General features: G+C 41.2%; 1 long non-coding RNA gene across 1 annotated transcript; it reads left to right on the top strand.

The window, feature by feature from the left end:
• The first annotated feature begins 1,432 nt into the window (after positions 1 to 1,432).
• On the top strand, positions 1,433 to 27,957 carry LOC116443544. The gene is made up of 3 exons (XR_004239960.1): positions 1,433 to 1,562; positions 24,385 to 24,619; positions 27,129 to 27,957. It is a non-coding gene; the product is annotated as an uncharacterized LOC116443544 (long non-coding RNA).
• Positions 27,958 to 60,948: the final 32,991 nt, after the last annotated feature.

The following is a 60,948-nucleotide window of genomic DNA, read 5'->3' as shown; positions in this document are numbered from 1 at the left end:
ATTTTACCCAGGTGTGTGGGGTTGGTTACCGGGAGGAGATATCGCAGGATCAGATGTGCTGAGCAGTGTCTCCACCAGCATCTCCCTGGAATTCCTCTTCCCAGCTGCTGGAATCAGAAAATGAGGAAGGGAGAGGCTGAGATGCCTAACCCAGCTCTGAGTCAGGAGCAGTAGAGCCACATTAACAAAATACTCCTTTTCAGGGCTAATGAACCTAGGCAAGGCACCACATTAACTCAGCCCCCACCCCACGGGTTAGATTAAGCTTGCCTGATCCTTTATGCAGTCAAAATATGCCCTGAGGTCTCAGAGCTGACCCTGAGCAGGAGGCTGGCCACAAACCTTCTGAATTTCTCCATGATATTGTCAAACAACCCATTTTGAAATGCGGTGGTGACATTGCAAGTTACTTCCTACCAGTAAAAAGGGTGTTCCTGACTTCTGCTGTGGTTTTTTCCCCTGAAGAGAGCATGTCTTCTCACAGGTTCAGGGCAATGTAAAGCCTTTTTATCTAGAAGTCAGATTTTTTAATATACTGTAAACACGTTGCCTCCACGGGGAATTAATGTCATTTTGGTGGGATTACTGAAGGAAATAATACTTATCCAGTGGAAGTGAGCATAGTTTTGACCATTAGTTTCAAAATGACTAAATTAAAAAGATCTAGTGATGGATCATATCAGCAAGTAGACTAGATACAAGCTACAGATCAACAAAATGCTACAGAATTTTAATTGCCAGAAGTAATTTTTGGTTCCAATCAACTTTTTTCCTGTATTCTTCCTTTGTAAAATTTTTTTCTGAGTGTGAACTGGTATATTTATAATGAAAAGTGTCATTAGTCCTTTTCTAGGACATTCTTCAATTAAACTAAATATAGCCATAAAGTCCTCTGTTATATAAAGTAATAGAGCACTGCAGCAACTGTTAACTAGATCTGTTAACTCCTTGAGAGCACCAGAGGGGCTGGAACCTTTAAACCCATCAAGGACAGTAATATATATTAAAAATTAATTAAATTAAAAGAGTGCTATAAGAACATATGGTGCAACACCTGCACAAGCATCTAAAGGTCAATATAGCTCAGGTGGGGCTTTTGAAAACAATGCTGATGAACAAATTTGTTTCCTTACTCTTGGAATAGTGCTGAAAATATTTTTGTTTATGTTGGTAGATTCCTGAGTTGAGTTAAATGTCTGATACGGATCACAGGAGATTGTTTGCCTTTGGGAAAGGGTGAACATGATATTTTTTCTCTTGGGAATAGACCCAGATATGGTGGCGGAGCAGAGGGAGTGGGTAAACTCGGCTCTCAGGCTGTTATTACAGCCTTGTCTGCTCAGCCAATGTTTTCTGTTGAACATTATAATTACAGTGTTGTCGTTGTGTGGAATGATGCAGTGTGTACACAAAATAGCCTGCACACAGCCTGTTCACTCAGTCACAAGCACAGCATGAAGATGTCAAAAGGAAAGAAAAAGAAAAAAGAGGAATAAAGAGGAAAAAATGGAAAGGGAAGAGGAAGGGAAGAGGAATACTCCAGCACAATGAGGATTACAGAGGTATGTAACTATTGCCTGTGTGTTTCTGAACAGGCAGAAGTGAAGGCAGGTGTGGTTCAGGAGGGGTGCAGATCAGTTCTGTCACTCGGCTGGACAGGGAAGCACATTCCCTTCCTGGTAACACAGCCTGTTCCTGCCACACTAAGCCACTGCAATTCCAGCAGTATTTTAAGTCCCCAGCCTAATTTGTCACAGGATGGCTTCATCCAGACCAGTCCTGAACTGACAAATTTGGTCACTGGGAAGAATTTGGGTATGAAGCATCTAACCAACTAGGCAGAGTAGGCACAAAGATTCACCACTGAGAACATCAAATTCTCCTGGGTGCTTCTTTTGAAAAGATGCCAGCTGTCTATGCAGCATTTCTTCCTCCAACACTGAAGAGTTTGACTTGATGGCTACCACTGCCATACATGAGTCAGAATGGTCAGAATCTGACACTCCAAATACACAGGATCACAGGAGAAGCTGGGAATGCTGCAGAGTCAAGCAGAGAAATTTGTGGAGAAGCTTACACAACCTGAGTGCTCAGGATATTTGCCAGCAGATATAATGGATCTGTGTGGATGGGTGTAAGAACAGAGAGTGGATCGTGTGGTGCTTAGCTTGAAAAAGACTTGATAAACCCATGATTACACCGACTTTTCTTTCTGCATTCTGGCTATTTCACTTATCTGGGCTACCAGTTAAATCTATATATAAACAGGAAGAACAGTAGCAGGCTTTGTCTACAGAAGAAACAAGGAAAAGCACCTGGATATTAATGGGATGAGCCAGTATAACAGTTTGTGTAGCTGTGCTTGGCTATGCTAACAGATAAATGGGAGGCTTCAGCCTACTCACAGTTAATCCTGTTATAGAAGATGCCACCTGCAAGGTGGCCTTCCATTTGGAAATTTGGAAATTCAGCTGTGATTCCTCCCTTTATGTGGAAAGTGGGAAGAAGCGAAGTGGGAGAGGTGGGTGTGCAACAAGTGATTTAATTGGTAGCACTTCACTGTTTGCTGGCATAAACTTATTCTGAGATGGGACTGCAAGTTGAAGAAGCTGGAATACCTCTCTGAAGTGCATGGATCAAGTGTAAATCACCCTTGATTTATAGTCCACAGGGTCAGCACTTGCATTGCCCCTGTGTCCCAGTATGACTATGGCCATATCTGCACAGTGTAGGCACAAAGCGCCCCAGTCCCACAGATGTGTCCAGATAGGAGGCAAGAGAGCTCTCAAGAAATCACAGTTCTAAACTGCTTTAAACAATTGTCCTGGGTTACAGTGTATTCTATTACCATCCTCAGGAGCTGTTGAAACCAGGTGGGGTAGTGTTTCCTTGCCTCCTCCCCCCAGACTATCTTTCTGTTAATTGCCCATCATTGTCCTGCCGCCTGACTCAGAGATAACTCCCTCCGGACTATCTTCTGTTAATGAGCCTAATCAACACCTGGCCTCATGACTCATTACCCCATTGTGAGATGCTCCACCCAGAGGGAGGAACCAAGCATTCCATCCTGGATATAATCTGAGATTCCGACACCTCTTTCCATGGGCTTCCCAGAGGACAGGAGCTACACAGCCACCAATGGACCTTCTGAGGAAGAGCAGGCCCTTTCTACAGGATCACTGCTTTGACAGAACCACATCCACCACTTCAGGAGGACTGCAGTCACCATCTTATCGGACTGCTACCCTGACTAGCAGTGTGTCAGGTTGTATCCTGACTCTGTCAGTTTAACCCAGTGTTTTCTGCCTTTATTTTTTGTTTTTTAATTTCCCTAGTAAATCGTTGTTCTGACTTGGTGCCTCCCACTGCTTTGTTTTTAAACTAGTACAACAGTGAGGTGACTTTTTTTTTTTTTTTTTTTTTTTTTAAAGGCTAATGTGTAAGGATGAGATATGGGTGTGTCAAAGAAATGTGAGGAAGAGGAGATAAAACAAAACAAGGATGAAGGAAGAAAGAACAGGATGGCAGTGGACTGCTGTGGCTGGCCAGTTCAAAACTGGAAAGCCTGAAGCACTCTGGTAATTCTCTGTGGGTAACCTTCCCTTCCCTTGGTCTACATGGTCAGGGTAACCTGCCCATGTGGTCCCTTCAGAGGAACTTTCATGGGAAGGCTGTAGTGGCACAAAAGGATACCTGTGCCACCACCACTGTGACTGGAGAAGGGGACCCTGCAGGCCTCAGAGGCAGCCTCACCTCTATTCGGTTTGCAAGTACTTTGCCTCAGGGTTGTGGTTTCGAGAACAGCTGCCCAAAGGCCCTGTGTGATGAGTCAAGCCTTCTTGGTGCTAATTGTTTAATGCTAATTGTTCTTCCCAGACTTTGGACACAATGTGAGTCCTGCAGGTATCTTACTGGAGAACATTTCATGCCGTACATATGCCAGATTTAAGTTGCCTTCTCAAAAAAATAAAACTGTTTATGTAAAGTAGGGTTCAATTATCGTGGCTGAATGTGTCTTAATTTATTTGAATTTTGAGATATCATGCTTAGACACATTCCATTGCTGGCTTTAAACAGCCTTTCCAGCACTTTAGATAGAAGTTGCACTGGAACAGTCCTCAATCGTTATGTCATTGTCATCAAAAATAACAGTGCCAACTTACAAATGCGCTAAATGGCTACACTGAGAGATGTGTACTATCTATGAAGCATTTTTGTAGCTGTCTGATAGTTCAAGATACTAAAACACTTGAGAATCTCTGGGAAGTAAAATTTAATTCAGTTTCTTGGCATGAGCAATTAGTTGGTTGCCTTAGCTACTCCTCAGATGAATCTGTTACATCCAAATTAAGTTTAAGCCAACACATCTGTGTTGGGTTGTTGGTTAAAAAGGAGATGGAGAGGCCTACACATTCTTTAAGCAAGATAAAAAAAATTCCAATAACTGTACTTACTTTGTGTTAGTGAGAGCTTTATAATTGTGTTTAATACATTCAGCAGTATGAAGACTTTGCTCTTTAGTTTTGTTTGCATTCAGGGGTATCAGCTTTTTTTTTTTTTTAATGATCTATTACACATGGATTTTTAAATCTGGGATATATTGAATACATCTGCTTGGACAGGCTCAGCGATGCCAATTGAACCCATCCAAAGAAGTTTGAAGCTTAGCATGGAGAGCCTGTTTCAAAGATGATGTTAAAAGAATGGGAGATTGGGCTTTTTAAATTCAATCTAACATTGAAATTTTCCAGATACAGAAAGTTCAACCCAGTGAAGTTCTTGGAATAACCTCAGACCACCTGCCTGGGCAGCAGCTGCCACCCCAGGAGAGTTCCTGCCATTATGATGTCCCAGGCAGCCTAGGGCATCACAAAAGCACCAGAGCATTGGGATGACGCATGCCCCAAGATTTTTTCTCCTTTTTATATGTATCTGTAGCTTTACAGATTTTAATATATGGCTGTATAGCTTTTAACTCTTTGTCACTTTTGCATAGCAGTTGCACTTTCTCACATATTATCCTGCCCTCTTGGAATTCTGTTTAGTTTTGCTTTTTAGCCTGGCAAGGACACTGTTTTTCACCATACATGGCAGGCATAATAAAATGTGGGGCTAAAAGATTTGGGGGGATCTCCAATGGGGCAGAAATTACCTAGCCAACTGCTCTTCTAATTGGACAATACTTTTCAGATATAAATTAATTAATTTAATTGATTAATTAAAATTATAAAAATTGTATGGATCTGAGACTGTCCTCAGGAGTGTGGATGACCCTCCCCAGTTTAATGCAGGTCCTGTGTTCTCCATTTTAACATGTGTGTGGCTTGGCTCCTCTGCTGGAGGACAAGTCTGAGCTGTATGTCTCTCCTGGTTTACACCCCCTGAAATCTGCAATCTGCAGGTCCTTGCCCACTCTGCTGGCAGTGCCTGTGCTCTCAGCTGGCTTCAGCTATGCAGAAAGACCTGTCTGTAACTAAGAATGAAGCTCAGATTTCTGCTGACAATATGATAAAAGCTATAAATTGCTCTCATGGGTGCACAGTTTATATGTGGGCCTTTGTACCACTTCAGTTATCACAATTTATAAACTACATATTATATAGATATATATTTATAAATACTTATGTATACAAGGGTAGATAAAAGAGCAGGAAAATATTAGGGCTTCAACTGACACTACTTATTTAGGTACACTTATAAATTTTTATCAATATAAATGCATTCATTTTAAAACACTGAGTAAATTTCTTGAATTATATGGTAGGAAAAGAAAGTTATTTAAAATGACACCAAAATTACACTTAATTTTGGTCTAAAACAGGACAGGATTCAAATGAGTCTGAATGGCAGAGCTCTTCAGTCAGATCATGACTTTTCCCTAAGTCACCTCTCAGATTATAATTGTACTTTAATTACTATTCAACCCACTTATGTTCCACAGTTGTAAACTGTCTCCTGTTTTTTGAGGTTTTTTTTTTTTTTAATTGCATAACATTTTGTGGTTTCCAGCTCACATTTCTCCTTGACAGATTGAACTTAAATCAAAAAAACCAGGATGCTTTTTTTTTTTTTTCCTTTTCTGTGGGAATCTTAGCAGTAACCTGTGCTTGCTTCTTAAGCTCTGCCACTGATAATTACTGGCAAACAAAACCAGTAAGATGTTGACTAGACCAAAGTTCCTTTTCAAAACTACTGTCTGCAGTCAATAGGTAATTAACTCCCTCTATGGATTCAGAGCTTCCGGGTAGAGGGTGGGAAATTAAGTTATTAGCAAGGCTGTTAATGCAAATTTCTAATTTACCAACACTGCTTGCTAAGAAGGACTGCATACTATTAGGGATCTGAAAAATGTTTTGCCTATAAGTTTGAAATATTTTCATTTAGCTTGGGCTTTAATGGCTCCTTACTTCTCAGCCTTGTTACGAATATGCAAATTGGAAAGCAAGCTTATATAAGCAGTGACCGTGATTTATACTACCAGGAACATTTTCCAGTAGAAACAATGGGATTTGCTGGAATTAAAAAAGTAAGGTACGTGGAGATAAGGAAAAGAAGGCAGCATGAGGAGGATATATTGCGGTTTGAATATGTAGGGTTGGATATTCTGCAGTGACAATGAACAGCACAGAAGCTTTTTAAGAAACCACCCTGGAAGTTTCTCTGTCAGCTTAGGTTTCTCCAGATGAATCTCTGCTCTCTGGTGGAAGGAGGCCTGTTCAGAAGCAAAAATTCAAATTTACATGTTCCTACTTATTGTGTGGTCCAGGACCTCTTTACTGACCACGAGTTTTTAGAACATGGTGAATGCCTGAATTCTTAGGAAAGGCAAGGTCTTGCAGAAACACACTAGGCATGTTTAAATTCAGTCACTGAAATTAGTGTCACTTATTGTGGTGAGACTATTTGCTTTCCTATTAGACTTGATTACATTACACAGCAAAGTTAAATTCGTATAACCCATATCAGATAGCAGAGACTGAAAGAAGCATTTCTTCTACTTCTCTAAACTCTTTTTAATATAAGAGTGAATGCTGGAGACAAACAAGAAACCTCAAGAATTACACAGTTGTAGGTAGTGTGTCTGAACACCAGACTGAAACAACACTCAGCACTTCAAGGAACAAAATACTTCCCAGATTTGGGAAAACCCTAAAAGAGCTCATTGGAGAAAGCTGGAGCTGAAATCATTGTTCCTTTTCGGTATCAAGACCCTCATTGCTGCGCTCACTGTGGGTGGCTCATTGCATATTTGAGTGTCTCCATTTAATTAAGCACTGCACGGTGTTGGTACAACTGAGATGTAATCTCAGGCCCCAGGTCCTGACTCAGAGCACATTAATGTCAGTGCAAAGGCTCCCATCAGCTCTGATGGGTTTCGGTTGGGCCATATATGAGTTGAAAATCTTGAAAAAAGCTTCCTAAACTTGTCACAGAATTTCCAAGTCATGAGACAGACAGATTTTTGGTCTTTAAAACACAGAAATGGCTTTTCATTGAAAAGAAATCCTTCATTGTGCTTAAAATATGTCTCAACACTATCCAGGTTCCTTTATCCTCAGTAACTACTGATAAAAGTGAAATATGGAGGAGCAGTATATCTACAAGGAATAGGAAGCAGTTATAAATTGTCATGTGTCAAAACAGAATGCAAGACTTCTGCACCGCTTAAAAAAGCTTTTTCACTGAAGTACCATGTAAAAAAAAAAGTGGCAAAGGAAATAACCCAAATAAAATTATGAACTAAGCCTCTCACATGCATGTTTCTACTCACTCCTATCATGTTCTTTTGTCCCTTTCCCTTATCTGACACATCCCAAACTTTATCTTCTGTTCTGCCTTCCCAAAGCATCCTTTTCCTTGCTGTAATATTGATTGAAACAACTTGATCCACGTGGCCTGAGTCTCTGGAGAGGGAAGGGAGATACCCGGGAGCTCAGACAAGCCCTTGGGAAGAGGAGAGACCAGGAGAGGAGCAGGTCACAGGGGGCACCTTGGAGAGATGTTTCCCCAGGGATCCATGGAGGTGACAATGTGAATTTGCTGTGGCCTAAGGAGCCACAGAAAGCTGGTGGACAGTGAGCAGGGCCGGAGGAAAGCGCCTGGCCTGCAGAACCCAGGAGGAGGCTGCTTGGTCACAACATGGGGTTTGTTCCATCTACTGCAGTTTGACTTTTCTCCCTTTTTAAAGTTCTTTTCTTAATGGTCTCAGAGCTAGTTTAAGTTCTCATAATTTCTTATAACAATTTTTGTTTTTTAAAACCATATAGAACAAATGAATAATTTATTACATACTTCTGCCAAGAATGACCAACCGAAGATCTCACATTTGTACATTTCTTCCTCCTTTCACTTAACCTTCTCCCTTTTTCAAGTGTAGAAAATAGAGGTGGGGAAGGAAGAAAATTAAAAAAGCTAAGGACTGAAAGCCAGACAGACAAAATAATTTTTGTCACTTGTGTAGGAAAATGAAAAATGGTTACAAGGTTCCATTGAATGACATTGAATGCTTCAGTTAAAATGCAGTTCCCATTTGTCAAAAGTTCCAGCTTAGGAGGATTTTTTGGATGTATGAACTGCAAAGTTATTCATTTAAATAATATGCAAATTTCTAAGCAATGACAACAGAAAAGTGAGTAAAAATTTAAAAGCCATCATTTTTGCTGAGTGTTGTTTACTCAGCTGGTAGCTCACTTTTGATTGTGGGCAGTTACCATTAGTGCCTTGCTTTTACAGATTCTCTGCTGATAAGAGACTTGAGCTGCTGACCCAGAAGAAGCAAACATGATCCCCAGGGTGTGGTGACACTGCAGTTATTGCTTCCACTTATCACCACACTGAACTTATCTGAAACAGGGTGTGGAAAATTGCTCACTGTGCTGAGCTGGCCAGAGAGGGAATGGGTACAAACCACTGCTCCCCTGTAAAGAAAACAGTGATTTATTTGGTGAGGTGTTGGCTTATTCTGCTGACACCAACCACCTCAGGGACTGCAGGCAGTGAGAGAAAGCATTAATCATCAGGGCAACGAGGTGCAGGCATTTGCAGCTCTTGTGTACACAAAGCCAGAGGTCTTTGGCCAGGTACTGATTGGAGAAAACACTCAGTTGAAGTTCTTGGTTTCTTGTCTTTTGCTTTAACTGAGGTTCATGACAAAATAAGAAAGAGTGAAGTTTGGCCACTGTTTCAGGAAGTTTTGTGCCATGAAGTCGTTTCAGCTCACTGATACAGAATATAAAAGAGATACTGAGATACAAATCCATCAGGAAAAAGCCCTTAAGTGGGACTGCCTTGCTAATGGCCATTTCGCCTTTTTTGACCTCTCTGGCTTGGTTCAGTTCCTCAGAGCATAAGCAGACGTCTTGTCTGTCTTTCCTCTGGGGCTCCTTAACTATGTAAGGTGGATAAACAGCACCAAATGTGATCATAGAATCTTTAAGGTAGGAAAAGACCTCCAAGACCATCAAATCCAGCCTTTGAACAAATGCCACCATGCCCACTATGTTATATAGAGAGAAGAGGCTTTCTGAGGGGTGTCACTCACAGATAATGCAAAGGTTTCAATGTAAACATGAACCATTGCCATTGGGGAATCAGTCCCCAGCCCCTTAACGAAGTCACTGTGGAGTACTCATCGAGAAGTGACAAAAAGCTGACAAGTTTTGAGAGTAAAGTTTATGGTTAATGTAAACATGCTTGTTATTTAACCCTGATAACATTAAGTAGGTAACAGGGTCTGCTGCATGTAAGCAAAGCCTACTGTTCCTAGAGTGTTATCTCTGAACGTTCTGCAGAGGGGGAATATATAAATGTTTCCATTTTACAGACAGGGCAGTGGGCACCTGGTGAGATGTAGTTGTGTATCAAGCTGTTCAGCAGACAACCTCAGTGCAAGGAATTAGAGTTCATGCTTCTTAAGGCAAGTTTGGCTTTCTATCCACAGGGTATTTTATTCTCCATTAAAGTACGTTTCTCTGTAAAACACCCATTATACAGAAAAATCTGTATTAGGTCAGAATAGTGAACTAAGGGAAAACACTGTTAGGGGTGATATTGCTTCTTCTGTCACTTAATATGCTGGAAGTGCAATGAGCTTGCAAGCCATTTCTTGGTACATATAAATGCTAATGGCATTCATTAATACACAGGTATTGAGAGGCAGAGCCGCAGCCCACTGAAGTGTGTAGAAAAGGAAACCCTTCATTTTCACAAGCTTCTGAAAGGGACTGGTCAGGCACAATCTTCTTTCTTCTCTGACTGATGCGCAGAGAGGGCTTAGCTGAGGGGAACCACTGACATCATAAAGTCGTATCAGGCAAAGCATCATAAGGAACCAGGCAGAGCAGCAATGCCTGAAAGATTTCTTTTACAACTGTGAACCTTGTTTCACTTGTGGAACTCAGTATTTGCCTGTAAACAAAAATAATTCTAAAGGAAAGAAATAGCAAAGAGCAAGTATGGCTTATGAGAAACCAGCACCGAAGTTCATATGTCTGACCTGATGAACTTTGCTGCAGGGGTTTGAAAACGCCCAGCTGCCACTGCTGTTTTGGTTAAGCTGTGTAACCTGTGTCCTGCTCTGTCAGGTTATTTTGCTGCAAGGTAAATGATTCAACACGAGGGCATTCCGCAAAAGGCTCCTTAACTCAGCACGGAGCAAAACCGTGTCCTCAGCAGCCCATTATTCATAGCTGCTGCCCTCGTCGGGAAGAGTCAAGGGCAGAGGAAAAGCAGCTGCTGGATCAGGTTACCCTGGCACGGTCCATCGTGGGCGGAGAGGCAGAGCAACACTGACCATTGGGGTTTGACAGACCGGTTTCTGTTTCATAGGAAACAAGGATTTCCCCCCCCTTTTGAGGGTTAACGGGTGGTTATGCATCAAAAGTACCCTAAGTCTGGTTACTGCTGAATGTCTTCAAAACGAGTCAAGCAGACATCCTGGCTGTAGCAATATGGTGACACTGTAAAAGGCTGTAGGTACTTATGAACAAAAGGAAAAAGGGAGGCGGTGGTTGCAAGGCAGACAGGTGACAATTAAATCATTTTAAATACTAGCTTGGTGCGCTAGGGGAAGGCTAGAAGGCATTTACCATGCAATTCCCACCATGCTAAATAGTAATTAAAGAAGACTTGTATCTCAGATGGCTCTCTCATCCTGCAGCACTTCGGTGTTTTCAGTTTTTCAGCAACATTTTAACACCCTCATGCCAAGCTGTGGAAAATTATCTTGCACTGCAGCATCTGCTCCCAAGCTCGCTCTGTGTTTGTGGTATTAAAGCTGTGCCTTTGTACTCTGCTTTTTTAGGCAGCTAAAGGACTGTGGGATCTCTCCTTTCCTCGCCAGTTTTCAAATGAGAGGTGTTTGGTTGAGATAAATGTGTGTTTGCATTATTTTAATGAAAACCCCCAGGGTGACAGTCCTCACTTGGCCTCTTACGGGGAACTCCATCCTTTGCTGCGTGGAGGAGAATGAAAGCATGCAGTCATTCTGAGAGGGACAAACTGTAGGAAGAGAAGAGCAGTGATGTCTTTTTGCTTGTGGTTCCAATTTATTGTGTGTGATATTCTGCTCTTCACTCGCACTGATGTGTGAACGTCTTGCTGAGGGTAGTTTTCAATTAGGAAGTGCTCTAAAAACAGGGCTATATGCTCCTCCTTATATGGTTTTTAAGCTTGGAATATCGTTTTCCCAAAGTAACCAATAATGTTTGGTGTCCATCTGTTAGTGCCTTGAAAAAACATATTTTTCCAAGACTAGAAAGTTAGACTACATTAGGTTGGCAGAGTTCCTAATCAGCTGTTTTTTCTCAGAGCAAGCAAACAAACCAGAGGGGGTTGCAGATGTGGCTCCCAACGAGCAAGGCACACACGTGTGCTGTCAGAACATCTATTTATCCTCAGATGAGAAGTCTCACACTGACAAAATGCTGAGCTGTGGCTTTCAGGTGAGATTAAAGGCCTTTTGTGTCCCCAGTGTGCACTCTATGCCACTTTCGCTTTCAGGGAGTCTCTTTAATAATTCATTATTTCTTCTAATCATAGAGGTCTTCTAATCAGATCTCTTTCTGAAAGAAAGCCTACCTTGATGTATTTTACTGGTAATTTCTTTAAATCTTACTATTTGTGACCTCCTAAAAGAAAACTGTTATGTGTTTGGGAGACGTTTAATTGGGAATGAGTTAACTATTCTTATGCCAACCAAGAAGTGTTCTAGCCAAGATCAATGGCAACAGTCAAAGCTTTTATGTCAGATTGTGTCTGGATTTTGTGAGTAAGAGGTGGGATGGCCTTTACAACAACTGCAACGTTATTGTCAACATTCCATAGATTTTATTTTTTTAGCCTTTCTTAAACAAGGATGGCAAAAAAAAGAAAAAGATAGATTAAGAACTCATTTTCACAGTTTGCTTTCTATTAAATCTATATCAAGTAGCTCACAGAGACCCTGTTCCTTCAAGAGAATTTCACATGTAGATGATCTTGTAATAAATTATGTCCCATTAGGAAGTTATTTTCTGTATCTCTAGTCATTAGTAAAACAGCTGTAAACAGGTGTAACAAATTAGAGCTGTTCATGCAAGGTTGAATGCTTCAATGAGAGAACTTTAATTTTGCAAAAGAGAAAGAAAAATCCTTAAATACTTAAAAACAAATATTTTGGTGAATAGTGAGCAGCTGCTGACCTGAAAACAAAACTTCTGGGAACTTTGTCACTTAAAAATAATTATCTATTTTTGGCCTTTTTTTCATCAGTCCAGGAAGTGGATCATCTATGTGTTTCTCAAAGGCTTGCATTTTGATTCAAGATGTAATTCCAGAATTTTTTGTTGCCTTTAGTTTCAACAGACCTTTATGATTGGCCGATTTTCTTTACTCGGGATTTTATACAGTACTATTCATGTTGTTAAAAAAAAATACTGAAAGCTGCTCCCAAAAAAATCATTGTTCCCAAGATATAGGGATGCTTAAAATAGTCTCTACTTTCAAGTTCACTTTCAAGTTCATGTAACGGTCCAATTATACTAATTTCATTTACATTATAGCATTGTTCCTATGTTGTGAAAACCTATTATTATGTTTCGTGATCCCATTTTAAGAGTGTCACATTTGTCTTTGCAGTTCTGTGTTACTACCATGAATATGCTGCACCTACAGCCTGTGACTAGTTTTTTTATATTCCTCATCATATTAGGAAGACAATATAGAAATTTGTATCACTAGAAACCTCTAACATACCTATGTTTTTATTTTTATATTTATACATGGTTTTTATTTAATGCATTTATATGCTTTGTGGTGACAAAATTCCCTTGTTTTTGGGAATCCCACTAAGGTACATAGAGTAGTCTTCTGAGTCTGGTTTCAAAGTCCACGTTGGCACTAATGTTTCATAAGGCATCCAGAGCACACAGGGTGGGTGAGGACCTTGATGATCAGAAAATATGGCACCTATGGGAGAGCTGCAGTTCTCCCTGTATTCTACTCAGGTGGCTTTTCCAACAGGAATTTTGGGAATTCGGGGGGCACCCATGGGTAGGTAGCATAGGCCATGCAGGGACAGTTTGTGTTCACCTGGTCTTGAAGAGGGGTGGAGCTCTGGACATCCCAGGCACATAATTCCACAGCAAAGAGAAGTTGCAGTCAAAGGACATCAAATGAAATATATTCCTTATCTTCTTTTATTTTGCTACTGGCTACCCATTTTCCTTGGCAAGGGCCTGTCTCATTGCTTATTAAACAGCCTGTGTTCCCTTCTTTTTATTGAAATCTTCCTCTCCTCTCAATTGCTCTAAGCACTAAGTTTTTAAAGGACTCAGCCTGGCATCAGCAGGATATTATTTTTAAACTGTTTCTTCTGTGCAGCTTAGGATTTTGCAAGGCAATGTGCTTGAGGGAGGTCATCGAAGCTGGACACTGCCATTTTTCTCTCATGCAATAGCACCTTAGGAACAATTTTGCTTCATCTGATCTGGCTTCTCAAATTCATGATTGTTAAGACAGCCACTCAGCTGATATGGGTTGAAACAACATTACTGGTGGCCAGATCAGCTTGTGCCTGGGGAAAAGGCTCTCCTTGATTCACAGATCAGCAAACTCTCCAGCTGGCCTGCAGGAGAGCTTTTCCTCCTGTAAAGCAGCATTGCTTTGTCTCATCTGGCACAACAGGTGTGTGTTGGTGACAGCAGTTACTAAAAAGTCTGAAAATCTGAAAAATCTTTTTGTTTATTTGATGCTGAAGCGTAAAGATAGCAAGACATGTTACCTTTATCAACCCAGCCATGTAGCAAATGCAATGAAGGAATTTCTAGCAAGTCAGAGCATTTAACTACTGAAATGCCACCTGGATTTTTTCCTTGGAATTGAAGTTGATACAGACACTTGAAATGTGAAAGATGCCAATAGCAATGAAATTCTAACAGGGTTTGCATCCGAGTTTCCTTCTATCAGTACATGAAATGGTCATTTGCTTAGTGAGGCAAGACTGATGAGGGTGGCAAGTAGAAAACTAATTGAGGCATTAATTAGGAAGAGGGTTGAGAATGTCCTTAGTACTGGATATTTTTGCACGTTAACATGATCACAGCATCATGACACAACTTTTTATTCCTTAAACAGCAGAAGGAGGCCCTGACTGGCAGAGGAGTTCCCTGAGCTCGGTTCTGCCTGGAAAGGGCCTCATGGAAGAGCTCCCACCCAAGGGTTCAGAATTCAGCAGCTGGAGGGACTGTCCTAGTATCATCCTCAGTTTCCTGGGAAGTGAGGCACACAGGAAGGAGGTGCCAAATTTCTGTTCATCTGGGAGTTGATTCCAGGGCAGTCAAATGCCAAAATAGGTGTTGTTCTAAGGCTTGGGCCAAAGTGGGTTACTGCAGATCTCCGCAGCAGAGGCCAGGACTGAGTGGCACCTGCTGGGTCCCAATCTGGTGCACTCATGTGGCAATCATTTAGCAATTATTGTATGATTGCTGCCAAGAGTGAAGTTATTTCCCCCTTGTATTTTTCTCTTCTCAGATGTTTGCATCACATTATATCCCCTTCACATTGTTTTCCCTTTTACAGTAAACAAATGTAAATCTGACAGATTCATGTCATAAATCTGAGTTGGACATTTCCAGCATCAAGCATTAATATAAATTCCTTTCAGACATAATTCTCCAGGCTATAAGCAGAAAGAGAGATGGTGGATGTTTCTCCTTTTAGTACACTATCATCATTCTGACAACTTAATTTAGTTTCTTATCATTTGTCTCTCTCTGCAGTGCCAGTTCCTACATGCGCAACTCATTTTTCTCCAGTAGACACCACTGTGGGGATCATAATTTCCTTTATCCTGCACCCAGGGGCACTTTCTTCACCCTGCTGTTGTCAGCCCTAGGCTCTGTTCCCACAATCTATCCAACATCCCCAGCTGGGAAAAGCACAGCACTTGGTACCAGCACTCAGTCCCAGCACTCAAAACCTTTTTGATTGTGTCCCTCAACTGCCCTGCTCATGATGAGTGGATAAATAAACAGGAAGCCAGGCATATTTGTTTTACATCCTTAAATCCCTGCAGGATTTAAGGATTCTGGGCTCAGAGAGGCTCCCAGGCACAGGGAGGCCCTACACAGAGGCCCAGTGGCTGCCAGTGACCCCACCACCCATCCCATCCTGCTGGAAGATGCTGTCCATCCTCCAGCTGAGATAACTTGGGCTGCTCCTCAGCCAGCACCTGAGCTGAGGCTGGTTTCAGCTTCTGTTACAGTAAACCGAAATGAAAATACATTTGGAAGTTGGTGGTTCTTCCCTGCTCAGCTCTATCCAAGCTTCCCTCACATGAAGCCAGTGTGTAATAACCACAGGGAACCTTAACTGCATTTATTTGTATTTATTTATGTTTCACATGAAGCACAGTCTTACAATCATCGCTCCTTAACCAACCACATAGATATGGATTTTGTCAGATTAAAAGTATGGAGATCTGTAAATAAGTGATCCACTGGTACTCTTCCCTTACTACCAATCAAACCTTTGAAACACCAAAGTGGTATGGGGGTGTAGTGGTTTGGTCCAAAATACTCATTACTGTTTATCTGCTGTGAGATAAGAATTAGGAGAAATGCAAAACAGGCACCAAACTTGAAAGAATATAAAGAAGTTTATTAACAGACCTAAAAGAAGAAAAAAAAAATTATACCACCTTCAGAACTCTCCTCCTCCCCCCACCTTCCTCCCTTCTCCCACTGACAATGTGAAAAGACAATCCTTAAGATGTTCAGTCTGTTTACCACTTCCATAATAACCTTGTTCAGTCCATTTAGAAAGAGAAGTCTCTTCTTGCTCATGCTATGAAAACATTATCACAACGAGACAGCCGCCCACTTCCAAATATTGTTCAGTCCATTTAGGAAGAGGAGTCTCTCTGCCTGCGTGTGAGTCCTTTCCCCCCGACTTGCAGCTTTTCCCGCAACTGCTTTCGAGGGTCCACTCTTGAAGTTTTTTGGGGTACAATTTTAAGGTTGAGCCGTTCAGAAACAAAAACAGAGGCCCTTCTCCTTCCCTGGGAGCAAAGGGTCTTCATCATCTTCATCTTTAGGACTATCTCTGGGAGCATCTCTAGGAACTGAGGTTTTCTCCTTTCCCATCTGGAGCAAAAGTCCTCATCTGGTTCATCTCTACGGACTGAGGTTTTCTCCTTTCCCGTTTGGAGCAAAAGTCCTCATCAGGTTCATCTCTCCCTGTCCAAACTTCTCATGAAATTACAGCTGCGTCAGCATCTGCCTATCTCAACGCAGGTGCTTTTGCTTACGAGTTGAACACTCCACCCCCCATATCTTCATGAAATTACAACAGGATACTCTGATATATCATAGCTTCACAACAGAATTTCAGCTTTAAGCATCTCCTCTCTCTCTTCCCTCAGGTTTTCAGCTCTTCACAGCAATAAAAGGGTTACTCTCACCTCGGCCTTGCAGCTTTGCAGCTGGAATGTTGAATTTTTTTTATCGCAGTGGAGAGGGGGGAGAGCCGAGCCGCTCCGGCTGCCCACGGCAAGGCAGTGGGGGGGGGGTTCCACGACTGGAACAGGTCCATCAGCTCCAGGATGGCCGTGGCCCAGCCTGGCCTGGCCCAAGCAGGGCCTGGCCGGGCCCGCTGGCCCCCACACGGGGCCCGCAGCCACCTGTCCCAGCGCCGGAAACGAGAGAGAGCTTGGAGGGGGAGTTTGCCTATTCTTAAATGTGGATCACAGAGGTGATCACAACTTTAAGTGGCTTAGAGAATTGTCCATATTCAAACTGGCCAGCTGATAGGTTCTATCAGTTCCCAGAGGAAACTGTAAGCACCCCTTAGCAAGGACGTCGCTTCCGGGACTATGCTTGCTAACCTATGACAGGGGGGAAGGCATTGCCAAATGCAATTTCTAACAAGACAGGCCATGTTTATTTCGTACATCCTCTGTTTCTTTGCTGTTTGGGGCCACCAGAAGAGTTATCCCAGAACTATTTAGCAAACAGGAAATGCAGACACTCTTTGCCATGCCCCTCTGAAACAGAACTTCCCAACCCAGCAGCATTCAGCTCCCTATCCCCCTCCCACCTCCATTATCAGTTTCTCCTCATTTATAGGCGCTCTCAGCAACTCCTTTATCAATTTGCTAGATTATTTAACTGGTTTTTGTATGTTGTCATGGCATTCTTCCACTTTGTGATATAGACCCAAAAGGCACATTCCCAGGGGAGGGTTGTTGGTGCCAGGCACCCCTCACTATTGGGGTCAAAGCTGCTCAACCCTTATAATTCTGGTTCTGCAAAGTACAACGTTCCCAGCTCACAAATGAGCATTCCCTCGCCATGTCTATGGTCTTTAATTCCTTCTCTCCATGCACAGCAGATTTAGGGACACGCAGAAAATGAAAAGATGCAGATACAACATATTAAAAGACAGAGTTCTTTTAAAAATAAATAGCTGCATTAGAAGGATCGAGGTGGTAAATTCAATATATACACTGCAATGTTACCTTCCTGCTTAAAGATCCTTCCAGACATTTTTGCAAGCATTGGGGGCAGGATGTTTTGCTGCTGTTTAAAAAAATGCCAGATACCTGTTCAGCTCTTCTTTTAGGGCAGAACAAGGAGAACTCCTGGCACCTCTTGCACACATTTCATACCACTTGCAGCTGCTGCACAGCAGAGGGAAGGTGGATACAGAAAGATGAGCTGTAGTTATGTCCTACACTGCTGGACAGCGGCAGCACTAAGCAACCTACCGGAGGAATTTCAGTCTCAAAAGGCTCTTAGACTGAAACTATTACCTCTAGTAGGATGAGCAATCAAAATAACACGCTGAAGGAGTGTGTAGAGATGATACTGCACAAAAGGTTGTAAAAGGTTCCCTTCAACACCGAGACTAAACTTGCATAAAAGGGATGGCTTCTGCAAAGGCCTTAAAAGCTGCTTAATAGTAACTTTTGCTTCTGCCACACATCCATTTACAAGGCTTTTAAAGAAAGCTTGTATTTTATCACTCCCAGGCATGCTATTTATGTCAGCAGTGGGCAGATACAGCCAGTCCTCTATGCAGCTTGTTAAAAGCTTTTAAAAATACATGAAGAGCCAGGCGGAATAAAGGTCAAGTAAATAACAGGAGTGTATAAAATATGTTGCATTAAACATTTAAACTAGCGGTTTTCCTAGTTTCTTTATTTCATGCTGTTCCTTCATAATACTTTAGAAACAAATTTGCCCGGTGTTCTTCTAGGCAGCATGTTGCAGATGAGCCAGGAATGCCTAAGCAGAATGGGCAGAGTGGAAACCTTGGTGATCTGTCAGCTCACATTCCTCTCTTACCCAGCATTTGTCATCTCCTGGTAACACAGAGCTGCATCCCAGCAGTGCCACACACAAAGGCTGACACTTTACCTATTTAAGTGACACCAAAACAAAAAGGAAAACAAGTGCTTTGCAACCAGAAAGGGAATTTCTAGAGGCCAAGGGTAAAAGACAGTTTGATTTCTCTTCATTTCGGGCTTTATTTTCTTGTTTATGCTTTATAATTCCCATTAAAACATTGAAGGGCAAATAAGGAAATCTTGAGGAAGCACGCCTTTGAATTCAATTACTGGGGTTTATTTTTGTTTTCTCTTGTCACTATGTAACATCACCAAGCCATGGTGAGCATCTTGCCAGTTACTCCACAAAAATCCTAGTATTTTCAAGGTAATAAACATTTCCCTGACATTCAAATTCTATGGGGAAAAAAACCAATTGTAATCTGAAAATTTTGACTGTCTTAATATCACCTCATGATACAGATATCACAAATTTTGGTTATTTCTTGTGTGTATCAAATTTGGGCTCACAGTACCCAGCATGGATAGAAATCTAACACTGCACCAGGACAACAGTTTTGAAACAGGAAGAAGTTATCATCTTGTGGCTCCATGGTTTAACCTTATTCATGGTAGTGTGAATTTGGGGGTCAGGCTTTACATTTAAATGGATGGTTCAACAGATGGGTTGGAAAAGAAAGAAAATTGCATAAAAATTATATAACCAAATTTCTGAAAAGTCTGTCATAAAATATATCTTCAGCCTGTCATCATCATTTTCTGATAGGTTATTTTGCTTTTCCAGATCTATATTTTTCCATATAGGGACTCTGACATCTAATTTTAATTACCTCAGCCAAAGGCCTATGTCACTAATCAGGTACAGCTGTATTCAATCTAAGCACTTTGTTGGGTTTTGAATTTATAAATATTATTGTCGCAAAAAGGGAAAATGTCCAAAATCTACCATACAGGCCTCAAATGTTCAATATCCATGAGCCCCCCAAAATTATCTTTCTTGCAAGTAACAAAACCAGAAAATATCATTTAATTGAGTCCTGACTGGGCCCTTTCAAAATGATTAAAATTACCAAGTTCTGGGCCAAGCTCTTGAAATGTGGTTAGCTATACTTTAAAAATGTGTTTGAATAATGTTATGTATATTTATACCAGGATTACAGAACTTCAGCAGATAATAATCCAGTACTGAAGAACGAAGTGGTTGGGTTAAACCCTTCCATCCAGTGGGTATGGAAGCAGGGCCCCAAATCCTATTTCATGATTTGTTTGGACATTCAAATGACTGAGTCTCACTGAAAATCAGATGGGACCCAGATTCCTTACTGAGTGTCCAAATATGTAGCACTTGCTTCTGGGAAGAGTGAAGGAGGAAAATTATTGTTAATATTTTTGAAGAAGTTAGAAACAAACAAACAAAAATTTACTCCAGGCTCTCTTCACCAGAGGAATTACAGTAAAATCAACAAAAGGAAATTACTTGAAATAGTTATGGGTTATATCTCATGAATCTGTCACAGATAACACGCTGTGTTTGTCCTCACTGTGTGTGATGGCTGCTTCCAGCTGTGCTGACATCAGTTGCTCACTGCAACAGAACTTCATAAAGGGGCAAAATTTTTCTCTTTGTAAAGACAAACTGTCCTTAATTTTCTTTTCCCAGTTTGAAAGGTCAGAGGGATCACAATTAGGGATACATTAACTTCCTTAGCTCAAACAAGTCTCCCCAAGTTTCTGTAAAGACTGTAATTAGAGGTGAAACTTTTGCGAGATGTTTAACCTTGGTTTTTCTTTTCTAACCCATTTTTCTGTTCTATTTCTTCATGGTGGCAAAGCCTGTGGGTGTGCAAGAGAAAAGCAAGGTGCAGCCTCATGACACACACACACACACAGAGCTTGGACAGGCATGTGTTCAGGGTACCACCAACTCATCCCAGCTTCCTGCCCAGCCCTCTTGGTGGAAGTTGCTTCAAGATAAACTCAGCAGAAAGGAGCCAGTTGCTTCTGTAAAGAGCTTGGTATTCTCATACCTGGTACTGGCTTCCAATAAAATATTGAAGTCTGCCCAGAAACTGCTTTGCTAAAGGTGCAGATTCCTTTACTAGAAAGCAGGCAACTTCTGGCAGTGAGACTGGAGATAAAGCAGGATTACATCTTCAACGTCAACACTAAGATTTGCAAGGGCTCATCAGTCATTTTCCTTTCTTTTCCTCTTTTTTTCTGCACTGAATTGGAGGATGGAAAAAAGGGGATTGCTGGTTTTATGCCAATAAATCCCATTCTTGTCTAACACAGCTGGATTAAATGCTCTTTGAGCTTTATGATCTGGAATTACTGTCTCCTAGCTATAGAATATATGTCTTGATAATTATTCCACAAATTTTATAAGCCTCTATCTAGCTGGGCCCCCAACCAGAATGGGAATTATAACCTCATCTGAAAAAAGGGATTATGACTACATCCTCCCCTGCCATCACAGAGAAGTTGCTCCCTGAGGACTCACAAGACAGGGCTCACAGATGCTTAATTTCGTGAAAGCACTAAGTCATAGTGACACAAGTGCCAAAAGGAAGAATTACACCCGGGTTTTTAGCTGCCTGCAGAACATACTTGGAAACAGTTCCCTCCCAGTTACCAGAAGGGGATCCACAGAACAATGTCAGGTTGCAAAGTCTTCCTTCACTGTCACAGGGCTCTCACTGCCCTACCTACCCCTGCAGACAGTGACCATGTACCAGCTCGTGGAAGCTCATTAACTTGTTCCTAAGTGATGCACGCCTGAAATACTTTTCAAAATGTAGAAATAAAGCCCTTTCTGTGACTGTGCTCCTCTAAGACAGTTACCCATAAATTTCTGGAGAGCCATGAAAACACTCCACAGGGACAAAATAATTGCTGATGATTCAGTCAGAAAAGCGACAGTAAAGGTTAATTTCCTAGAAAAGAATATTTCTCTAATAGAGATGCAGCATGAGGAAACTAAGGTCTAGAATTCTACAGTTTCAGAATTGAATCAGACAACTTTCTGAAGAGGCCAATATAAACCGAAACCTATGTATTAAAAATGTTGGAAATAAAAGAATGCAAAGACAAACATCCCTTTTCTACAGCAGGTAAAACAAAAGACACTGGTGTATGGGGGTGGAAAAGGACTTCTTTTGTAAGAACCTTGGGACTTTCATGAATAAACATAAAACATTTTAAAAGGAGCTCTGTGCAAAATCCACCCAAAGGTTAAGACCCTTTTAACAATTAAGTAGTAAGGAAAAAGAAATCCAATTCTTCTTTTGATCTGAACAGACTGTCACATTCAGCAGCAAGCAATAATTTGGCCTGCAGCCTGCTTCCCTTTTTCTCTCTTTTTTTCTCTTTCTCTTCCTCTCTTTTTCTCTTTTCCTTTAACTAATTTCTCCCTTTTTCATTAACCCCTCTAATTTCTCTTTTCCCTTCACCCTGCCCCTTTATCCAAACCCCACTGCCTATACAATAGGTCAGGAACTAACATGCCAAGTGTGTTATTACTAATAAAACCTTCTGACTGTTTGCAGGCCCTCTGAATTTTTCCTTCCTTTCTACCAGTGAGCATTTTTGAATCTTAAGTGCTCAACCTTAAACCAATACCTGTGACAAGGTCAGGGCGACCTGTAAAAATCTAGGTATAGCTCTTACATTTCTGAGAAACCATTAGAAAACAGCCAAGAGCTGACAAGCCACCAGCTTCTGAAATTCCCCAAATGAGACAATTGACAAAGGGAAGACTGGAAAGGCTGACAGCAAAAAGATGGATTGGAAATGCTGGAGAGAGAAGATGAACAGGACTGTTCCAGAGCTGAGAGGAGAACAAAGAGCTTTGCAGTGAGGTGGCCCCACAAGGTCATCTGGGCTGCAAGGGTCTGAGCACTTTGGAAGCCATTCTGGCTCTGCAGAAAGCCTGGGGATTGCTCTTGGCTCCTTGAACCCATCCCAGAGAAAGTTTCAGAAGACAGAGGAGATTAAATGAGCAATATGCAAAGAACACTGCCCAGCTTTTGTATTTTGTGCACCTCTGAGAAAGCAGCAGTAGCACTGCAGGAGAAATGCCTGCCTGTCTCAGGTCATCTAGTTCTCTTCATTTTTTGATTGTCTCTGAGCAGTCACGTTCCAAGGGTTGTGTAACATCTCTGTGATCTCTTTCCTCCATGAAAATATTTAATTTAGAGTCCACTGTCCATGGAACATTAGGATTGCAGCCAAAATAGATCTTATGGGATTAGAGCCTCTTCAAAGAGAACTGATAACTCTCCAAGGAGAGGCACTGACCAGAACTGTAACTATATGCATCTCCTACTCAGATTAAACCATACTTGCTAAAAGTACAAGGAACACCACACTGATACTGACACCTTGAACCTACTCATGACTCAAAATCAAGAACCTGCTGGCAAGGCTAAATTCCAAACACCAGTGGCACTGGAGGTAGACCCTGACTCTCCTCCCTGTCCTTCTCTACACATACAATTGAATTTTGAATACTACTTTTCCTGCCCAGCACACAAAATGCTTCAGAATAATGGATAAATGCTGAAGAATGGTTAGACAGGGCTAGAAGGCAGCAGACAAAGCAATGGTGAAGTGTGGTGACAGGGAAAATAAAAAAATATTACAATAAGGAGTTGTAAACTTCAGTAATATGGACAAAGGGAGAGATTTAGGTTAATTAAGGCCTAATAAACCCCAACATTGATATTCATTATTAGATTTCCTAAACTTTGATCATAATCAAATATCTGGAATCAAAGACATGGGCTTTGTGAATCCTAGCAAAAAAAAAATTTTTTTGATGTTATCTCTTATACATACGTGTTTAACACTGCTACTTATTATTGCCATTTAAAATATTTATTACAGTTGTTGACTTTACATGCCTATATACACTCCCAACTTTGTTGAATAAAATGAAATATTGCATCTATGTCTTTAGTTGCTAGGCATAACCTCCATTAAATATAGTTAAGACTTTCAGTATGAAATAATCTTTGCTGCTTAATAAAAGTGCAGTTGGCCAGTGATAATTTATGTTCTTTGTAAGCAAGGAATGCCATAGAAAGGGATGCTTTGATGTAGTTCAAATGAGAAAAAAGGGACAGACTTCAAGTCAATTATATCAGCAGCTTCATCAAGGCACTCAAAAAACTGTGGACATCATTAATTAAGTTTATTTATACTTCCTTCCCTCCGTCTCTTCTTCCCCCTCCTGCCACCTTAATCCCCAAAACACTCCTACATCACACCAATATTCTTTGTAGAATTGAAAAATAATTCTTCCTCCCTGGCCAAAAAGGAAAAGTAATTTCCCTGCTCATCTTTGCTATCACAGTTTTGCTGTTATCACTTTGCAGTAAGGTGCTGGGGTTCCATCAGCTCCGCCAGCGGAGATTTCCAATCTTCCCAGTAAAAAGCAGAAAATGGGAGCCGCTAGTAGAGGCAAGTCCAATTCATGCAAGAGATTGGCACCCTACTCTCTTTTTGGTCTTCCCATGTTTGGTTCCAAGGTTTTAATTTGAGCCTCTCTCTGTTTCTAGGATTCGAGGGGTTTTCCATCCATGTGCTGCTTCCACCCTTGTGTCTTCCCTGAGGGACAGCTGGTGTGGGACAGGATGCAACAACTCTCCGGATGTTCACCGGGCTGGAGCCCCTCACCATCCTCTTTTGGGTCAAGTTCTGACACTACCTGAAGGGCTGCATACAGAGGGGACCCAGAAGGTGAATCTCTGATTGTAAAGATGGGACCTGAATTCAGGAGCACCCTCCCCCCAGGTAAGATTACTGAAAAAAGCTTGGGGATCCCACATCTTGTAATAATGCTGAAACAGCAGCATAATTTTCCAAGGCTGAGGGACTCTTCTCTCTGTGCTGGCCAAAAGTGATGCTAAGCTCAGGGAGATGCTTTACTTCAGATCTTTTTTTAGTGTTTTTAAGCCCACATCGCTCACCACTCTACCACAAATGCTGTCCTTCACTGATAGCGCTGTCCTGTGCTTTGTTTAGTCAACACCTGGAGTTTCATTGGAATGACCAAATGGTTCAAAATCACACTTCTAATTAATAAAAGTGTTGCTGAATGGCTCTTCTTATTTTGGATCATGCACCCAGGGTGCTGGAGCCACCTGTGCCATTTGCATTTTCCCTCACAGCTGACCCACTTGAGCTAAGCAGCACCACATTACACCACTAAGGTCAGCCTTGAACACCAATGCAGGCAAAAGAGAGCACCTAATCCTCAGGAAAAGCAAATTTGCTTTTGTTCAGGAACGATTCCCAAGGAGGGGCCCAGAGTTAAGTGTCCAGTGCTGCCTGGGGGCCGGCTTCCAAAGGAACAAGGAAGTTTTCACAGTCACCCTTGTGCTGCTTGAGCACTCTGCACATTACACGCTCCTCAAGACATTGAACTCTGCCTGCACTTGTCATTAACAGCAACCAAAGACGCCAGGTCACACCAATCCCAGCCCCAGGACCAAAATATGGAGGTTAAAAAATAGTGCTGCTGTTACCTGGCATTGAAGTGCCTGTGTTTTCATTTCACCACTATTTGGCAGTATAGGAAGCTCATGCAGGTACAGCATCGTTCACTTCCTTTGTGCCAGATGGATTCTGTCATTTGTGGAGGTTGAGGCTGCACTGTGTCGGTATTAAGTTGATATTTTGAAGAGTTTTAACAATTAGCCCTGCCTGGTCAGTGCTGGCAGGGAGTCACCAACTTCAGTAAGAACAAAGATAACAATACACTTAAAGCTCACAGTACTTATATTTCAATTCATTTCTGAAATCTCTCTCTGCAATCAGAATATTTTAAGGTTGATGCAGCACATGTTTTTTATTTTAGGGGCTTTTTTTTCACAGAGGCAACCAAAATGGAAGACTGAGAAAGCTCCACCTGAGTCTTTGTTAATCCATGGAAGGACAAACTCTGTACAAGACTTCACATTAAATATTAAAACGTTGACACACATAGTAGTATGAGAGAATAGAAAAACATTCTTGCTTTTTGTCTTACAGCAATATTCATACCAAGTAAGTCACTGATCAAAAGCCTACATACTACTTCTGTAAAAAAATGTTGCCTATATTAGGATGTGCTGTTTATTTAAGCTCGATAAACTTTGAGATTATTTAGGCTCTAGTCTTTGATAATATCTCACTACAGATTTTATGTCTTGATCTTATATAGAAACCTCAGATTGCTCAAGTAGAAAAAGCTATAAAAATTCTTTACAGGACTTGAACTGTTTCTAGTGTTTTCCATTCATGGGAACTGAGGAAGCTCTTTTGTTTGTCCAGAAAAGGATCAACATTTCATTGCAATTTCACTTGCTCAGTAAGTTTGGGGTGAAACTGGACACAGATGTTTCACTTGTATTTTTGGGTCAATTCATGTGGTCATTTCAGTCCTCAGAACAGGAGAGAATCTCATAGATAAACTAGAATTAGACAGTGCAATATGCTTTCATGGATTCTTTTCAGTCAGTTAAATTGGTTTATTTTTTATTCCATGTAGAATGAGTGGGTATGCTAAGAAAACCTATCATATTTTCCAAAGCAAATTGCTATCCCAGGCTAATGCTAGACATTTGTATTATTTGAAAGATGTGTTCAATATTGATGGTAGATGATTGTTTTGCTTTTCATAATGTCCTTAACACAAACAAATCTGCTAAGAAATCTTTTAAGAAATGTTTTTCAGCAGAAAGTGTCCAATTGTCAAAGACAAGACTTTTTAGAAAGCAGCAGACTTGAACAAAAACATCTGGAAAATACATCTTTATGCCCAAACTTTTACAATACCTTGTTTAAACATTTTTCTAATTAATCTTTTCTATTTTGTTTTAAAATTTCAGCGTCTCTGACCTCTATATGGATTAAAAATGTGCAAAATGCGCGAATGGCTGTTAAATAGCTTAAATTTGATAATAAACCTTCAGATACCAGTAATAAAAGCAGAGCATAAGCAGACAGCTTTTGGGGTTGGTGAGAAAAGGCTGCACAGGATTAGAGATGGGAATCAGGCAGAAATCTGCCCTCACATTACCTGTGCTCTACCAGCCATTGTGATTGCAGAATCCCAACAGGGGAGGCTGTTCATTTTTACACATAAAACACAGGATTTTTTTGTGAAAATATGCTACCTGATACAAAGGATATCAAGTTTTTGCTCGAAAGGCTGAAGCAAAAAAAAAAAAAAACCTTCTAGTGGGTCTAATTAAATATTATTTTAGAGCATCTTTAAAATTTTTTTTTGTCAGTTTAAGGAATGTCGTTTTTCTTTTAGGTCTTTCTATATGTTCATCATTGTTTGCCTGTGGAACACCTCGTGAAGTCCATTTTTTGAGGAAAGGCTGTGTACTCTTTTCATTCCTGCTAGCTTAAGAAAGAAGAAAAAGGCAGGAAGAAAGAGGGGGGAATAAAGGCAACACCTTCCTACATATTCCACCAGCATCCTCATCTGGGAACTCCCTGGAGATCCATGTTTGGCCTCACCAGGAACAGGATAGAAATAGCAATAACAGTGTCTTTGACGTGCTGGAACTTTTGTGCCACCAACATAAAAGCTCCGTTGCGCAATTTCCTATTTTTGCGTTGTATTTTCATCCCTAAGGATTCAATGCCTCTGGAATCTGGGTTGGAGGGCAGCACCCTCTGAGTGCAGAACATGCTGAATTATAGGAGGAGGAGGTGCCCACCAACCCCTCCTGTCCTGTCCTGACACAGAGCACAAGGGAGCCCAACTCTGAATGCTAAATGACTCCATAGTATAATTAGGGCTTCAGGCCTTAATTCCAGTTTGCACAATTAGCTCCTTAGCAGCCTCAGGGGATGATTCTGAGATGGCCTGTGCCATTTTAGGGTGCCCCAGAATTCTGCAAATGGCTTCCAGACCACGGGAAGGAGCTGCAGAAGACACAAGTCTTTCTGGGGCTGCAGCAGGAGGCTAGGCCCGGTGCACCAAAAATAGAAATATCAATGTATGGCTGGGCACCAAAATCCCTCTTCTTTACTTAAAAAGGCAGGCTAATGAATGCATTGAAATAAATTAACTTTCCTGGGTAGCCTGGCTGTTTTCTGCTACCTGTTGCTGGCATTGGGAACTAAGCTTTCATCCAGACTTCCCACAGCACATTTGGGAATTACTGCACACATGGGGTAGGGGGACAAAGGACAAAGCTGCAGCTTTTTGGATGTCACACAATGGTGATGATAATAATATAATAACCACAGATATTAATTATAGCATCATTTTTTATACAGTAGCTAATAACACAGTACAAGTAAATGAAATGCCAATATTTTCCATAACCATCACATAATGCCTCCCAAAATCAAAAAGATGCATCTGCCCTTCCAGCTTTGTGGAGAGTTGTGCAAGCATAGGCTCAGCACGAATCCTGGTGTCTTCATCCCTGCAATACCTGCCATTCCTTAATCCACACATTCCTTAGAATAATGAGGCCCATCATCTTTTGATGAGACTTGTGGGAGTTGATATTCCTAAAATACAACATTACACTATCACATAATCACTACTACTTAATATTGTTCAGGGAAGGCTATTTCTGTGAAAGCTACTGGGAATACAATAGCAACATGGAGAAGTCAACACAAGGCAGAATTGCTCCCTTTCTGCAGGGAATAAAAAGACAGTTAGAAACATTAAATAATTGTGAACCTGCTTTTATGAGACTTTATAAACCTACAGAGCTGGATCAGGAAGAGGAGCCAAGACAAAAATTGTCTTATCTCACCACATGTGTCACAAAACCACGTGCTGGCAAAGGGACTCCATTTGGGCAAGGATTGGCCAAATGTGGACAAACTGAGCATTCCAGCAGTATTAGAAAATACACCCAAGTATCTTCTAGCAGCACAGAAATGAGAGCAACAGTGTTTCTGGCTGGGAAAAGAGGTGGCTAGCAACAGACATGGAGAAAATGCAAAGAATCAAAAAGTAATTCTCCTTTATTGAATTATTGTAGTTATTTTTCCACCAACAGAAAAATATAATCAATAAGTAGCTTTAGAGATCACTGGAAGAAGTAAAAATGTAGCTGGAGTTCTCCTGGCAAGATTTGATTCAGCTTGTCACATAGCATTGCTGACCTAGGCTGATCTGCAGACAAACAGAGGAGGAAAAAGATGCAAACATAGAATCCTCCCGGCTTCCACTGGGAGAAGGAAGAGGATTCAGAGTTCACTGTGTTAATGCATTATGGAAAACAACTAAGCATGTTTAATTAAATCTTCATGAACTGCCAAGCTCTTGGGTTCTGACATAATCTGGTAAGAAATTTAGTGAGGGTTTATTTCTACTGCTTGTAGCTAGAGAGAGAGTCATCAGCCAAAACAGACCCTCCAACTGCTCCAAGATACCTCTTGCAAATCCATTTCACTTTGGTAAAAGGTTGGAATTTGTTTGGTAGGTTTTGTGGCTGTGCAGAGACCCACATGGTGCAACATCTGTGTATGTATGGAGGAGGTGGAAATGTTTGCGTGGCAGCAGAGTCGTAGGATTAATTTTAGTCTGAGCAACCCTGAGGGAAGTACATGTTGAGCCCAGGGGGGAGAAAGAGGTACGAAGAATTTTGGATTGATCTTCATTATCCCACAATTTTTAGTTGTGACTCCACCTGAGCTCAATGAAAGCAGATGTTTACGAAGCATGGACAGTGGGAAGAGGCATTGGGAGGGATTGGAGGGCAGCAGAGGGTCTTGCTGCAGCTACCATCACTGCTGTCAGCACTGATCCCAGCCACAGACACAGGTGGCAGTTATCATCATAGATGGACTGTCCAAAATGGCATCTCCCAGGTCACTTTAAGAATTCCAGGAACCCTTGTTTGGAGAGGTGGAGAAGGCAGATCCATCCTTCCCAACAGGGTAATTCCTCAGTACTTGGTGTACAAGGTTAAGTCTGGCCTCTTCAGTGGCTCAGACATGCTCATTTAAGTAGAAAATTATAGGTGGAGGGGAGATGGATCTGTGACAATTTTCATGGAACCAGCTGTGCCTTGTAGCCCAGCACAGATCCCTCTTGCACCCTCTGTCCCTGAGTTTGTGGCCTAACCACGGGTAGTTATACAGGGAAGCAAAAAATGAAGGAACCAGTCCAAGTCTCTCATATTCAGACAGTTTGCAGCTATGAATTCTGGAAAACTAGGAAAAAAAATTGACCTCCCTGCAGGACTCACATCTGGGATGTCAAGCAGCCCCTTCCAACTTCTTCCACAGGGCAAAAGGATCAGGGGCAGGAATCACAGGCTGCCTTTGAGCCTATTAATATTACAGCAGCAGAACCACTCACTCTGAGCCAGGGCAAAATGTTGTATTCTTGTCTGTTCTCTCAAGCTCTGCATAACACGGACTCAAATGATTTGTTGAGGTTTTGTAGAGATTCAGTTTAAATGAAATGTTGTTATTTATAAACAGCAAAACACAGTTTACTGTGAGTTCCAGTGCATTTCAGAAGCCTGCTGAATAACAACTCTAATAGAACAGACTGTGTCCAACGCATGGAAGCAAAACTACAAGCACAGCTAAATCCTATCAGAATTTAAGATCAGCTTTGATACAGTCTTAGTCTCATCTGTTTATATATTTCTGCAAATCCAGAAAGTAATTTTAAAATTTTTTTAAACCATTGATAAAACTGTAAATTTCTTGTTGATTTTTAAGTTTTTTTTTTTTTTTTTTGAGAAGGGAGTTGCCTACAATTTCTACAATACTTACATGTATAGAAGGCATGGAGCTATGAGCATCTCAGTTTGTCTAAAGTCTTTGAATGAAACACATATGACAAAGAAATCACCTTAATCTCACAGTAGAACGCTGCATTACTCTAAATCTCTGAAGTTTTGAGTTACTTGATAGATGAGGCAATTTGGAAATTTTAAACTTATTGTCATAAACCCCTATAGCCCTGGAATATTCTTTCATATTTTGGCTGGCATGTGCTTATTTATTAAGCAAGTCATCTACCTTCCTGTTTTCCAATTTAAAGAAATTGACTTTCCAATTTAAAGCTTGAATTATGATACCCTTTCCTCAAACACACACCAAAGCCTAGCAGAAGTGTAATGACTTATTGTTCCTACTTAATCTATAAACTCAGCATTTGACTTGGGCAAGAGCATTAGACAGAAACATTTGAAGAATTCTGAAATTTCAAAGTGTTCATCTCCCTAAAGGTCAGTTTTTTTTTTCTCTGTCTGTAGAAACAAGCTAGCACAAGGTGTTTTGCTTTAAGATACATTTATATTTTATTGCTTGTAATTTTATTGCTTATGGCTTGCCTCTGAAGTAGAGGAAATATTGCTTTCCAGGTAATTTCATTTCTAATGCTGACTATAAAAGGGCCATGACAAAGATTGTGCTGGGAAAATGTTCTGCTAAAAGCCAATGTCATTTAGAAAAGATCAAGTGCTTCAGGTGAAACTTAAAAGAAATGGGACTTAAGAGTCAGGCTAGTTCATGTAGAACATTATTTTTAAAATTATCTGTGGAGCAACTCTATTGAAATGGGGCAGAGAAGCTGTAAAGGTCACCGATTTCATCATGGTGAAAAATTCAGGAGACAACTCTTCCAAAACATGCACATTAATTTAAGGCCACTTTTTCCCCTCAGAAAGGCTGGACTTCATGCAGGCTGTAGGGAAGCAAAGAACAAGGAACCAAGCCATGCAGGATGATTTCCAAACCCATCGGTGTGGTGGGACTTGAGGACCAAGCTCATCTTTCAAGTAAGTTAGTGCTTGTGATCCCAGGGAAACAAATCCCAAAGGTGTATAAACAGGCTTTTCTGCCTTAGACAAGCCAATGAGACATCCCTCAATGACCACTGGGAATTGCAGCTGAAGGGAAAGAGGGCGAGTCCAGCTCTTTTTTTGCAGCAAATCCTCTCACTGAATCCTTTGAATGCCAATTTCTGACGCTGCTGTTAAACAAAGGGCTGTTTGGATGGCACTTAATTATGCTCCTGCTAAGAGACAGGCCAGGAGCTCCCTCATTTGTTTTGTGGGCAAGGGGAGGAAGATAACAGTGATGTATGGGTAGGACTTAAATAAAGGAGATAAAAAGACAATGAACTGTGAACCAGCTAGATGAGGAAACGCAGGAGAGAGGAACTGGTCTTTCTAAGTAATTAATTGCTGTAATTGCTGTCTCCCCGCACAAATCCTCCCAGGTCAGTTTTATTACAAAACTGGTTCAATTTTTCACCTTCAAGAAAACCATTTTCTTCAGGGAAGAAGGCTTATTTGTAGGTGAAGGAATATCAGCTAATTATAAGTTATTTTAACCAGCACATATCAGTGCACTTAAGGAGAACTCTCAACAGCTCAGAATATAAAATGGTAGGATGTACCCATTGCCGTGCTCCAGTTGCTTTGCCTTTCTCTGGCCATACTCAGAGGCTGTAAAACTGCCTTAGCTGGTGTAAGTTTACAGCCCTCACGCATCACCAAGGCTGCACAAAACAAGAGCATGCTGGTAAATTTGGTATATTGGCTTTAAAGCATAGTAAATGGAAGGTGGAAATGATAACACCGTGAGGCTGATGCAAAGCTTTAAGGAGGGGGAGATAAGGACAATAATTAGGTTTTGCTTCAAGGTCAGCTTGTTAAGCCAGGGAAGTATCAGAGGATAGTTTTATTCCCTCTACCATAACAGTGGTTTAAAAGCCCTGGGGATATATGGGAACCGAATGCTGCAGCCACAGCCATGTGGACGAGATGTTTTGTCCTGCTACTTCTGCTCCATTTTGTCAGAAATACCAGTGTGAGGACCAACTAGACTTGTACCTTACTGGCACTTATTTCAAAATCATATAAACAGGACAACTTCACAGGTCTGTGTCCACTTTTCAAGTGTTCTTTTCAATACTTCTGTAATAGCTTACTGGTAAATAGGTGCTTATCTCTGAGTCCTCTCTTGGTCAGGGCCAGAACTCATTAAACCTTCGTATCAAAACCTGTGCTCTAAGCTCATACCAAGGGTATCAGAGATTAAATCCCCCCTCCTTTATTTTTACGGCTTGCTAATAAATTTAAAAAGTAGGAGAGCAGATGCTTGAAAATACTCTAAAAAGCAACGTTTATAAAACCTCAAAACAAATCTGCAGCTACAGGAAACCTTGGTATCCTTCTAACACAAAATCATTGAGGAAAACCCTCCCTGTATTTTTACCACAGATCATATACAAAGGAAGAGAAGAATTTAGACTGAGTTACGCTTCTTAAAGGGAAGGTCTTAACTATTAAAATGAATTTTTCTTGCTGTAACACAATCCTACTAATTTGTAAATGTTCAGTGCCAGTCAATATTATGATCCATACATATGGTAGACGAAAATCTGGTCGCTGTGATAGTCTCCTGCCAGCAGGTAAATGTCAAATTCTGTCAAATGTCCTGTGAGCAACAGCATGTTACTGACAAAACTGATGAAGGCAGAAGGGAGGCTGGTGAAGGATTGAAAAAGACCTCAAAGGACACTGAAGCAAATGGTCAACCCAGCACCACCACCATGTTCACCACTAAACTGTGTCCTCAAGTGCCACATCCAGACGTTTTTTGAACGCTTTGGTAGTGGTGCCTCAACCATTTCCCTTTTCCAGTGCTTTACTGCCCTTTCAGCGAAGAAATTTTCTCTAATATCCAACCTGAACCTCCCCTGGCACAGCTTGAGGCTGTTTCCTCTCCTCCTGTCCCTTGTTCCCTGGGAGCAGAGCCTGATCCCCCCGGCTGTCCCTTCCTGTCAGGGAGTTGTGCAGAGCCAGAAGGTCCCGTCTGAGCCTCCTTTGCTCCAGGCTGAGCCCCTTTCCCAGCTCCCTCAGCCCCTCCTGCTGCTCCAGCCCCTTCCCCAGCTCCGTTCCCTTCTCTGGACACGCTCCAGCCCCTCAATGCCTTTCTTGTCCGGAGGGGCCCAGAGCTGCCCCAGGATCTGAGGTGTGGCCCCAGCAGTGCCCAGCACAGGGGACAGTCACTGCCCCGGCCCTGCTGCCACCCCATGGCTGGCACAGCCCAGGTGCCATTGGCCTCTTGGCCCCCTGGGCACACCTGGGCTCATGTCCAGATGTTGCCAACCAGCCAACAACTGGTTCACATATTTTACCTCTCCTAATTCGACCTGGCTGAAGATGTAGGACTGTGTTATCTATTAGCAGAAAGTAATGATGGACTGCAGCTCTTCAAAAACGTCTCTGCCATTTGTTTTAGGCATGGGATTGAAACGTGTTTGATTCCTCACTCAAAACCCATCATTTAATAAAAGGAGGGATGGAAAATAGGGCAGTCAAGAGTTGCTTGAGGGTTCTCACCTTGAGATTTCATGTTGAAAAATGCTTAGTTCCCCCCAGTGCCTCGGCTTCAGAAAAGACCTAACAAAGAGCCTTTGCTGATTCCATTGCTTACCCTGAAATATCCTGGCCTCCTGCAAGTTTGGAGAGCAGGTGAGTATTTTACAAACATGTGTTTTATGTCAGACAATATTTGAGCTAGCACAGGCGTTTAGTATCAGGCAGATGAAAAGATTTACCTCTGTAGGCAACAAGGAATAAAGCTTGTTCTTTTTAATTGGCAAAGTGTGCAATAAATAGTAGCATGGCTTTCTGAACAGTAAATCTTTTGGCAATGCTGTTTTTATACGGAAAAGGACTGAGATGGGCTTTAATGCATTAGGCCAACTGCCAGCCTTTTGTTCTACCAAGAACTGCCTTACCATTCTCAATAACCCCCTACCTGCTTGTCTTTCGTGAGCTGCACAAAGGAAAAAGTGTTTCTGGGAAACTAATTCATGTCTAAATGTCAAAAAGTCTTTTAGTGAGGAATTTCTGTGGTCCAAGGTAGAATCTGTGCTGGAACCAAGAGCAGGAGAGGATTAGCTCTCCTAGCTCAAAAATAAACATCTAAAGCCAGTTGTGTTTCCATCTTTTTGTTGTTTGGGTTTGGTTTTTTTTGTTTGTTTGTTTGGTTGTTTGGTTGGTTGGTTTTTTGGTGGAGAAAGGAAGGGGGAGTTTTAAACCAGCTCACTCAATAATTACTGTAGCTAAAAAAACATTTATACTTTTATAACTTGCTGAAAGGAAACTTTAAAAAATACCTTTTTTTAACTCTGGAGTTTTTGGTACCATCCATCCATGTGGGCTCAATGTGGGACACTTCTGCAGTTCTTGACTGTCTGGCCACACATGAAATCACGCTTCCTAAACTGGAAAAATCAAGATGATGCACTTCTTTCTGAGACCAGAATCCCAGTCTCAGGAACAACATCAAATCAGAGCTGTCAGAGTCCACTATAATTTCCAAATTCTTTTCAACAACTACTTCCATGTCACATCACTGGACATTTTAAGGGGTGTTTATAAAATTCATTTCCAAATCTTCAGCTTCTAGAGCTCTGCTCTCAGATTGATTTTAAAATTGTACTTCCTTGAATTTGATGTTATTCCAAGAGCATATCTGAACGAGTCACTTGTCACTTCAGAATGTTTTCCTATGTATTTTCATGCAGGACTCCAAATGTTTAAAAGATAATTCTACTTCTTGTTTGAAAGCTTCTTTGAAATTCCAAATCGTATCAAGTATTTAATTTTTTACTGTTACTCAATACCTAATTTCTATTTCACTGCTCTTCCACACTTTTTCCCTGGTTCAAGACTTCGTCTCGCTGGCCAGTCTTGCAGAAATGTTGCAGCTCAAAGGACACATGGTCCAGATTGGAATGCACTTGAAATTTTAGCTCTCTGCTTTCAAAATTTGGAAATTCTTCCAGATTTTATCCAGGGCCTGCTAATGAAGCCAGAAGAAACTTTTATTTGGTACCCCCACTGCTTGAGACAGACCATATGTACCATGGTCCTGTTCCCTTCCAGGATGACTTGACAGAGCAGTGCAGAATTAGCACTCTACTAATTAGTCCTCCGCTCTCTGCTTGTAGGCAGTTTGAATCCAGGCACAACAGGATCTACTAAGCAACAAGACTGGAGCCAATTGTCAAGTTGCCAACATAAGAAGTCACTTGGACCTTTGGAGGAGTTCTTGTCACTGGCCTAATAATCAGAAGTCTGTCTGAACTTCAGGATATGCTTGTTCAAAGCAGAAATTTTCTTCCTTTTCCAAGGATGGGCACACTCACCACGGAAGAGAGCAGTGGCACAGCAATTCCTCAGACTGCCAAGGCAGTCTTCAGTCCCCAGGTGCCTTCCTCGAGCTCTCTCTGGACAAAATCCCAACAGGTTAATCTCCAGTAGCGGTAAATCTTGTGGAAACAATAGCTTTGGTATTCACTCATTAATAATCTACGGGCAAAGGAAGCTTTGCAAATTTGTCAGCCTTAAGTCTGCTTCAGCTTTTGGACATCGCATAAATGGGCACATTGCTTTATTAAAATCAGGAAAATCAGTTTTGGTTCCTTGTGCTCACCAACTGTCCTGTCCAGTCAGACCAGAGGTCCCTTGTCGTCACCAGCAGGGACATTTGCTGATGCTTTCCAGAGCAAAACACTCAAAGTGCAATTACTGTGGAACATTCCCCAAGGTGGAGTTTCATGCTGTCCTCCCTCCAATTCATGGCTGAGCCAATTTCTGACAGCGTGGTTGGTACTTCTGGATAGATGATTAAATTATAGGGGTACTTTCATAATGAAAAACAGTTTAATCTCTATTCCTGCTAATTGTTTCAGTACTCATTTTGATCTGCTTTTAGGACTCAATAATTATTTCAGATGGGGCACACTTGATCTGGTTTGTATTTGTCAGACAATGATAGATTCATGTTTCAGTACAAAAGGTTTCATCATTAAAGATTTCATCCAAAGGACACTGCTCTTTTCTTTTGAACCCATCTGGGCAAAAACATTCATATTCATAATTAAACTACTATGCAAATGTGCTCTTTTCCTAGAAAATGGTGCTTCCTTAATATCAATACCTGGAAAGTGATTGCTATTTAGCTATTTAATCCTTAACCTTAGATTTCAATCCACAGAACGAATACACAACCATTTACTAATTTGTTTTCAGGTACTCGCTTATCCAGTACAGTCAATATTTTTAACCTTGAATCAGTTTCCTTTGGGCTTACAGTTGCACTCAGGCAAAGCCTGACTGAATTTTTCCTTACTTCCCTTGGAATTGTATGCATTCTATTTCCTTAGTACTGTGAGAGGTGGTTTTCGTTGTTATTTGTTTGTTTTTTTTTTTTTCTGCTGTCTGTTTTGGTTTGTTTTTTTCCTTGTGTTTTTTTTCTCTTGTTGCCGTTTTGGGAGTTTTTTGTTTGTTGGGGTGTTTTGAAACTAGAACACCTTCATTTGTATTTAACTTGGACATGTAGAAATGAAGCAATGTTATTTACATAAAAATATAATGAACAAATGCAGATTTCAGACTCCATGGCCCAGAATCAAATACAAATATATAGATGAAGTATTGCTGCAAGAACCAAAACTGTAACAAAACTACGATTTCTTCTGTGCAAAAATCAAAGGTCAAACTTGGAGTCCAAGTGCCAAAGAAGTTTCTAGTTTATATGAAATATTCATTCTGTGCTGTGACCCATCCAACTCAAGACCAGCTCTCTGGTAACACGCAGCAGCTTTGGCTCTGCACAAGGTTGCCCGAACTGATTTTACTGGTTTGTTTCCAGCCAATTAACATAAATGGGATGGTCTAACATTGTCAGCACCCACTGGTGGGTCTGGCTCTAACTCTCAATGAAGAAGTTATACTTGATGAAGTCAAAGTTTTTTGAAAACCATATATTCGCCCGGGACAGAAAGCAATATGTCAAAACTAAATTGTGGGTGAGTAAGGTTCACAAAAAACCTTATTCATGATGCAGTAATTAGAGCAATCAATGCATTTTGATTAACTGATTATCAGCTTTCACCAGTTGCAGAAATGACCTTCTTCTATAAAATCACAAATGCATTCAGATTAAATTGGGAGCAGATGGAAAGTTGTTTGTGTTACTGACATTTCAGTTCCTGAATACCCTTCAAAAGCATGTGGTACTGCTACATTGTAGTGTAATTAGAATAAGGCAACAAAATCAGCCTCTCTTCACTCCACAAATACTAAGATTATCATCCAAAAGGTCAGCCTGGCATACAACAAATATTGACAACAAAGAGTGCATCACTTTCTAGATGTCATTTTGCAGTGTTCTCAACACGTATAATTGTGACTGAATACAATTTCATTCAGAAAATAATTCTTAGGAAAAAGAGACTTACAAGGATTTTGTGTGGGAGATCAAATTGGAATCAGACAGTAAACTCATGGATTCCAAATTAGTTTCAGCAGGCTTGCAGCTATCCTTTACAACAGGATTTGGACCACAAACAAATCCTGAAGGAAAAGACAGCTATCATGCATTTATGTTTGTGTAAGTTGCTCTGGATAGATCATTCAGCCTTTAAGAGGACGAATTTGAATTTTGTACTTTTATTTGATATTGACCTAGTCTCTTTTCACTGCAATGGCAACTAACATCCTTTTGTTCCAGGAAATTAACATGAGCATAGCATGTATTGGTTTTAAATGTTCTGCTTCCCACACACAGAGGAAGAAAATTGACACATCTTACAGAACTACTTATGTTACTTGGAAGGCAAAGCTTTCAGCAGAACCACCTGCTTACCAGTTTCACAAACTTCTCAAAAGTCAAGCTGAGTTTCAAGTGGCATTAAGGACATGGATTTGGATCTAGAGGTCATCTGCTTTAATTGGTCCCTATTTAAAGTCGTTTCAGGCTTTTCCTTAGATACAGAGCTCTAACTCTGGAAGGGATGTATGTTGCTTCAGACATAGCTGCTGTGTGGATAATTCTCCCACAAAACTCACAAAAGGGAGCATCCTGAACTCTGTTCCACATTCAGTATAACAGTGCTGTTTAAATGGGGATTGTGTACAGGATTTTGCATCAAAATAAATCCACGGAGGTATTTTGCATTAGTTGTCAAACACTTACACAAAGTAAAATACAAATGTAAAATTCAAGGATTTAAAATCACATAATTGTTTGTTATAGAGCTATCCTGGGTGAAAATTCTGTTTACTGGCAGTACAGTCTCATTTAAGGCCATGCAGTGTCACTTGGACTCAATGAGGCAAGTGGGGAACATAAAGATATTGTTAAATTCTGAAAAAAAATCTGTCCCTGAAGAATTGAGATGCAGTGTAATCCTCAAAATGCTGCAGTGCAGCAAAACAGTTTAACCAGAATTTTTGATTGAAGAATGTAAGAAAAAAATAGTACAAATCTTCATTTAAAATAGCTTTTGGAACATTTTATAAAATACACTCCATTGTAAAAATCTTGTGACCTGTAGTTTTTAAAATCTCTTGATTAATCCAAGATGAATGTTACTCTTTTCTGGGTTTTCAGAGTGCTTTCAGGGCCCTTTCATAGCATGTTACTTTAAGATGCTTTCTACAATAAACTCTCAAAAGGTAAATATTTAATCAAGGGACTGCTCTTCTTGTCAACCCTCTGATAATATTAAATATATTACTTTGTTTGAGCAGCAAAACAGAGATTTTCCCTAAGCACCCTTGCATCTATAACCTTGCTCTAAAGGAATACAAACTCCTGCAGAGTTTGCTGTATAGGAAACAGGTACATAAATCAAACTGACAAACCATTTTCAGCATTATTTTTCTGCACAGCACAACACCAAATTGATACGAAATATTTACATTTGTTAACATCCATTCACATTTATTACCTTAATAACTCCAGCACCCTGACCTTAGTACAGGACTGCAATACATTTACCCAAGTATGGCTTTTTTTTAACTTTTACAAGTTTCAGTATCTGAGAGGCAAGAAAACCTGGCTTGCGGCCACTCTGAACTTGTTTTGGAGGGCTAAAGAGGGGATGGCCAAGAGAGCCAGGACACACACGGCAGGGCCAGGCACATCCTCAAAGTGCCACGACATGGCACGACATGGATTTTCTCCAACATTTCCAGAAAGCGCTGCAGGATTAAAGCTTAGCTTGTCAGGAGATGCTGCTATGCTTATCTGGTGCTGCCTGGGCCTTCAGAATAGCACCAGGCCTGACTCGACATTTGTTTCACACACAGAAGATTTCTGTAGGCTTTCAGAGGCTGAAACAAATCTTCAGGAGATTTAAAGGATCTCTTTGTTCTCCACATCCTGGTCTAGCAGAGGAGGGAGGCTGTCCCAGCTGGGACAGCAAGTACCAAACAAACCACTGTGGAGGTCTTATCCTTGTTTTAGAAGACAAGGAGAAAAGATTACCTACTTAGAGAGAATCCAAAGTTTTACCGCTAATAGCAGTTTCCAATGAAAGCCTGTGTCTATTAAGAGGTGCCATTTGGAAAAAGGGAGATTGGCTGCATTCTTGCAATAGTTCCCTTCTCCTTTGCAGCATTCAGAAGCGAGCTGTGCCAGTGATTTTGCTCTGCCTGGACCTGCCAGCAGCTCCTCAGAGCCCATCGCCAGGCATCCTGCATGGATGAGGAGCCAGATTCCTTTCACCCTCCCCAAACCTCAGGTAGAGGGAATAAGAGATGAGAACACGCAAGAGTTTTGCTCTTGTTCATCCACAGGGGTAAATACAACCCTCACATCCTCACCCTCTGCCCAGCCCTTGTGCACGGGTCTGAAAAAGCTGCAAGTCCTCAGCACGGTTCCATTTTCGGCTCAAGTGCCTCGCTGGTCTCCTGAGTGAGAAGCAGCCAGACTGAGCATTATCCTGCACACCCCCTCCCAGCACAGTAAGGGCAGCCAGGTTACAGAAAACTCAGCTTCCAGGTGGAACTGGGCCTGTTCCAAAAGCCAGTGCCTTGTCCTTTTGAGGTTTGCATGGAACAACCAGGGGAACACTCACACTGCTGTGAGCTCCTGGAACATCCAAAAGGCAGGGGATGTGATCCCTGCGGAAACTCCACGGACTGGACAGCAGAGGCCATAAGGCAGAGCTGAATTTGGGCACAAGGTGAAGAGTGTTTCTGAACCAAGGTGTTCTACACATGGTGCACAACAGAGTGCACCAGCCCAAGGACTGAAGCAGAACCTCAAGCAATAAGACTGACATCAAAGTTCTGTCAAACTTACAAGACTTTTCCCACTGGTTTATAGGCTAACCAGTCCTGTGGGATTGGCGCCTAGCATAAAATAGTTTAACAGCTTTAAATCTGAAGACTGTTTTTGCTCATTCTGCAAAAGCTTGCTAGTAGGTGCCATGGTGAAGTCAGTAACAAATGCCAGGAAATCCTTTCCCATGTGATATGCACCAGTAACACCCATTAATTTCAATAAGTAATCATTTCAGACCAAACAGTAGTTATGCTTCTGCTTTTAGACTGGGCAATTTGAAATTTTCCTCACTAGGTGTCAGAATAATTTGTTTTATACCAAAACCTAAAGAGGCAGGAGTGGAGATAGATTTGTTCACTACCTGAACAATGTTGGATTTTTATGTTTTTAATTTCTACACCAGCCTCCTTTTTGCAAAGCCATTTAAAACTGACTAAAAATTTGCATACTCAAAAAAGCTATTAGTGAAAGCAATGTAATTTTTTCTTCTCCAGTGCCCTAGCTGAGTGCCTAATTCAGTGTTTTGAATAAATTGAACGTTGGGTTGATTTATGAATCTAGAGAACATTTTTCTTTTTTTAATCAACTACCATTAAACTGAATTGCCTGCCAAATACTTTAAATTAAAATGACAACAGTCCTGTTTAAATTTTATCCACACATAATTGTGTTGAATTAAATAAATATTGCATTTTATAGGATGTGTTATTACAGTTAAAGTGTCTGAAACAGAGACAAGTAGTAAAGACTGATTATAATTCAGTGATTTTTGCTATGAATACTAAAGTCTTTTTATAGAAAAAAGACTCCTGGATGTACCTATAAATTGTTTTCCTTGTCTTCCTTCCTGAAGAACAAAAAAAAAAAGAATTCTTACTGATGCCAGCAAGGTGAGATACCAAACTGCCACCTTCCCTGGGTCTTTTTTTGCCTACAGTTATGGATAATGATACAGATATATCATATACATATACAGATATCATATAGAGGTTAGAGACCTGCAGACCACTTTCCCTTAACAGCAGATTGAACTTTGAACATGTGTTTGAATATGGATGCCTCTACTACCCTTAAATTAAAAATAAAGGGAGCCCATTATGCCCCCTTCCCTGCACCATAACAGCTTTTTAATGGAAAGAGTATGTCCACACTGCAGCCATATAATTATTTCTTTTGGAACTGGCTCGTGAACTTAAAGCTAAAATACTTTCCATGCGTTGAATCCTAGAACAACTAATGGTTATATTTGGGATTTTTGCCAGTTTTAGTTGTAGTTTTCATAGGTGCACAAGGAATTCACATTCCCTGGGGGATATTCTCTTAGTATCTATCCACTGTTAACCATAGGAACTGGTTGCATCTGATTCACATTTTTCAGCCTTTCTGTAAAACCTTAAGAGCCAGAGACCTAAATAAACCTAAATATTAGGGCCAAGATAATAGGAAACAAAGTAGCTTCAATTTCATTATAAGCACGAAGCATCTGTTTGAGACTTGCTAACAAATGGAGGTTACAAAAGTGACTTGGCAGAGCAATTATTGGTTGTTCTCTGTACTGTTAGAAGGCTCCTGTGTTAGGTTGACCCTGAGTTGATGGACAGTCTTTAAGACCAATTACGCTTCTCACAATTTACATATTTAAACCACACAGAAAGGCGGGACTTCCCCTTTTTGGTCGGAGCTCGCCTGCTGGAAGGTGGGGGGGGCTCCGAGCCTCCCGGCCCCACTGGGCCGGGCCGGGACCACTGCCCCTTTCCCCCTTTCTCAGCACCACGGCACGGACCCTGGGTCGCTGGGGGGAACTGTCCCAGAGCCGCAGGCAGCTCAAACCAGCCATGGACTGCCACAGCTAAACCCATCCAGCGCGGCTTCTGGGGACAGGCAGGTCCCTCTCCTCTCCATGCGGAGCCGGCGGAGTCAACGGGAGCCGGCAGAGCCTCCTGCCTGCAGCCAGCACACTTCGTGCTGAACTGAAGAGGACACCGTGCAGCCAGCAGCACAGAGGGAGCGAGGCTTTCCCCACCGTAAAGCCTGAACAAGAACACCCTTCAACATGGCGGCTTCAGAGTCAGAGAGAAAGGGAAGTGAGTCCCCTGGGACGGAGCTGGAAATGGCGACAGGAGAAAAGAGGGCGGTGCCGCGATTCTGGCGCGCAGCTTAAAAGAAACCTTCTTGCATGCCGTGGTAAGAAACCGTAATACCACAAACTGTTTGTCTCTTTAATCCAATGAAAGAACATGGGGGGATGGAGTATCCTCGTGTGCCTGTGAAGATTGTGAAGAGTGCCTATGCCAGGCTATATAGAAGTAGTAAGAGGCTGTTAGAGACTTGTGGTGAAGAAAAGCCTTTGTGTGCAGGCCAAAAGAACTTATCCTTAAAAAGATTAATAACCCCATGTGATGGCCCATGTTTTGCAGAGTGAAGGAACTGTGAGATTTTTCATGGGAGAGATGTTCTACACACAGCAGACTGTTTGTTTCCGGGCGGGTCTGCTATTGGTGGCAGTTTGGGAACCATGTGCAACTGAAGGAAAACCTTTTCTTCCTTAAGCATAAGAGAAAGACTTTTCAAGAACTGGAACACTGACTAACATCCCATGTTCTGTTATCCCTTGTGTGAGCTGGATAAAAGGAGAGAAGTGCTAGAAAGGGGGGGGGGGGGAATTTACTTTAATTTTGTTTTGTTGTTTTCTCTTTACTTTTAATTCTGTTAGTAATAAAGCTCTTTCATTGTACTGCAACTGTTCAAGGTTTGTGCCTGCTTTGCTTTTCTCCTAATTCTTATCTCACAGAAGAAAAATAAGTAAATAATGGATATTTTGAATCAAAACCACTACAGCTCCTTAAGGCTGGGACTTCTCCATGTGTTTGTACAGCACTTGACAAAACACAAAAATAGTGCTGCTTTAAACCGAGCAAGGCAAACAGACTGCTGTTCCAAACAACAAAAAACCATGAAAGCAACACAGTGCACAACTTAAAACTCGCATTACAGACTGAACATTGGGATGGAAAAGTACAAGCCACCCAGAGAACAAGTCACAAATCACTCATTTCATTCAAGTTACGTTAACATATCAGTTTTTCTACTCTTCCAAGCGAAGCTATTTCCAGTAATTGACATATTATTTCTCAGGAATTGCTGGAGTGGTTTTTTTCTGTGCTTTGTGCTGCTCTGAAGACAGTGAAGCATATAGTTCAGGGGTTAAAAGGTAGACAAGGACTATCCCCAGCTTGCCTGCACATGCTTGCTTCAAACCATGCTCTAGAACAGCTCATCCACCTGAGAGTTATTTGGAAAGAAATAGAGGTTTGGTGTGGCTGGGCCAAAGGACTCACATAAGAAAAACAGGCATGGTACAGAATAAAATACAAACGGTGCCAGACCTCCTTCCCGCACAGTTAACTTGTGACACAGGTGAGATGCTAATGGGAGAGGAAAAATCTTTCTCTTATTCTCTCTTCAGAGATGAGACACCAAAATGCTCTGTCCTTCAGCAGTGCAGAGCAGGCCTCTGCTGGATAATGCCTCCCAGACCCATGCCAAAACACAGCCAGGGGCTCATAAACCAGCATGTTCTCACTGCAAAATATGCTAAGTCACATTGCCTGGAGCCTCACATTGTCTTAGAACATCTTCTACTGTTTTTACTGCTGTCTTTCAGGAGTCGTTTGACTTATGAATAACCAAATATTTCCTTCTGCTTCGTTTGTCCTCTGCCCCTGCCAATCTGACTATTTTATGGGCAACTCCAGTTTCCTGCTGGGGGCCACTAAATTTCCTTGGGACTATTTGTAATGGTTGCCATAAAAATGTACTACATAGAAGAAAGATGACACCTTAATTGATACCTGATGACACTAAGCATTTAATAAAGCCAAATAGTCTGGTAGAGCCTGGTCAGTTCCCTCATGACATCATTTCCTTCTGACTGTTCTCTATAGCATCATGTGTAGAACGATTTGTTACAGGTGTGTCTGTCAGAAAGAAGTTTGATTTTTATCATTAGCGAATTCAGACTGGAATAGCCTTAACTATTAAAGAGAAATCTTTAGGCCTTTAAAATGTCATAGGGGTGTTTGAGAGATAAAAAGATTGTGAAGTAAAGCCCTGCAGAAGTTTAAATTATTCCGGAAACAAAGTTTGCTTCTCGCAGAAACCCACTTGAAGCAGAAATCAAATCAACAAAACCACCTGTGATAACATAAAGATGAGGAACTCTGAAGTTAATACCCATAGCCATGTTTCTTTAGAATGCACACTGCATTTACACAGTAAACCCTCAGTTAGTCCCACAGCACATTCCAGGGAAGAGCCATGACCTCTGCAAGCAGTGAGCACTGGGTGGCCAGCAAGTTCCTGAAGGCAGCTCACCTTTGGTAAACCCCAGAGCCTGGGCTCCACTTCCCCTGCCTGCTGTTGCTTATTTTCAGCCTCTCAAATATAACCCACAGTTATCTGAAATTCACTTTGCAGAAGTGCTGAAATATTTATTTTATTTCTTCCTGGGCCACACTGTAGAAGTGTTTTCACACAATGTAGTGTTCCTTTCAGACAGATTCCTGTGAGCACTTTTACGAGCAGAGGAGAGGGTAGAAAGTTGTTTAAAATACACCCCAAAAATGCTGGAGTATGCACCTCTCCAGCTGGCACTCCCTTGTTACTCATGGCCTTCCACTCTCTTGAGGACCAGCATCTGTATTTCCATCTCTGCAGAGAAGAGCTCTAATTTAGGCCCTCTTTTCACAACTACTTTGCTTTATATGGCAAGTATCTACAAGTGTTATCCTGAAAGCATTAGGACAACTTCCTGATCAGAAAGTTAAGACCCTTACCTGTGGCTGAGTCACTCGAATTTTGGTCCCTTACCAACCAGAAGTAATTATTAATATAAACTTTGGACTGTATAGTCTTTGTAGACTTTCAAAATCTGACTGGATTAAGCTCCAAAGAGTTCTGACCTCAAAGCCAACAGTGTTTTGAGCAGGAGCTTGGACTGGAGTCCTTGTGAGTTCTCTTTCCCTCTGAATTATTCTAGGTTACAAGAACAGCAAAAGATTTAACTTCCAAGATAGGATTTATTGTTTATTAGAGCATTCCATGATGGGATAGCACCGGTTCTGTAAGCCTGAGTGTAATGCAGATGAGCAAATACAAGCTCTAGGCTATGAAGCAGAGCCATGGATAAACACTGTATTGCTCCAGCATTTCTGTGACTATCACCTTGGCCATCTCACTCTGACATTTTAGAAAGTATAATTAAAAGCTTAACACATTCCAGGATGAATTTTAAAGAAATAATTTTCCAGGAATTTTCTAGAACCCAGTTCTACCTCATTAAAATTTTGTCTCTCCCATGTCCACTGCTGAGGATGCTGAAGGTCACTTCCCTCTATCAGTAATAAATAAAACCTACAAATATAATTTTCCATTTCATCCCCACACAGACCTGCAAACAGTACCAGGGATATAAGGGGTTACTAATTTCCTTGAACCCTGGAGCTCTCCATATTTGAGGGCCATATTTTACTCCTCATTACTTTAGTAGGGGAGGTCTCTCCTTAAAGAAGAATTTTAAGAAATTTACTTGTTTCTGATCTCTGCAGGAAAAGAATACTGTATTTCCCAGAGCTGGATGTTTATGTTCATAATATTTTAGAACAGTTTATTTGAGGAAAACAGCAATATCATGAGGAAAACACTTTGTATACTACTGGCTTTTTGAATTAAATATTGTGAACACCCTTCTGTCAAATGTCTTTTTTCAGTAACATACCCATGTAGGATGGTAAAAGCAGTAGTGACTCTTAAACATCCAGTACTTTCTGAAACAGATGAAAAGAGACTGGAAGATAAGAAAAAATCATTTTCCTGTAAGTGAAATAATTTTACAGATGAAACATGACTGTAGTGAGTTTATCCTACTTGTACTTTATATTAGACACTAGAAACAGAGGTCTTCAGAACGAACTACTCATCATTATTAACAACTTAAATGGGATTTTAAAGGGCTTATCTGCAATGAATTATTCAAGAGTTTCATGGATTAACTACTGAACTTTCCATGCTTTCTCACCACAATATTGGACTTATCAGTATGGTAAAAGAATATTACTAGCAAAGAGTTAGCTATTAGAGCCCAATTGTTTTTGGTGAAACCATGAAAGATCAGCTTTCTAAAGCATGATGTTCTGCCAGATAAATAGGGGGCAGAGAAGTAAAACTCATAAAAATTGAAATTTGAGTTGTGTAACTCTACACAAATAGACTAAAAGCAAGAAGGGAAGAGAGATGCTGTTGCATTGGAATTGAGGAAAAAACCCCAAACCTTAAATGCATAATGCTGAGAAGTTTCTTCCCATCTAAAAGCCCTTCACAACTTGTTCTCAAAAGTGTGTATGAAGGAGCCATCAGACACAATCAAAGGGGAAGAAACTTGTGATTCATTTTTTTTCAGGAAACAATCAGACTTCAAATAATTATAGAGGTATGGGAATAAATTTAATAAAATTGATTTTATGAGTCAGAAATTAAAAAGTAGCAGCAGTTCACTCTAGTGAAGGCAATATTAGACCTGAGTTATTACTGGTGTTTTCCTACCCTCTTTTTCTGTCAGAGTACACTACTGGCAAATATCAGTTAGGTGACAGCTACTGGAATTTTTACAGGTTGTATTCCACTTGGAGATAGATATTTCTAGCATAATACCACTTGGAAAAAGCAGAAGTTTGATGGTGCTTGCATTCCTTTGCCTTGCTGGTAGCGGACGTTCCTGTGTAATGTGTTCCTCCCTGAACACCTCTTCACTACCAGAAGAGAGAAGTTGTTTTTCACTGTTCTTGCCCCATCAGTGTTTGGCCTGAATATTTTTTTCAGCTTGTGAATTACTTACTTTGAGTAAATACTTTAGGGATTGCTCCTAAATCCATAATCCTCATGTACTTTCAGACCTCTGCAAGTGTGGAGTGAAAACCCAAGCCCAGCTGGACAGCGCAATCCCAGCAGGCATCTTCCTTATGCTCAGGACTGTTTTCCATATCTGTGGACTCCAAGGCATGCTGCACTGTCAAAAAGAGAAAATGAAAGCTGGAGAATGTGGATTTTTTAATTTACTGGAGCAGCCTGGCTTCACAACTCTCATCAAGATGCTGGGCATAATTTAAAGGCTTTCATTTAATTTTTTTCTTCCAGTTAATAGAGAAGGAATTTAGAGTACTTATATATGGCAATTATACATTGAATTAATGACCTAGTAACAGGGAATGAGACATTTCCTTTAGTATAACCAACTGGTAAATTTGTAGGTTACGAAACCTTTAAATCCCCTTTCAGGCAGGCTATTGATGGCACAGAATATTATATAATATATGTGGACACAAATATTACTGTTTGCAATGTAAGCCTCTCATACAGTACAGCTGTTGAACCAACTGCAGCAGATATTTAACTCCTCTTTACCACCAAAGCATTTCATTGGCAGTGATTTACAATCCTAAATCTTCCCCTCTTTTAAATGCAACATATCCTGTTCCTTAAACCTCAGCTACTGGCAAGGCAAGTAACCCAGTGGCTTTGTCAAGAGAAATTGTCACACACAGGAAGTGAGTGTTTTAGGTGGAGAAAAATACACCAAGTATTGTGTCCAAAATTGTTCATAGCCAGGTGTCTTGGTTTGAAAGACAGATGTCTGCTAGGGAAGGCAGGAACCTCCCTTGGAATGGCAGATGCAACCCCCCTTCCCTCCCAGTTATTATAATTTTGAAATCAAGGGGCTTTTAGGCAAAGATATGGGAAATAGGAATAACAGCTCTTTACTATTTTATATCTATATGTGTATAACAAGTCAAACAAACAACAATAACTATGGCAGTAACAGCAAACAATCATTAAGTGTAGTAGTTTTGGTTCAAAATATTCATTACTTACTTATTTTCCTTCTGTGAGATAAGAATTAGGAGAAAAGCAAAGCAGGCACAAACCTTAAACAGTTGCAGTACAATGAAAGAGTTTTATTACTAATAGAATTAAAAGTAAAGAGAAAATAACAAAACAAAATTAAAGCAAATTCCCCCCCCCCTCTTTCCAGCACTTCTCTCCTTTTACCCAGCTCACACAAGGATAACAGAACATGGGATGTTAGTCAGTGTTCCAGTTCTTGAAAAGTCTCTCTCCTATGCTTAAGGAAAAAAAAAGGGTTTTCCTTCAGTTGCATGTGGTTCCCAAACTGCCACCAACAGCAGATCCGCCCGGAAACAAACAATCTGCTGTGTGTAGAACATCTCTCCCATGAAAAATCTCACAGTTCCTTCACACTACAAAACATGGGCCATCACATGGGGTTATTCATCTTTTTAAGGATAAGTTATTTTGGCCTGCACACAAAGGCTTTCCTTTGCCACAAGTCTCTAACAGCCTCTTACTACTTCTATATAGCCTGGCATAGGCATTCTTCATAATCTTCATAGGCCACACGAGGATTCTCCATCCCCCCATGTACTTCAAATGGGTTAAAGAGACAAACAGTTTGTGGTATTACAGTTTCTTACCACGGCATGCAAGAAGGTTTTTAAGCTACGCGCCAGAATCGCGGCACCGCCCTCTTTTCCTCCCGTCGCCATGCTCAGCTCCGTCCCACGTGACTCACTTCTCTTCCTCCCTGACTCTGACGCCGCCATGTTGAAGGGTGTTCTTGTTCAGGCTTTACGGTGGAGAAAGCCTCGCTCCCTCTGTGCTGCTGGCTGTGTAGTGTCCTCTTCAGTTCAGCATGAAGTGTGCTGGCTGCAGACAGGAGGCTCTGCCGGCTCCCGTTGACTCCGCCGGCTCTGCATGGAGAGGAGAGGGACCCGCCTGTCCCCAGAAGCTGCGCTGGATGGGTTTAGCTGTGGCAGCCCATGGCTGGTTTTAGCTGCCTGCGGCTCTGGGACAGTCCCCCCAGCGACCCAGGGTCCGTGCCGCAGCGTTGGGAAAGGGGGAAAGGGGCAGTGGCCCCGGCCTGTCCCGTCGGGGCCTGGAGGCTCGGAGCCCTCCCCCACCTTCCAGCAGGCGACCTCCGACAAAAAGGGGAAGTCCCGCCTTTCCATGCGGTTTAAATATGTAAATTGTGAGAAGCGTCATTAGTCTAAAAGACTGTCCATCAACTCAGGGTCAACCCAATACACAAACCCAGTGCCAGCCTTCTCGGCTGTCGGGCCCTTTCCCCTCGGGTGCAGTTCCGCTCGCAGCACGGCCAGGGGCGCTGGCGGCTCCCGGTGAGCAGGGCAGGTGCGATGGTTCCCCCGCGGCTGCAGGGGGCGCTCCGGAGCGAGCTCGGGACACACGCGGCACGGTGCCCTGGGATCCCGGGGAGGGATGGGACAAAGGCTTCACAAACCCTGGGCAGCTGGCCCCGGTGTTCCGGCCAGACCCTCGGGAACAGCAGGCTGGAACGGCAGGGCCGAGCACAAATCCCGGGTGGCAGATGGGATGTATCCAAACAGGGAACCCCCCGGAGGTCTGGGCAGGCAGGGCGAGCACGGGCTACAGCGCAGCGAAGGCTCAAGCAACGGCAGGGGCAGGGGCAGCCACGGCCCGGCTCCCAGCGGGATCAGGGAAGGCGGGCTTGGATCCGGGGGTTATCCAGCAGAAGGAAAAAGCAGCCGAAGAAAGCAGACTCCCTCTCTCCTCTGAACGCAGGAGACCGAACTGCCCACACACCCAGGTGAAAACAGAAGAGTAGCCCAGATGCACCCCCACCCTCACTGGCTAGCTCTTTTGTTTTTCTCAACTACTCAGCAATTTGTCCCCCTAGCAACACATATGGGGAAAATTCCTTTAACAGAAAAAAAAAAAACAAACTAGGAGAACTCCTAAAACCCCAACACCAGGTATTTCATGTGGGAAGGAATCTGCTGCTGCAAAGAGATGGTGCAAGATGAAATCTGTGCTAGGTATTAAGAAACACTTGTTATCGTTGTATGTCCAACACCACTAGAAAACTTCCTAGGGGTGAGGCACTGTGCCACTGACACTGCAGGTTTCAGACTACATTTCAAAAGGTAGGTGTTTTTAGTGTTTACCATTTCGCTATTTGGAAAAATATGGGTTTTTGTTAAAATTGAGTTTTCTAAATTTCAGTGGAGCTATCTCACTCAGAGCCTGTACAAATCAGGTAGGTTGTAGATAATACTTAGCAAACGGTGTGAAAAACTTTGTCTTAGTGGGCAAGGAGATGGCATTTTAAAATTATATCAATTTACTTAAACTCTGGAATTGAGTGGCTTTGAAATTAAATAATCCAACTGCTTTGATTTAACATATGGACTAAAATGACTCTCATTATAAGGGTGTGATTGCTGTAAGGTGATTGCTGTAAGGTGATTGCTGTATAACAGTCAAGAAGCCACAAAAAGAGATGAAAGATGATTAATTTAAACAAAATTTGATGAAAAAGTCACTTTTTAGCAAACTAAGACCATTATTCTAGACTTTGTCAGTATTTGAACAGCTTTGATCCATGTTCTGTAATATGGGAAAGTGCAATTCACAGGCACACCCCAGAAGCACTATACCTAACACTTATTTAATGTCTGAAGAATGGTCCTGCTAAAATGAGGTACTCTATAGTATTTAAATCATTTATCTACAGCATGCTGTACATAAATGTCAGGACCAAAATGGGCTGCTACCATATGTGTACAGGAAAAAGGACGCAGCACATTTAGGTAATAAGATCATGCAAGCATTACTCAACACACTAATCAAATCAGGTGACTCTACATGGCTTATAGCAGATGCACATCCCCTGCTAATACCCATAAAAGCCTCATTTGTTTGATGAGAGAGTAATTCTGATAGATGGAGCTGGAAGACAAACAGCAAAAAGCTGAGTGCTGTGTTTGTACCACGTATCTTCAGACACAGCCTGCTTATTTTAACTCACCTGTTATGCAACAGAAAAGGATTCACTCTCTATATTAATGGATGAGATCCTGCCTTAAATTGATAATGTGACATTTGAGATTTGATTTATTGTTTTCTATTCAGTGTGTGCACATACGGAGAGCAAAAGGCAAGGGTTTGAGTATATGAGAAAGGTCACAGATGAGAGCAGCCTACACGAAAGATAAGATCAAGGCTCTTAGCAGTTTCTAGGAATTTTGGCTGCCTCAAAGTCTGAATGATGGAGTAGACAAGTCCTGTAAGAGGAATCTGCATGCTGGAATTATGGTAGATAAATGATTTAACCTAATTAACAAGAAATCTTAGGAGGAGGGAGTATCAGAAAGGCTCTAAGCTAGCAATACTATACTAAAATGAGAAAAAGCCATTTGAAATAAAAATCCCTTCAGAATTACTTTTCAGATTACCTTTAAAAAATCTGTAAAATAGGGGGGAAAAATCTAAATGTTCAGTAACATTTTTAAGGAATTTTAGAAGACTTAGCACTAGGTCTAGAAAGAGGGACAGTTCTTTTTTGAATAAGGTCTTTCTACATTAGCAATAAAATCACATTTAGCAGCAGCTGCCTAATAATCTACTCTCGGGCTTGGTTATCTGAACTTGCTTTAAGTGTCATATTCTAACACTTAAGATGCACCTATGGGGATGTTTTTTGCCTTTTTCTTGGCCAAACAAGTGAGGAGATTTGAGGCTGTTCCTGATGTTTAGACCTAGTACCTAAACAGAGAAATTGGAAGGGACAAACCTTCTCTTTAAAGGTACTCCAGCAAATTCACATAGCTGAGGCTTCCATCACAGCACTTAGGGCCAAAAAAGGCAGCATCACCACTTGGCTGTTATTGTTCATGCAAGTGACAGCAATACTGGAAAATATCAAGAAAGAATTTGAGAGTTAATTCAATTTCAATTGAAAAAGGTGAAGAATTGTGCATCATTTTCTCTGGGAAAGGAGAAACTGGTAAAATAGGCAATGAGAGATTTTCAAGCAGGAAGGGAATCGAGACTAGGAAGAGTGACTTTCTGTTAGAAAGGTCACAAGATTCATACACTTTGTTTGCAGCCCTTGTGCTTTCACACAACCTCTAAAAGTTAGAGAGAAGCACAATGAAATGGTTCTTGTAAAAAGACTGCTTTCTCCAAGCAGTCCCACTCAGTTATTTTGATTTTGCATTTGTTTTGGATAGAAACCAGGTACACAGAGAGCTGTTAAATGTAGTTTCAGTAAACAGTAGTGATTCACTGGACTTTTTGAACTTGTCTCTAACTTAGTTAAAGATAACTTTTTGTCTGGTCAGAAAAGTCACCTTGTCCAGGTTAAACACAAGCATGTGTGAGGTCAATAAAAACCCTATTTACCAGAATTCTCTGGATTTAGTGGATTTTTCACTGGCAACACCATCTTCTGTGCCAACGATAACATCAAAATGTCAATAAAGGTGAGATGAATCACCATGAGATCTGATACAACCATGGGCTAAGAGCTGTGGACAAAGCTCCTCTGAAGCGACACTTGAGCTTGGTGTGTGAGCTCTGCAATCCTGGATGAAACAGTGAAGCTTTGAATTTGTATTTCACTTGGAATCATTTTACTTCACTGTTTGTTACTCGGAGCAAAGTTAACCTTGAAGTTTTATGTGGCACACCAGCCAAAAAAATAAGTTATCTTCAGAGCATTCAGAAAGCTGCACTGGAAACGAAGAAAGTTAATTCCCAACCAGAAAAAAATTTTCAGCCCCATTGTGGAACAGGTGTAAGTGAAGCCGGTGGTATTATGTTAGCAATTTATCCAGCCTCCATATCATCTTAGGTATCTGGAGCACCAAAAATAATGTACCAGAGACTAGAATTACTGCACTTAGGCATTTTTGTTGCTGCAATAATATACTAAAATTATCTGCAGCTCCACAATTAAAGCCTAGGTTTCAGAGGCTCTGTGAATGTTAGTGTATCTTCAAAGCACTTTACAGATCAATCCTTTTCAGCATCACTCCAAAAGTGGAAAGAATTACCTTTATCTAATCGAGAAGCAAGCTGCAGCACAAAGACACAGTGAGTCATCTGCCAGTTAAGTGCCTGGATACCAGGGGGGATGATACAAGAACAGAGAACAGAGTGTCCAGAGCACATCACATCATCTGCAGCTGGTTTCCAGAACATTAATCTCATCTCCTTTCTATATTTAGTCTTCCATATACTTGTTCTGTAAACCATTTTCCATACCTGTGCTACACAGCTATTCAGCCACTGCCCAAAAATGCATTTTCCATCTGCTTCTCTTCTTTTTACGTGATCCTTATTTCCTCTGCTAACCATTGTCTCATCCTGCCAGTACCTGAAAGTTGCAACCACTTCCAGCTCCCTGCATACCCCTGAGCTTCCTTTTTCAGGGAATCCAGGCAGCCAGGCTCCTTTTCAGTTCCAGCAGCTCTTTGGAAATCATGGTGCAAGTGGGCTGAACACTGAAAATGGGCTCTGCAATTCCTTTAGTCCCAAATATGTTACTTTCCACTGAGCCTGCAAAGGCACAGCCTAAAGCCTCTTTTCTTCATCAGCTTATATCAAATTCTTTGAACTTTCCCATACATTAGCAATCTTCAAAATGCTTTCTTCTGGGTAGCCAAGAAGTCAACATTTTCTAAGCACTCCTGGTAAAGCTACTGCTCATTTCAAATAACATTTTCCCTTAGCTACTGAAATGTACACCAATTATATGCAAACCCCAAATTCTGTAGTCACGTCCCTCAAAGATGGCCTCTGTTTAATGGCACAGGGTGACACTGAATGCCATCAAAATCAATGAGACCTTCCCATGCAAACAACCATCAATATTTATTTCTGTTCTCAAGGATGCGTTTCAGGGTCTAAATTTAGGGACTCAAGGAGGAGAAGGGACAACGACAGAACCTTTATTGAAAAACGTGGACAATATCCACTGTTGCCCAGTGCTTTACAAAGCTAACCTGCTTCAGCAACTCTACCTGCCACCTATTCTACTCAGATCTAGCTGAGATTGCTGTGTTTAGGTTTAGGACAGTTTGGAAGAAAAACAGGCAGATTCCCTAGCCTTTCTCAGCCCATGGTCTGTAAAAGCCCTTTTGTTCTGGTGGATTATCTGATCTAAAGCTTCACATACTTCCTACATGAAGTACACATTAAATTGCTTTCTACTACCCAGTTCTCTACCTGTTTAAATCCTATTAAAGCACCTTGACACACAGAGAATATGGGGATAAATATATACTGAATGTTATTTTCTCCTCCTCAGATGCCTTAGTTCCTGGTCTGCAAAGTACTGTGGTATCAGTAAGATCACAACAAACCTGTTGTGTAAAATTACTGTCTCCTTGTATCTTTTTTGAAGGGCTCTTCCTGCTGGATATTAAGTTCTGTAACACTCTGCAAGACATTTTTCTATCTGAGGATAAGGTGACCCTAAGGTTTAATGGGCTGAAATGTTACTGTAACTCATGGTTTTATCAAACAGCTATTATCTAGACCTTTGATAATTGTCTAAAAACCCTTTCAAGCATACATTTTTAGTCTTGGTCAACTTCAGAAAAACAGGTATATGGAAAGTTTATTACCATTCTACAGGTGCTGTTTTTTGTACACTTTTCCTAAGCCTCTGGTCCAACTTTGTCCAAAGGTCTGCACTGACCTTTGCTGTGTCCTTGCTCGTAGCACAGTTCCTTGGATTTCAGTCAGATTATAATCCAGACAGAGGAACAGACAGAAAACTAGGCTAGCCCCCTGTGCTGTAGGATACCTCAGTAAAAGTTAGCACAACATAAATTTAGATCAGGTCATGGTGTCAAAGATCTCTGAAGACAACCCATGCAGCCAGAAATATGTTATGGTAGCAGCATTATTCACTTGCTTCTGAACTTTCATTTCAAATGATAGCAGAAAAAAAGCCCCCAAACCCCTATATGAGGAACAACTATAAACCCACTCAACAACATGTACTGTACCACCATGAAAATGTCAAACATCCTCTGATTTTACAATATATCCCTGCAGATTTACATTTCATCGCACTGCAGTGAAGAAACCCCCTCCTGCAGGAACTGCAGTGGTGGTTGTGGTGTTATTTGGGCAGCTACTCTAATGGTGTCATGGTCCTTAAATCAGGCTTCTGAAGCTGCAAACACCACATAGCAATAACCCTTACAGCCTCTCTCAGCACAGGAGCAGGGAGTTATAGGAAAATTAATGAAGATAAGTGGAAATGAAATGGTCTTGGTCAGTGGCAGCTTCAATATTTAAGTGTTTGATTGCACTGCCTGCAGAAGGCAGAGCTGGGATCCTCAGCCATTGATAAGAAAAATCATCATCAAGCACAAGAAAGGATTAAATCCCAAAAAGTCCCCAAAAGTCCTGATTCAAGAATAAAATTTTCTCTCTGGCTAGAGTTCTGCAAGACCATTTGCTTTCAGGACAAACTAGCAAATTGTCTCATCAGCATAAAAAACCAAGATAGATTAATGCTGACACAGAAATGGAAACATATCTTCTAACGCATAAGTAGTTTCTCATGGAGCTGAGTTACATGCCACCAATGAACCACTTCCTGCAGCATTAAACCAATGATTTCCTAACCTGTGTTCCTGGACTCCCCAGTCAGGGCACACAGACTCCTGGCCAGGCCTGCTCACCAATGTCTCCAAGGATGAGAAGGAGGAAGCACCAGTCTCAATTCAGTTGCTCAGCTGGTATGGCAAGAAGGCTGGAAAGAGGGAATTTGTTTTCATTGGTGTTACTGCACTACTTCAACATGCTTTTAGTTGTTCAAGCACATCACCCACTGAGGGCAAGAATTAGGTACACAGAAAGTAAAGGCTTTCCACAGGGAAGGACAGCTTGAGGTGTAGAACAGCAGCTTCAACCCAGCATTTGGTGAGTTTGATTTTACTCACGGGGTTCAATGCTGTCATCCTTGCAGCCCTCTGAGAGGTTCAGGACAGAGATTTTCAATTCTTCAGCCCCACTGCTGCACTCGTCTTCTACTGTCTACCTCAGACAAAAGTTACTTCTTACCACAACCATCAGCCTTGGCTCACAAACTGCCATGATATCCTAATGGGGAATAAGCAGGTCCAAAGGAGACAATGTGGGATGCAGATTTCATATTTAGCCTGTCCTTCACAGCCTCACAGAGGCCACATGACTAATGCACCCCGCATTTTTAATTGTCTGGAACTCAAAGCCTAAAGAAACTTTTACAATAGCCTTGCCTTTATACTCTGTTACACTCAGAAGGCATAATGAGTCCATGCTATGAGTTATCTCACTAGTGCAGCTGTCACAATAATGATTTTTCTTTCTTCATCTTCACAGCCAGGTGGTTCAATCCTGAGTTAGAAGAACCTGCTTGCAATTGATCTGGCCATCATCAATTCAGGGAGTAGCTCAGCCGAGAAAAAGGATTTAACATTTGCAACCTAGGTATAGAAATGATCCCGGGTGCCCCAAGCAGTTCAATAAAACAATTTGCTCTTTCACAAGGTAATTTGGATCAAAAATAATGCTTTTGCCTTAAACATCCTTTGTGCAGGCAAAAGATCAATTTAGACAGTAAATAATATTCAGATATGTCCCTATATCATAGGATGAAGAAGTTCTCAAAGCACAAAGTGAATCATTTCCATCAACAAAGACAAAAAGACAATTAACAGAATAATTGTGCCAGCTTACAGTTCATGCAGACTATGACTGTCACCTGCAGGGACAACTCCCTTCAGAAGCTGGGGAGGTTTTGGTCTGATCTGGATCAGGCACAACACAGGGACATGGCAAACGTGCCAATTTCCCATCACCCACAGCCTGACCATTCTCCTCCTCAGCTGAGGGGCAGGAGGGGGTCACCTTCCTGCCTGACACCCTGCCAGAGCTCTGTGCAGACAAAGTATAAACTGCATTTGTCTATGCATTCCTTTTGTTGTCAACTGAGTACTGCTCCTCTGGGAGCTAAAACTCTCTAAGAGCTCACATTTGGTATTCTGAATATTCTTCTTTTACAAACTCTAACCTTTCAACATTTTCTGTTTTGTCAGGCTGGAAATTTGTTACCTTGCATGTTGATTTCTGTTGTTTTCTGAAGAGTACATCTTAAACTAGCAGCAGTTTCTTAAATATACATAGTATAACTGTGTGGATTAGAAATACATTGCAGTAGAAATCCTATGGAAGTGACAATTTACAAAGATTTTTTTCTGAAAAGACAGAAGAATTTGAGATTGTGCAGATGGCATACTGACAGAAAAATCTAGATTAATTTGCCTGTCAGATTAAAAAAAAAATTAAATCTATATACCAGCAACTTTTCTGTATATGCCTTAGAAGTTTTTTCTTTTTTGGCATGTATTAAAGCTTCCGTGAAAAGCCACTAAAATAACAACTCAACCCATTTTATTTTAATGCAAGTTCCAAAATTCTGTCAAAAGGCTTCTCTTTGGCAACAACCACTGGCTAGAGTGTTACACATGAAATAATTGCTGACAAAACAAAAGAAAATGGTTTGCCAGGTATTTAAGAATGAGCAATATTAGCACCTTAACTATGAACAAAATTAGAGCTAAGCAATTTATACCTACAAGAAGGTCTATAAATAGCATTACCTGTTAGCAAGTCAGTTGTCACCACTGATGGGTTTGAAAAACAAATAATAATGGGTTTCAAAGTGGCTGCCTACTGATGAATTTATTCCAAGCTCTGCGTACATTCAGAACTGCAGCTCTGAATGAGCATGCGAGAGAAGGTTCCCTTGGATGCCATTTCTGTAACACAGTCCAAAATAAAGTCCTTCTCCACGCTCACCCCACCAAAAGGGAGGTGTTGTATGTCCTCTGGCATCACCTGAAGCTCCACTCCAACTCAAAACCAGATTATGTCTCAAATCCAGGTTGAATTGATAGAAACCATTTGGTAATCTGCCATCAGATTGTCAGTTCATATGGTTTTAATTTTCCTGACTATGAGCACTCTGTTTCCCTTCTTAGGTTTTCTGAAAGGGTTTATGTTTAGCACACGACCCCTTTCCACACAGGAATTACAGGAGAGCTTTACAAAGATTTTCAAAGCCAGAATTGCAGCCTGTCAGTTTTTCTTCACACAGCACTGAGCCCAGTTGTGCATTTGTGGGGGTGGGTGTGTGGGGGAGTTGCAGTCTTCTTTCTTCTTCTTCTTCTTGCTGATGTTAAATGATAGGCAGCAGAAAAAACCAGATATCAGATTTACAATGCTGAGACAGAGAGAAAAGGCGGCTCTAATATGCACGTCACCATGGAGCACAGCAACAGAGGGTGACAGCTCCAAGGGAGAGCCTGGACATCCCAATGACATCACTCAACACCCCCTGCTGTCTAAAATTCCATGCAATTTTAAAAACACCAGTGTTGACAAGTAATGGATATGTTTATTTTTTAAACCAAGAAATGGGTCACAGCTCATCAGCTCATGGGAATTTTGACAGTCGATCCAATCAGGAACTCTGAGAGCAGAAGAGCTTCTCCCAAGCACACAATAGGATGGGGCATTTTAAGCATAAGCCATTAAGTATGCTTCAAGAAAGGCTTCACATAATGAAGATAAATATGTAAGAGGAACTCAAAAAGATGCCTGTTTTTCAAAGCCTGAGTAAGTGGTTCTGGAGTGCAGCAGTTGATATCCTACTTTCCCAGTTCACTCTGGTATTTCCTGGACCACTAGACACAATGTTTGTCTGATGAGAGCTTTAAACTACATAATCTCTCCTGTATTTCTTTGACTAATACCTAATACCTAATCCAAACCTCGTTCTTTCACTTCAATCCCTTTTCCCTTGTCCTATCATTACATGCCTTATAAAAAAATCACCCTCCAGGTTTCTTGTAGGCTCCCTCCAGGCACTGTAAGGTGTCTGCAAACCTTCTCTTCTCCAGGCTGACCAACCCCAGCTCTCTCAGTCCTTCCTCATAGGAGAGCTATTTCAGCCATCTGATCATCATTTTATCCCAGCATTGCTAGAATTGATAAGATTGAAGATTGTGAAAAACCCGATGAAAATATGTGTAGTTTATTTTCAGCCTAACCACTCTGCAGCTTACATGTGGTCAAGGCATTTGAAGTAAATAACATGAACAAAAAGAAAAGGCTGTTGAGAAATACTTACCTTGAGAACAGAGGTTAAAAGATTTATTCTCTTCTGAGAGGATATCCCTTAGTAGTGTATATGTAGCTCAAATATAGTGAGTGAAGCTTTGCTTGGCAAGTGAACATTTATATCATAAAACAGTAATTTCAGTCCTCATCAGGAATATATCCAAGTTAGTGAAATTGTACTGAGAAACTTAGCTAAAAGCAGCAGTTAGTTTTCTCTATATTAGTTATTCAGACTGCTGGTACCCAGGACAATAAATCCATTTTCAACACCTATCTCTGAATCTGAAGTGCCAGGAGCAGCTAAAGCCAGCTGACAGAAACACAGTTTGCCAAGGCCAATCTGATCATAAAGAACCCAGATGTCCTCTCAGTGATGATGTATCCCCAATATTTTTCAAGTGCAAGCCTGTATTAGCTCATAGGGGATAATTCTGAAAATACTGTCAACATTTATAACAGCTACAGTTATCACAATATCATCCATAGACACAAACAACCAACAGGTATTCTCCTAGAATGCTCATTTGTTCTAATGAGAAAGAGCATGGCTGGATTAAGTCAACTAACAGCTAACTGGGAAAGCTTAGTCCATTGCTAAAAGCTGGCTCTGATTTTCTAGGCAAAGTCCTAGTATAGATAGAATTTACCAGGCTTGATAGAGTCAGGGATCCCCAGAAAAAAAGTGCTATAGCCTCTGCTCTGCAAAGATTCAGAAGGGTCCCCTAACAAAAGTCCAGGTGAATGAAATCTTAGCATTGCTAAAAAAAGGCTGATTGTTCGTTATTCTCCTTCAGTGGGAAGGCGGAGGAAATCCATTACTTTAAAGCTCCACTCACGTCCTGAATTGGGTCAATCATCCAGAAAATCACTTCCTCATCAAACCAAGTCTCCACCAAAACTATTCTCAGGCTGAATCCTTATGAAGGAACCACTGAATCCACCCTTCCTTGTCCAAAAGG

This window comes from Corvus moneduloides, chromosome 4 (assembly GCF_009650955.1).
Source record: "Corvus moneduloides isolate bCorMon1 chromosome 4, bCorMon1.pri, whole genome shotgun sequence".
Classification (NCBI taxonomy): Eukaryota; Metazoa; Chordata; class Aves; order Passeriformes; family Corvidae; genus Corvus; species Corvus moneduloides.
The sequence above is the reverse complement of the archived record's forward strand: the minus strand, read 5'-3'. Positions and strand labels throughout refer to the sequence as shown.